The sequence below is a fragment of the Bufo bufo genome, chromosome 8, assembly GCF_905171765.1.
Source record: "Bufo bufo chromosome 8, aBufBuf1.1, whole genome shotgun sequence".
Classification (NCBI taxonomy): Eukaryota; Metazoa; Chordata; class Amphibia; order Anura; family Bufonidae; genus Bufo; species Bufo bufo.
Genome location: NC_053396.1, coordinates 230,452,150 through 230,513,266, shown reverse-complemented (window position 1 = coordinate 230,513,266; position 61,117 = coordinate 230,452,150). Strand labels below are relative to the sequence as shown.

The window sequence follows — 61,117 nt, the reverse complement described above, 5'->3', positions numbered from 1 at the left end:
CTCCTGTATATCCTGTCTCTCATTCATGCCTGCCCCCTCCTGTATATTTAGTCTCCTCGTGCCCCGTCCCTTCCTGTGTCCTCCATGTCCCGCCCCCTCCTGTATAAACCCTGTGTCTCCTCCATGCCCCGCCCCCTCCTGTATAAACCCTGTCTCCATGCCCCGCCCCCTCCTGTATAAACCCTGTCTCCATGCCCCGCCCCCTCCTGTATAAACCCTGTGTCTCCTCTATGCCCCGCCCCCTCCTGTATAAACCCTGTCTCCTCCATGCCCCGCCCCCTCCTATATAAACCCTGTGTCTCATCCATCCTGTATACCCGGTGTCCTCGTGCCCCGCCCCTTCCTGTGTCCTCCATGTCCTGCCCCCTCCCGTATACCCTGTGTCTCCTCCATGCCCTATGCATCCTGTATACCCGGTGTCCTCGTGCCCCGCCCCTTCCTGTGTCCTCCATGCACAGCCCCCTGCGAAGTCTGTAATTACTTTGCTTCTAATAAAGGTTCTGATTACACTACAGCTGATGTAATTTCAATATGCAAATTAGCAGCAGGACATGTCATCACAAAAACCGTGGCACAATGACAGCCCACGCCCACATTATAAGTCTCCTCCTACTTATTGTCAGAGGTTAAAACAAAAGTTGGTGATCGTGGTGCTGCTCACGTTGGAGCAGGGATAAGTATTGGTCCCCTTGGGTGACACTGCAGCAGAGAGATCTGCCTCCCATGCGACGGTTGTAGGTAATCATTTATAGCTCCTCCCACTGCTAGAGGATCCGCCCCATAAATGTGATGGAGCATTATGATCCCGAGTCTGCTGCTGCCTAGACCATACTAAAGAAGGATGGAGATCAGCGGAGCAGGATGTGAAGGACCCACAGGACACTGCTCTGTGCTAACAGCATAGGCATTCACTACATACAGATTATACAGCCACCACTAGAGGGAGCTCACTACATACAGATTATACAGCCACCACTAGAGGGAGCTCACTACATACAGATCATACAGCCACCACTAGAGGGAGCTCACTACATACAGATTATACAGTCACCACTAGAGGGAGCTCACTACATACAGATTATACAGTCACCACTAGAGGGAGCTCACTACATACAGATTATACAGCCACCACTAGAGGGAGCTCACTACATACAGATTATACAGTCACCACTAGAGGGAGCTCACTACATACAGATTATACAGCCACCACTAGAGGGAGCTCACTACATACAGATTATACAGCCACCACTAGAGGGAGCTCACTACATACAGATTATACAGCCACCACTAGAGGGAGCTCACTACATACAGATTATACAGCCACCACTAGAGGGAGCTCACTACATACAGATTATACAGTCACCTCTAGAGGGAGCTCACTACATACAGATTATACAGTCACCACTAGAGGGAGCTCACTACATACAGATTATACAGCCACCACTAGAGGGAGCTCACTACATACAGATTATACAGCCACCACTAGAGGGAGCTCACTACATACAGATTATACAGACACCAAAAGAGGGAGCTCACTACATACAGATTATACAGCCACCACTAGAGGGAGCTCACTACATACAGATTATACAGCCACCACTAGAGGGAGCTCACTACATACAGACTATACAGTCACCACTAGTGGGAGCTCACTACATACAGAATATACAGCCACCACTAGAGGGAGCTCACTACATACAGATTATACAGCCACTACTAGAGGGTGCTCATTACATACAGATTATACAGCCACCACTAGAGGGAGCTCACTACATACAGATTATACAGCCACCACTAGAGGGAGCTCACTACATACAGATTATACAGCCACCACTAGAGGGAGCTCACTACATACAGATTATACAGCCACCACTAGAGGGAGCTCACTACATACAGATTATACAGACACCAAAAGAGGGAGCTCACTACATACAGATTATACAGCCACCACTAGAGGGAGCTCAGGAGATTACTACATACAGATTATACAGCCACCACTAGAGGGAGCTCACTACATACAGATTATACAGCCACCACTAGAGGGAGCTCACTACATACAGATTATACAGCCACCACTAGAGGGAGCTCACTACATACAGATTATACAGTCACCACTAGAGGGAGCTCACTACATACAGATTATACAGTCACCTCTAGAGGGAGCTCACTACATACAGATTATACAGCCACCACTAGAGGGAGCTCACTACATACAGATTATACAGCCACCACTAGAGGGAGCTCACTACATACAGATTATACAGACACCAAAAGAGGGAGCTCACTACATACAGATTATACAGCCACCACTAGAGGGAGCTCACTACATACAGATTATACAGTCACCACTAGAGGGAGCTCACTACATACAATTATACAGCCACCACTAGAGGGAGCTCACTACATACAGACTATACAGTCACCACTAGTGGGAGCTCACTACATACAGAATATACAGCCACCACTAGAGGGAGCTCACTACATACAGATTATACAGTCACCACTAGAGGGAGCTCACTACATACAGATTATACAGCCACCACTAGAGGGAGCTCACTACATACAGATTATACAGCCACCACTAGAGGGAGCTCACTACATACAGATTATACAGCCACCACTAGAGGGAGCTCACTACATACAGATTATACAGTCACCACTAGAGGGAGCTCACTACATACAGATTATACAGTCACCTCTAGAGGGAGCTCACTACATACAGATTATACAGCCACCACTAGAGGGAGCTCACTACATACAGATTATACAGCCACCACTAGAGGGAGCTCACTACATACAGATTATACAGACACCAAAAGAGGGAGCTCACTACATACAGATTATACAGCCACCACTAGAGGGAGCTCACTACATACAGATTATACAGTCACCACTAGAGGGAGCTCACTACATACAATTATACAGCCACCACTAGAGGGAGCTCACTACATACAGACTATACAGTCACCACTAGTGGGAGCTCACTACATACAGAATATACAGCCACCACTAGAGGGAGCTCACTACATACAGATTATACAGTCACCACTAGAGGGAGCTCACTACATACAGATTATACAGCCACCACTAGAGGGAGCTCACTACATACAGATTATACAGCCACCACTAGAGGGAGCTCACTACATACAGATTATACAGCCACCACTAGAGGGAGCTCACTACATACAGATCATACAGCCACCACTAGAGGGAGCTCACTACATACAGATTATACAGCCACCACTAGAGGGAGCTCAGTACATACAGATTATACAGCCACCACTAGGGGGAGCTCACTACATACAGATTATACAGCCACCACTAGAGGGAGCTCAGTACATACAGATTATACAGCCACCACTAGAGGGAGCTCACTACATACAGATAATACAGCCACCACTAGAGGGAGCTCACTGCATACATATTATACAGCTACCACTAGAGGGAGCTCACTACATACAGATTATACAGCCACCACTAGAGGGAGCTCACTACATACAGATTATAGAGCCACCACTAGAGGGAGCTCACTACATACAGATTATACAGCCACCACTAGAGGGAGCTCACTACATACAGATTATACAGCCACCACTAGAGGGAGCTCACTACATACAGATTATACAGCCACCACTAGAGGGAGCTCACTACATACAGATTATACAGCCACCACTAGAGGGAGCTCACTACATACAGATTATACAGCCACCACTAGGGGGAGCTCACTACATACAGAATATACAGCCACGACTAGAAGGACCTCACTATATACAGATTATACAGCCACCACTAGAGGGAGCTCACTGCATACAGATTATACAGCCACCACTAGAGGGAGCTCACTACATACAGATTATACAGCCACCACTAGAGGGAGCTCACTACATACAGATCATGCATCCACCACTAGAGGGACCTCACTACATACAGATTATACAGCCTCCACTAGAGGGAGCTCACTACATACAGATTATACAGCCACCACTAGAGGGAGCTCACTACATACAGATTATACAGCCACCACTAGAGGGAGCTCACAACATACAGATTATACAGCCACCACTAGAGGGAGCTCAGTACATACAGATTATACAGCCACCACTAGAGGGAGCTCACTACATACAGATTATACAGCCACCACTAGAGGGAGCTCACTATGTACAGATTAATTTAATTTGGAGAGTGTTTCGTTGGAGTTTTGGTTTCTTCTTTAGGGTTCGTCCTCTGGGTTTGGGACCGTGTTGAGCTGATGTCTCCGTTGTGACTGGGATCAGTTCAGGAATGTCTCACAGAAGTAGGAATTCTCTTTTATAACTTTATTATCGGAGCCGCACTCAGGCGCCATGGCAACGATCCGATAATGACTCCATGCATGGCTGTGGATTGGATCGTTCTCCTCCAGTGTTTAGCAGCTTCTTATCATCAAGTAAACCATTTTAACCATTTCATGTCACCCTATAAATTGTGCTACAAAGTGATGAGCGCAGTAATGTACATCGGACACAGAGGTCATAGGTCAGGGTTACCCCACAACATTAGGTGCTGGACCCCCATATATCTCTGTGTCCAATCAGACATTGCGTACATGTATTCAGCTCCATCTTCCATTTTTATCATTTCCAGGACAGCAGTGTGAAGATATAACTATTGGTTTAGGGTAGTGGAAGGGTTATTGTCACCTGCTCGGGTGGTCTTGGTGTAGGGTAGTGGAGGGGTTAATGTCACCAGCTCGGGTAGTCTTTGTGTAGGGTAGTGGAGGGGTTAATGTCACCAGCTCTTGTGGTCTTGGTGTAGGGTAGTGCAGGGGTTAATGTCACCAGCTCGGGTGGTCTTGGTTTAGGGTAGTGGAGGGGTTAATGTCACCAGCTCGGGTTGTCTTGGTGTAGGGTAGTGGAGGGGTTAATGTCACTAGCTCGGGTGGTTGTTGTGTAGGGTAGTGGAGGGGTTAATGTCACTAGCTCGGGTGGTCTTTGTGTAGGGTAGTGCAGAGGTTAATGTCACCAGCTCGGGTGGTCTTGGTATAGGGTAGTGCAGGGGTTAATGTCACCAGCTCGGGTGGTCTTGGTGTAGGGTAGTGGAGGGGTTAATGTCACCAGCTTGGGTGGTCTTGGTGTAGGGTAGTGGAGGGGTTAATGTCACCAGCTTGGGTGGTCTAGGGTAGGAGTGGAAGTTCGTTCTTGTGTGCTGAGGCTTCTACCACATTTGGGACCCTTCATGGGAAGAGCCGAGTGCAGTCGCATCTCCACTGAGTGGCCGCCATGACCTGCCGATCAGGGATTGATGGGACAGGTCCTGATTCTGCGACGGGGGACGGGGTCCTGATTCTGCGACGGGGGACGGGTCCTGATTCTGCGACGGGGGACAGGCCCTGATTCTGCGACGGGGGACAGGCCCTGATTCTGCGACGGGGGACAGGCCCTGATTCTGCGACGGGGGACGGGGTCCTGATTCTGCGACGGGGGACGGGTCCTGATTCTGCGACGGGGGACGGGTCCTGATTCTGCGACGGGGGACGGGTCCTGATTCTGCGACGGGGGACGGGTCCTGATTCTGCGACGGGGGACAGGTCCTGATTCTGCGACGGGGGACAGGCCCTGATTCTGCGACGGGGGACAGTACAGAGTATGAGACACTCAGGTGTCCCAGGTTGGGGGTTTGTACTTTCTGGGATGTTGGGGGCCCGCCCGCCGACGCTACATCAATTAGACACACAGACACTTTGATATCATAAAGGTTTAGTGCAGGATGGCGGTGCGGTTACAGTGCAGGATCTGGTGTCCTCAGGGTCAATGCTGGATTGGGGTCTGCCCGGTGTCCACCATTACTCCCATTGTCCACCCTGTAGTCCCAGGTCCGGGAGGGCCCCGCAGCCGCGCTCCTCTTATTAACACTGTTGTCGCTGGCTGATAACAGAGTCTCACAGGAGAGCAGCCGTTAGTGCACACCGTACAATGCAGGGGCGCGACAATAAATAAGAAAATGTCCGTATGCTCCTCACAGTGTAGCGGACAAATCCACGTAAGTGCCCCGCCCCCGCGGAGCGGCCTGTCATGTGATGTCCTCACACCTGAGCCTCTTCTTCTGGTGTTATTTCTCTGGGATCTCTCAGGGTCCAGTCATGGAGGTCATGGGGCTGACGGCTCCGGTCTCCACAGAACCAGAGGCCAGCACCGGTTTGGTGGGTTTGTTCCAGGCCGTGCAGAGCAGAGAGTGGAGTTTGCGGAACACAGATCCCCGGAAAATGATGAAGATCCAGGGGTCCAAGATGGGATTGAGCGCGCTGAGCCGGAAGGCCATTAGGTCGCCTGATTCATCCAATGGATCTCCGCTGCTGTAAAGAGCGCCCAGGAAGGCACGGAGCTGTGGGCAAGAGAGCAGACATGTCAGGAGGGTGCAATGCTCTGCAGGGGATAGTGGGCTGTGAGGCTCTGCAGGGAATAGAGGGCTGTGAGGCTCTGCAGGGAATAGAGGGCTGTGAGGCTCTGCAGGGAATAGAGGGCTGTGAGGCTCTGCAGGGGATGGAGGGCTGAGAGGCTCTGCAGGGGATAGAGGGCTGAGAGGCTCTGCAGGGAATAGAGGGCTGAGAGGCTCTGCAGGGAATAGAGGGCTGAGAGGCTCTGCAGGGAATAGAGGGCTGAGAGGCTCTGCAGGGGATAGAGGGCTGAGATGCTCTGCAGTAGAGAGAGGGTGAGAGGTTCTGCAGGGAATAGAGGGCTGAGAGGCTCTGCAGGGAATAGAGGGATGAAAGGCTATTCAGGAGATAGACGGGTGAGATGCTCTTCAGCAAACAGAGGGTGAAAGGCTCTGCAGGGAATAGAGGGCTGAGAGGCTCTGCAGGGAATAGAGGGCTGAGAGGCTCTGCAGGGAATAGAGGGCTGAGAGGCTCTGCAGGGAATAGAGGGCTGAGAGGCTCTGCAGGGAATAGAGGGCTGAGAGGCTCTGCAGGGAATAGAGGGCTGAGAGGCTCTGCAGGGGATAGAGGGCTGAGAGGCTCTGCAGGGGATAGAGGGCTGAGATGCTCTGCAGTAGAGAGAGGGTGAGAGGTTCTGCAGGGAATAGAGGGCTGAGAGGCTCTGCAGGGAATAGAGGGCTGAGAGGCTCTGCAGTAGAGAGAGGGTGAGAGGTTCTGCAGGGAATAGAGGGCTGAGAGGCTCTGCAGGGAATAGAGGGATGAAAGGCTATTCAGGAGATAGAGGGGTGAGATGCTCTTCAGCAAACAGAGGGTGAAAGGCTCTGCAGGGAATAGAGGGCTGAGAGGCTCTGCAGGGAATAGAGGGCTGAGAGGCTCTGCAGGGAATAGAGGGCTGAGAGGCTCTGCAGGGGATAGAGGGCTGAGAGGCTCTGCAGGGGATAGAGGGCTGAGATGCTCTGCAGTAGAGAGAGGGTGAGAGGTTCTGCAGGGAATAGAGGGCTGAGAGGCTCTGCAGGGAATAGAGGGATGAAAGGCTATTCAGGAGATAGAGGGGTGAGATGCTCTTCAGCAAACAGAGGGCGAAAGGCTCTGCTGGGGATAGAGGGCTGAGAGGCTGGGCATGAGATAGAGGGCTGAGAGGTTCTGCAGGGAATAGAGGGCTGAGAGGCTCTGCAGGAAATAGAAGACTGCGAGGCTCTGCAGGAAATAGAAGGCTACAAGGTTCTGCAGGAGATATAGGCCTGAGAGGCTCTGCAGGGGATAGAGGTGTGAGTAGCTCTGCTGGAGAGTAGTGAGAGGCTCTGCAGGAAATAGAAGGCTGCAGGCTCTGCAGGGGTGAGAGGCTCTGCAGGAGATAGAGGGGTGAGAGGCTCTGCAAGAGATAGAGGGGTGAGAGGCTCTGCAATAGATAGAGGGGTGAGAGGCTCTGCAGGAGATAGAGGGCTGAGAGGCTCTGCAGGAGATAGAGGGCTGAGAGGCTCTGCAGGAGATAGAGGGCTGAGAGGCTCTGCAGGAGATAGAGGGCTGAGAGGCTCTGCAGTAAGCTCTGGCATCTGATGCTGCTGAGGTTTATTAGGTGATTGTTATGAGGATGTGACGTCACCGCATATTAACCCCGAACCTGCTGCACACGGCAAGAGCCAAATTACATGGGGCTCCACAGGAAGACACAATACAAGTGTCATTATCCTGTACCCCGAGTGTCAGTGTCATTATCCTGTACCCCCAGTGTCATTATCCTGTACCCCCAGTGTCAGTGTCATTATCCTGTACCCCCAGTGTCAGTGTCATCATCCTGTACCCCGAGTGTCAGTATCTTTATCCTGTACCCCGAGTGTCAGTGTCATTATCCTGTACCCCGAGTGTCAGTGTCATTATCCTGTACCCCGAGTGTCAGCGTCATTATCCTGTACCCCGAGTGTCAGCGTCATTATCCTGTACCCCGAGTGTCAGTGTCATTATCCTGTACCCCGAGTGTCAGTGTCATTATCCTGTACCCCCAGTGTCAGTGTCATCATCCTGTACCCCAAGTGTCAGTGTCATTATCCTGTACCCCGAGTGTCAGTGTCATTATCCTGTACCCCGAGTGTCAGCGTCATTATCCTGTACCCCGAGTGTCAGTGTCATTATCCTGTACCCCGAGTGTCAGTGTCTTTATCCTGTACCCCGAGTGTCAGTGTCATTATCCTGTACCCCAAGTGTCATTATCCTGTACCCCAAAGTGTCAATGTCATTATCCTGTACCCCAAGTGTCAGTGTCATTATCCTGTACCCCAAGTGTCAGTGTCATTATCCTGTACCCCGAGTGTCAGTGTCATTATCCTGTACCCCGAGTGTCAGTGTCATTATCCTGTACCCCGAGTGTCAGTGTCATTATCCTGTACCCCGAGTGTCAGTGTCATTATCCTGTACCCCAAGTGTCAGTGTCATTGTCCTGTACCCCGAGTGTCAGCGTCATTGTCCTGTACCCCGAGTGTCAGTGTCATTATCCTGTACCCCGAGTGTCTGTGTCATTGTCCTGTACCCCGAGTGTCAGCGTCATTATCCTGTACCCCGAGTGTCAGCGTCATTATCCTGTACCCCGAGTGTCAGCGTCATTATCCTGTACCCCGAGTGTCAGCGTCATTATCCTGTACCCCAAGTGTCATTATCCTGTACCCCAAGTGTCAGCGTCATTATCCTGTACCCCGAGTGTCAGTGTCATTTTCTTGTACCCCGAGTGTCAGTGTCATTATCCTGTACCCCGAGTGTCAGCGTCATTATCCTGTACCCCAAGTGATAGTGTGTCATTATCCTGTACCCCGAGTGTCAGCGTCATTATCCTGTACCCCGAGTGTCTGTGTCATTTTCTTGTACCCCGAGTGTCAGTGTCATTATCCTGTACCCCGAGTGTCAGCGTCATTATCCTGTACCCCCAGTGTCAGTGTCCTTATCCTGTACCCCGAGTGTCAGTGTCATTATCCTGTACCCCGAGTGTCAGTGTCATTATCCTGTACCCCGAGTGTCAGTGTGTCATTATCCTGTACCCCGAGTGTCAGTGTCATTATCCTGTACCCCGAGTGTCAGCGTCATTATCCTGTACCCCAAGTGTCATTATCCTGTACCCCAAGTGTCAGTGTCATTATCCTGTACCCCGAGTGTCAGCGTCATTATCCTGTACCCCGAGTGTCTGTGTCATTTTCTTGTACCCCGAGTGTCAGTGTCATTATCCTGTACCCCGAGTGTCAGCGTCATTATCCTGTACCCCAAGTGTCAGTGTCTTTATCCTGTACCCCGAGTGTCAGCGTCATTATCCTGTACCCCGAGTGTCAGTGTCATTATCCTGTACCCCGAGTGTCAGTGTGTCATTATCCTGTACCCCGAGTGTCAGCGTCATTATCCTGTACCCCCAGTGTCATTATCCTGGAATTAGAAGAGAATAGAGAAGGACCGCGCCACCTGTGTGTAAACTGTTTTTCGGAGGGTGCCCCTAATTGTCAGTGAACGTAACTCACCAGATCAGGTTGTACTCGCCATGCACAACACTGGGAAAGTGTATGTGGAATAGCTTGTGCAGCTCCCTTTTGCCGCGGGCATCCAGAGTAGGTCCCGATGATCAGAGGTAAATTTAGGTTAAATTGGCAGTACTACCGGGGCGCTAAGATTTTACCAAACTTTATTTTAGTATAAAACTAGACATAAACAAGGTGATCGGGTCTTAGTTTAGCTCCGGGTTTCACCGACGCTCCGTCGGCTTCTTCAGGCCGACCCAGAGGAGCGGCACACACCGGGATTTACACAAAAAAACTGGGAATCACATCATTGGATTGACAAGTACAGTCCACAAATACATTTAGTAGCATAAATAATTAAAAACATTGTGTAAACATATTATATAAAAGCAATAAATAATTGATAGTACATAAATATATATACACACATCTGAAATACAGCGATATACTGTTTTGGTAACACATTCTAACGTACTAATAATAAAAGGGGGGGGCTGATCTAAAATAATAATTATTTTAACAGATCTCTATAATAATTATCTATTATTCTATAGTGAATATTTATTCGTCTATAGTAAGAGCTTGTGGTCGGAGCCTGAACACTACTGATTCCGTATGTTCTAGGACGTCATCGAGCCCCTCAGGTACCGGCGTCTGCAGCGAAGGATCCAGTAGGAATCTTTATTTACTAATTGTTGGAATCTATTTTTGGTGTTGGGAGGAATCCAGTCGATGACGGTCAGTTTTAGAACAGATATATGGCGGTTGTGCTGTGTCACAATGTCTGGAGACGCTGTGGTGTTGTTTCCCAGTATTTATATTACTTCTATGGTTTTTAATCTGGTTCTCGTACACGGAGATGTTCGTCCTACATACTGCAGCTTGCAGGGAGGCTCCAAAAGAGAGATAACAAAGGACGAGCCGCCGTCCAAGTGGGTTTTTATTTTAACATTTTCCCCTGTGATAGACGAAGTAAAATCTGATTGTCCGGAGGAGATGTTCCTGCAGCAGAAACATTTCATGTGTGAAGATCATTTCAAATATAATTTTATTACCACCTATAACACTGCCCATAATGAAATAAAAAATATCTTCTCAAAAAACTGGAACATTCTACTGAATGACCCCATTCTGAAAAAAATATTACCAAAGAAACCGAACATCACATACAGAAGGAGCATAACTTTAAAAAACATCTTGGCACCGAGTATAGTGAATAAAAAAAATAATAATTCAGCATGCCCACAAATAATCGGAAATCACTGATGTTCCTGCAGCAGAAACATTTTATGTGTTCACATCTCCTCCGGACAATCAGATTTTACTTCATCAGGGGAAAATGTTAAAATAAAAACACACTTGGACAGCGGCTCGTCCTTTGTTATCTATCTATAGTGATGTCGCGAACATAAAATTTTCCGTTCGCGAACGGGCGAACCACCATAGACTTCAATAGGCAGGCGAATTTTAAAACCCACCGGGACACTTTCTGGCCACAGTAGTGATGGAAAAGTTGTTTCAAGAGGACTAACACCTGGACTGTGGCATGCCGGAGGGGGATCCATGGCAAAACTCCCATGGAAAATTATGTAGTTGACGCAGAGTTGGATTTTAATACATAAAGGGCATAAATCACCTAACAATCCTAAATTTTTTTGAACAACGTGCTTTAAAACATCCAGTGTGTGTATACGATCAGGTATGATGTTGTATCGATCAGGTAGTGTAAGGGTTACGCCCGCTTCACAGACATTGACAGACCAAACTCCCCTTTTAATGCACCGCAAACAACCGCAAACAGTCCATTTGCCCAATCGCAAACTCCCCATTTGCACAAGGTTGGATACCAAGCTAGCCATGTCCCGTTGATGTCATTGAAGGTTTCTTCCTCCACCCAGCCACGTACAACACCAAGGGTCCCCGAAAGGTGAATTGAATTGATTTTTCGAACGGGGAGATGGTTAAAAAAACGCTGGCTCCCTCCCCTTTGTTTGAATCCACGGTCACTGCGTCTGCGCCGTGCAATTTACTGCCCCACCCGATATGAGTGGTATTTTCTGTAGTTCTCTCTTCTCATCAGTTTAATCCCTGTTACGTCCCCAATCTGGGGTCAATTTATTAAATAAATTTTTCGAACGGGGAGATGGTTAGAAAAAAAGCTGGCTCCCTCCCCTTTGTTTGTATCCACGCCACGGTCACTGCGTCTGCGCCGTGCAATTTACTGTCACACCCGATATGAGTGGTATTTTCTGTAGTACTATTCTCATCAGTTTAATCCCTGTTAAGTCCCATATCAGGGTGGGATTGCCTTTTGTGAAATTTTTTTTAGGCCGGGTACCTCCGACTGCCTTCACAGTGACAGACCAAACTCTGATACACCAAAATGAATTGATTTTAGGAACCGGGAAATGGAAAAAGCAGCTTGGTCCTCTTACTCCCAAGTTGGAGCACTGCGCGTGCACGGAGCAATGTGCTGTGACACCCTATATGAGTGGTGTCTTAACTAGTACTATTCCTATCAGTTTAATTTCTGTTACGTCCCCTATCCGGGGATGTGTGTCGAATTGATTAACCATTGTCGAATTAACGAACCATTACGACATCCTGGAATAATTTATGTAACGGATCTCCTGGCACCCCGACCGGGTACCTCAGTCGATAGATGCTCCTAGTGCTTTCCGAGGACTCCAAGCACTCCACTTGACACCATACGCACTGCAGACCCCACGAACCGCCGAAGCTTGGTTGAGGTCTCACCGTCTCCTACCCACCCTGGACCTACGACAAGGCTCCAGGCTCCAGTGAGTGAACCTCTCCTAAAACCAGAGAGCAGGAACAGCTCTTACAAGAGCTAGTAGTAAAGCCAGGGGAGTATAGCAAATCTTCAGCGTATAGCAATCCCCCAGTGTTGATCAGTTACCCAAACACCAGCCTCAACATGATGAAGGATAAAACAGGCGCTCTTTATTGAGGGCTACCCGCCCGTATTTATGCAGGTCCCCATCTGGTGGACACGCCCCTAGGGGACCAGAAGGAAGACTGTGACACAGGACAGATATGCAGCAATTCAGGATACACAGACACAACACATCCCCATAATGCATCATGGTTTCCTCCTCTCTGCCCTGGAGACACCCGAGGAGCAATTCAATTATCTCTCAGGACAAAGGGAAATCGCCAATACACATGTGGGGATAACACGACAGAAATCACCATTTAAACATACAATGTCACAACCCTTACAGTAAACACAGACATTTAACATATCCCCAGATAGCTCAAGTCTGAGTGCATATTATTAGGTGAATGGCACTCAGACTGCACAAATACAATAAAATTAGCTATCTGGGTACCCTCACATAACATAAAATACAATTCCAAAGACAGATTTAAGCTGTGCGGCCGGTCTGTCTTCTCCTTTAAAGTTAGTATGGGCCATAATCCATCCATAAGCTGGTAAACAGGCCCCTCCGAAACCCAGTGGCGAGGTTGGTTTCGCCACACATCTCCCCCTCCCAGGGAAGACTAACCAGATACCTGACCTCATGCCGGTCGGTATCTGAGTTAGTCTGGCAGTCCACCCACAACCCAATACTGGACCTGTTGAATTTTGCGGCCTAGCTCTGTTCTGTATGTCCCCAGCTGTTTAGGGGGCATCTGCTACTCCTTGCTTCCTTGTTGCTCTCTAGCTTGGAGCTGTAGGTACTTGGTGGGCAGAGGCCGACTGCGCTCTGCCCTGATGCCAGATCTTCCGCTGGGGTAGCCTGTGGGAAGTCCGGCTCTGGAGAAGAGGATAGGGGAGGGCAGAGGCCGACTGCGCTCTGCCCAGATGCCAGCTCTGCCGCTGGGGTAGCCTGTGGAAAGTCAGCCTCTGGAGAAGAGGATAGGGGAGGGCAGAGGCCGACTGCGCTCTGCCCAGATGCCAGCGCTTCCGCTGGGGTAGCCTGTGGTAAGTCAGCCTCTGGAGAAGAGGATAGAGGAGGGCAGAGGCCAACTGTGCTCATCCCAGATGCCAGCTCTTCCGCTGGGATGGGAACAGGGAATCCTACCCCCAGGACCTTGTTGCGGATCAGCTGTGGAGAGGAGGGATCGCTTACCTCCTCCTGGCATTCTTGTGGGGTTGGTGGGGAATCTGTACCGGCCGTCCAGCATCCTGGTAGGCCTGGTGCAGAGACTGCGGTCCCATCTGCACCATTGGAGTTAGGGTTGCTGTCCCCCTGTGGTTGGGGAGAGAGACCGGTTGTCTCCTCTCCCTTCAAAGTACACTGCCGCTGGGAAATGGAGACGATGCTCTCCTCTCCCTGCAAAACATACTGCCGCTGGGGAGCAGGACCAACTGTCCCTACTCCCTGAAACTCTGGCTGCCGTTGGGGATCTGGGCCGACTGCCCAGCATCCCTGTAGGGCCGGTGGAGAGATCTCTGTCCCATCTCCACCTGCTATATGGGTTTCCCCCCAGGACCAGTCTATGAGGTCCCCTACCTCTGTAGCTGGTACTGAAGCAGGGGATACTTCAGTCGGGTCCTCCCAGTACACCTCCACAATATCCTCCCAGCTGAAGGGCTCTGGACCTGGGTCTGACACTCTGCTCTCTCGCTGAGCCCTCTCAATGGAGTGGAAGAGATCTCGGTAGTCCTGCTCCAGTTCCCACTCCAGGGTTGCTAGGTGAGCCAGGTCTTTCTCTACCTCATGGGGGTCATCCCAATCCAGCCTAGCCTCCCTCTCGTAGAAGATGTTCTGAAGTCTGGACTGTGCAGGGCTCCCGAAGTCAGGCTCTGCAAAGGACTCCCATAACAAGCCAGGACCATAAAACTCCTCTCCCTCTGGCTTGTCATGCTCAGCTGCCCAGGGGGAATGTTGAATGACATGCCACCTTAGGGCCTGGTAAGCGTCTTCTAGCCAAAGCTCCTTACATACCAGGCTCTGGAGCTCTGTTACCCAGTCATCCAGGGGCTGCTCTCCCAAGAGACCCATCCGCATCGCCACACGCTTCTGTAGCTGCTGCTCATAACTGGGGAGACTCTCACTTCGCCGCCGCTGGGCATTTTCCAGGGCATCATACCAGACTTCCTTTTTGTCTGCATCCCTGTAGTCTGCGGCTGCCTCCTCCTCGTCAGAGAACGCTTTCCGAAGACTAGCTGATTCCATCCTGCTGTATCCAGGGGCGCTGTACGGATACTAGCGTTGCCCTCAATTTTGTAAATCCACGAACGGTGTCTCCGAGCTGCTTCTCCTCTCACTAGGACGCCATCCCACTGCTTGCCACCAAATGTAACGGATCTCCTGGCACCCCGACCGGGTACCTCCGTTGATAGATGCTCCTAGTGCTTTCCGAGGACTCCAAGCACTCCACTTGACACCGTACGCACTGCAGACCCCACGAACCGCCGAAGCTTGGTTGAGGACTCACCGTCTCCTACCCACCCTGGACCTACGACAAGGCTCCAGGCTCCAGTGGGTGAACCTCTCCTAAAACCAGAGAGCAGGAACAGCTCTTACAAGAGCTAGTAGTAAAGCCAGGGGAGTATAGCAAATCTTCAGCGTATAGCAATCCCTAGTGTTTATCAGTTACCCAAACACCAGCCTCAACATGATGAAGGATAAAACAGGCACTCTTTATTGAGGGCTACCCGCCCGTATTTATGCAGGTCCCCATCTGGTGGACACGCCCCTAGGGGACCAGAAGGAAGACTGTGACACAGGACAGATATGCAGCAATTTAAGATACACAGACACAACACATCCCCACAATGCATCATGGTTTCCTCCTCTCTGCCCTGGAGACACCCGAGGAGTAATCCAATTATCTCTCAGGACAAAGGGAAATCGCCAATACACATGTGGGGACAACAGGACAGAAATCACAATTTAAACATGCAATGTCACAACCCTTACAGTAAACACAGACATTTAACATATCCCCAGATAGCTCAAGTCTGAGTGCATATCATTAGGTGAATGGCACTCAGACTACACGAATACAATAAAATTAGCTATCTGGGTACCCTCACATAACATAAAATACAATTCCAAAGACAGATTTAAGCTGTGCGGCCGGTCTGTCTTCTCCTTTAAAGTTAGTATGGGCCATAATCCTGAAGCAAGAGGCTGGTAGCCAGGCCCCTCCGAAACCCAGTGGCGAGGTTGGTTTCGCCACAATTTAGTTCTGAGCTTTGTACTTGCTTTGTATTGGAATTGATGGGGATTTTTTAAACTGTCTGCATTATTTCTAATAAACTAAGAGACTTTATTATGATTTTTTTATTTTATGTATTAAAAACCCACCCATACAACTTAAAAAAAATATAAAAAAATGTATGTTTTTTCTATGAAAAATTATCCAGCCGATCGCTTTTGGTCTGATCATAATGAAGCAACGGCCTTATCATCTGGGGTGTGGCAACATTGCCAACACACTCATAGAGGTGATGATCGCTTCATTGTGATACGCAAGCCCCTTCACCACAACAAGGTAACGATCACGAAGGGGAATTGACACATGTATGTGCCTTTTTTTTTTTGTTTTGTTTTTGCAGCCACAGTGCAGCACCAGAGGCCAGAAAAATTAGGCATCTACACATGCCTGAAAAATAATGTTATTGTTGCAGCCGCTGTTGTAGCAGAGGCCGGAAAAATTGATGTTTTCAAGGCAGAAAGGTGACTAAAACATTGCGGCTTGAACCCTAGTTGGTGGCGGAGAATTCACGAAAGTCATCCGGCATGCAGACATTAAATACAGCAGCGTGGGGACCATTTTGAGGCCCAGGCATGTCATCAGGCCCTTTGTTGGTCAAACGTATCCCCCACTGTCAGTCCCTTCGGGATCCATGCCTCATTCATCCTAATGAAGGTGAGGTAATCAATACTTTTTTGACCGAGGCGACTTTTTTTGTCAGTGACAATGCCTCCTGCTGCACTGAAGGTCCTTTCTGACAGGACACTTGAAGCGGGGCAGGCCAGAAGTTCTATCGCAAACTGGGATAGCTCAGGCCACAGGTCAAGCCTGCACACCCAGTAGTCAAGGGGTTCATCGCTCCTCAGAGTGTCGATATCTGCAGTTAAGGCGAGGTAGTCTGCTACCTGTCGGTCGAGTCGTTCTCTAAGGCTGGATCCCGAAGGGCTGTGGCGATGTGTAGGACTGAAAAAGCTCGGCATGTCCTCCATCAACAACACATCTGTAAAGCGTCCTGTCCTTGCCGCCGTGGTCGTGGTAGGAGGAGGATTACTTTCACCTCTTCCCCTGTTAGATTCCCGTTGTGCTGTGACATCACCCTTATACGCTGTGTAAAGCATATTTTTTAGTTTTGTTTTGAACTGCTGCATCCTTTCCGACTTTCGGTAAGTTGGTAACATTTCCGCCACTTTCTGCTTATACCGGGGGTCTAGTAGCGTGGCCACCCAGTACAGGTCGTTCTCCTTCATCCTTTTTATACGAGGGTCCCTCAACAGACATGACGGCATGAAAGACCCCATTTGCACAAGGTTGGATGCCGAGCTACTCATTTCCTGTTCCTCGTCCTCACTGATGTCATTGACGGTCTGTTCTTCACCCCAGCCACGTACAACACCACGGGTACCAGATAGGTGACAACGAGCACCCTGGGATGCCTGCTGTGGTTGGTCTTCTTCCTCCTCAAAGCCACATTCCTCCTCTGACTCCTCTTCCTCAGACTCCTTATCCAGCGTTGCCGCAGGTCCAGCAAGCGATCATGACAAGGCTGTTTCTGGTGGTGATGGTGACCACAACTCTTCCTCTTCACGCTCATCTACGGCCTGATCTAGCACTCTTCGCAGGGCACGCTCCAGGAAGAAAACAAATGGGATGATGTCACTGATGGTGCCTTCGGTGCGACTGACTAGGTTTGTCACCTCCTCAAAAGGACGCATGAGCCTACAGGCATTGCGCATGAGCGTCCAGTAACGTGGCAAAAAAATTCCCAGCTCCGCAGAGGCTGTCCTAGCACCCCGGTCATACAAATACTCGTTGACGGCTTTTTCTTGTTGGAGCAGGCGGTCGAACATTAGGAGTGTTGAATTCCAACGTGTCAGGCTGTCGCAAATCAAGCGCCTTACTGGCATGTTGTTTCGCCTCTGAATATCTGAAAAGTGCGCCATGGCCGTGTAGGAACGCCTGAAATGGCCACACACCTTCCTGGCCTGCTTGAGGACGTCCTGTAAGCCTGGGTACTTATGCACAAAGCGTTGTACAATCAGATTCAACACATGTGCCATGCACAGCACATGTGTCAACTTGCCCAAATTTAATGCTGCCAACAAATTGCTTCCGTTGTCACACACCACTTTGCCGATCTCCAGTTGGTGCAGAGTCAGCCACTGATCCACCTGTGCGTTCAGGGCGGACAGGAGTGCTGGTCCGGTGTGACTCTCTGCTTTCAGGCAAGTCAACCCCAAGACGGCGTGACACTGTTGTATCCGGGATGTGGAATAGCCCCTGGGGAGCTGGGGGGGTGCAGTTGATGTGAAGCCAGACGCCGCAGCAGAAGAGGACTCAGCTGAGGAGGTTATCGTAGAGGATGGAGTAGAGGAGGTGTCAGAAGGCCTGCCTGCAAGTCGTGGCGGTGTCACCAACTCTTCTGCAGAGCCACGCATTCCATGCTTGTCAGCCGTCAGCAGGTTTACCCAATGCGCAGTGTAGGTGATATACCTGCCCTGACCGTGGTTTGCAGACCAGGTATCAGTGGTCAGATGGACCCTTGCCCAAACACTGTGTGCCAGACATGCCATGACTTCCTTTTCAATCACTGAGTACAGGTTGGGGATTGCCTTTTTTGAAAAAAAAATTAGTCCGGGTACCTTCCACTGTGGTGTCCCAATAGCTACAAATTTTTTAAAGGCCTCAGACTCCACCAGCTGGTATGGTAAAAGCTGGCGGGCTAAGAGTTCCGACAAGCCAGCTGTCAGACGCCGGGCAAGGGGGTGACTCTGTGACATTGGATTCTTACGCTCAAACATGTCCTTGACAGACACCTGACTGTGGGCAGATGAGATGGAACTGCTGAAGGTGAGAGGCGGAGTGGCGGGTGGTTGAGAGGGGGCAAGGAGGACAGCAGTGGTTGACGTGGCTGAAGATGCTGGACCAGGAGGAGGATGGCGGCTTTGAGTTTCTGTGCTGCTTGTACTCATGTGTTGATCCCATAGGCGTTTGTGATGTGCGATCATGTGCCTTCGCAAAGCAGTTGTACCTAGGTGGGTGTTGGACTTCCCACGACTCAGTTTCTTTTGGCACAGGTTGCAAATGGCATCGCTGTTGTCAGAGGCAGACACACAAAAAAAATGCCACACTGCTGAGCTCTGCAATGACGGCATTCTGGTGGTGGCAGCAGCATGCGTTGATTGGCGTACTGTCTGGCTGACCCCGGGTGCCGATACATGCTGTCTGACTGTGCCACTAGCTCCTTGTGACGACCTCCCCCTGCTTCCAACTCGTCTCCTCCTTCTCTCTGTCTCACCATCTGAACTTTCCCCCTGTTCTTCTTCTCTTCGAGCAGGCACCCACGTGGCATCCACGGACTCATCGTCATCATCAACCGCTTCACTTGTATCTGACACCTCAGCAAAGGAAGCAGCAGCGGGTACAACACCGTACGTCCATGTGTGTAATGCTGCCTGACTGAGACATAGAAACATAGAATGTGTCGGCAGATAAGAACCATTTGGCCCATCTAGTCTGCCCAATATATCTGAATCCTATGAATAGTCCCTGGCCCAAGTGTGATAAAAGATTTTTTCACCTCTGACACTTCATTGCAAGCCAGGTCATTTGTCCCTAGATGGACAAGAACATCCACGTCCCCTTCCTGCTTTGCTTGCTTAACAATATTAATAATACGTCTTCTATCTCTTCTAGCAGTAGTCCCAGGGAGACATCTCACAAAACCATTTTCTTTAAGCTCCACACTTCTTATGATTGGATCATAAGAACAGCTGCTTCCTTTGAGACTTCACTTTATCTTTTTTGTTGCATACATTAGACATAGGAGTCGATGGTTTCTCACCCTCTGTGCTTGAGTCCATATCCATGTTGTCCTTACATTCTGAGAGTGCTGCAAATGAATTATGGAGAACTACCGACTGTGGGACATGTCTTCTATCCACCACTCTAAGTCTTCCAGAACCTACAGTACCCCATCTGCCATTTCTGGGGGTCCTCTGTGGCAGTGGCATTGCAGCAGTCCTAGCTGGAGTTTGTTTAACAGATAATTTAAATATTTCAGATTTCAAAAATGCAATTTCCTGCTGCAGTAAGGAGAACTGTCTACAGATCTGACAGCATCCGAATCTCCAAAGAGTGGAACATGAAATAAATGCACAACAATTCCTGCACTGAACCAAGTCTGCCATTTTAAAGAGGAGAAAAAAAAATTAAAAAATAATTTGTAAATTTAAATCAAACAAATCTTACCTTTTTTTTTTTTGTATTGTTTCCACCTTCCAGCCTACCTCCTGACTATCTCCTGCAATATCTCTTTACTGTACTTAATGTAGTACTTGAAGGTAGTACTTGCAGCTAATGAATATCCCTGTTATCGCCATCCTCTGGCAATAATGGTTGCGCATCACTAATTTCATCCAACTGATGTGTAAATAACTCCTCTGAGGGATCAAGTGAAGCGGCTGTGGTGCTAGTGTTGGTGGTGGCGTCAGGCGGGCGAGTGGTAACTTGAGAGGTGCCCGAAGCTGAGCTGGAGGAGGGTGGTGCGTCAAGGTTCCGAGCGGAAGCTGTAGAAGATTGGGTGTCCTGTGTTAGCCAGACAACTATTTTCTCCGAATTTTTCGGGTTCAGGGTACGTGGCCTCTGAACACTGGGCATTATTTTAGGGCCAAAGGGAATCACAGCACCACGACGGCCCCTGCGGGGTGGCCTGCCTCTGCCTGTCATTTTTTATTAGATAAGTGTTACTATGCGTGCAAGGTACTGTGCCACCCTATATAAGTGGTGGGCAGTGGGCACAGTACAGTCTGTGTGGGCCTGACACTCACGGGCTTGCAACTGTAATTAGATCACAGAAAAATATTTAATATAATTTTTTTCTCTGCGAGGTATTTTCTGTCACACCCTGTATGAATGGTGTGCACACAGTGCTGTCTGTGACTGAGCCTGCAGCCTCTCACACACGGGCAGGCAACTGCAATATATGTATGTAACGGGACGTTTCAGCAGACAAGGGGTTAAGATCCGTTTAGGTAATAAGCCCCTTTCTGAGAGACAGGCACAGCTACTGCAGGATACACCAAACTCCCGAACTGGATACAAAGTAGCACTCCAAACTGGAACCTCACGAATAGCTGCTAGCAGACGAACAGGAAAAGCATACAATCCTGGCAATCGGTCTTCTAACAGCATACAGTGAATCCCCCCAATAACGAATAACGAGACAAGGCTCCGTGTTGAGGGTCAAACAGTGGTCTGACTGTACTTCACGTACAGCCTCTTTTATTCATCAACCACAAACATAGTACTGCCCACAGGGGTTTGAAATACAACCAATCAGTAATTTACAACACATACAATGTAAATACAGCCCATCTGGTGTACACGCCCCTAGGGGATCAGAATGAAGACTGTGACATAAGACAGATAAACAGCACTTAGGACACACAGACACAACACACCCCCACAATGCATCATGGTCTCCTCCTCTCTGCCCTCGAGACACCCGAGGCGTAATCCAATTATCTCTGAGGACAAAGGGAGATCGCCAATACACATGTGCAGACAACAGAACAGACATCACCATTTAAACACACAATGGGACAATGGCACAATAGAAACACACCCAGCATTTCCTCCCAAGCTGACAAGTTACACTTATTATAAATTGTTACAACTTTGTGAGTTTACATTGGCCATACATATAACTTACATCAATTTAAACCGTATAACTTGGGGACAAACCTATCCAAAATTCACTTGAATCGGTTCAGGGGTTTAAAAGTTAGTATAGGGCCCATAATCCTGGGGCAAGAGGCCAGCAGCCAGGCCCCTCCAAAACCCAGTGGCGAGGTCGGTTTTGCCACACATCTCCCCCCCCCAGGGAAGACTAACCAGATACCTGACCTCACGCCGGTCGGTACCTGAGTTAGTCTGGCAGCCCACCCACAACCAAATACTGGACCTGTTGACTTTAGTAGCCTGTCTCTGTCCAGTGAGTCCACCAAGGTTATATTGGTAACTGGTACTCCCGGTCTCTGTGTTGCTCCCTGGCTTGGAGTGGAGGTTGCTTTGTGGGCAGGTATCAGCGGTACTCTGCCCTGGTGCCAGCGCTACCACGGAAGAAGCCTGGTTGGAGCCTGGTTGTTGGAGGGGGAGACCGACTGTCTCTACCCCCTGTGCTGTAAGTGCAGAGACCACGGTCCCATCTGCACTGTTGTGGGGCTTACTGTCTCCCCCTGGTGCGTTAAGCTGCCGCTGGGGAGAGGGGGTAACAAGCTCCTCTCCCATACATACTTCCAGCCGCTGGGGAGGGCGACCGACCGTCTCCGCTCCCAATACAGTGTCCTGTTGCTGGGGAAAGGAGACTGGGCTCTCTATTCCCTGCTGGACACTCTGCCGCTGGGGGACAGGACCGACTGTCTCTGCCCCCTGTAACTCCGCCTGCCGCTGGGGAATGGAGACTGGGCTCCCAATTCCCAAAAAATCATGCTGCTGCTGGGGGGCAGGAACAACTACCTCTGCCCCCTGTAACTCCACCTGCCGCTGAGAAGGGAGGACGCTGCTCTCCTCTCCCTGCATTTCACACTGCCATCCCGGCATATCACTCTGCTGCTGGGGGGCAGGAACTACTACCTCTGCCCCCTGTAACTCAGCCTGCCGCTGGGGAGAGAGGACGCTGCTCTCCTCTCCCTGCACTTCACACTGCCGCTGGGGAATGGAGACTGGGTGTAGAATAACGTCCTGCATTACTCTATTTTTCAAGAAATGCTTTAGAAGGAGCCCAACAAAATGTGCAAAGTTCGTGATGAAAGATAAAAATTAGAAGGATTTAATTCTCATAAAAAGAAAGTTACAAAGTTTAGAAAGAGAAAAATATAGCACAGCAATAAGTCTTGAAAGGTTACAAGCAAGCAATAAAACAATTAAAATAAGTGAAAAAGCTTATTTCCCCAAAATAACGTGTATGTGTGAATCTGTGTGTGTGTGTAGAGAGCAACAGGTGTCCGTGCAAGAATGCTCTGCCTATGTCATGAAACAAAGCCATTTTATAGGTTGACTCTACATAGAGTTACATTGTATCCTAAATTTAACATTCTAATAGACATATATGGTTAACAAGTAAATCCCCTTACATCATGGTTTTCTATGTATACCTTATTTGTAAAGCTAATAATAATATGCTGAGAAGGAGGATTCCTAACCTTCCCAAATGCTATTGTCGTCTCAACCTGTCAAAAATTGACACCTCAACACAAGTGCTGCCCTTGCATGGTCCTCTAAAATAACCCAAGCCTAATAAAAAATGTTAGTTTATTATTTTACACTGGGTCTGTCACCTTACTGTCCTGCTGAGCCTTCCCACTGGCGTGGAACAGCTGCTGGTAGCCCTGTTCCAGCTCCATCTCCCGGGTCACCAGGTGGACCAGGTCCTGCTCAATCACATGAGTGTCGTCCCAGTCATACCTGCTCTCCCTCCATTCCAAGAGATCATGGAACCGGGCTTGTGTAGGGCTCCCAAACTCCAGCTCTGAAAAGGTCTCCCATAACAAGCCAGGACCATCAAACTCCTCTCCCTCCGGCTTGTCATGCTCAGCTGTCCTGGGTAGGTACTGTGCCCCATACCACCAGAGCGCCTGGTAGGCATCTTCCAGCCACAGCTCCCGCCATGCTAGGAGTTCCAATTCCTTTACCCATTCCTCCCGGGGCTGCTCTCCCAGGAAGGGCATCCGCAGGGCTACTCGCTTCTGCAACCGCTGGTCTTCCGTGGGGAGTCTCTCGTCCTGCATATACTCCATAATACCCAGTGCCTGGTACCAGATGCCTTTGCGGACTGCATCTCGGTCATCCATGACACCCTCATCGTACTCCACTGCTGTTTCCATTCTGGTGCTGTCAGGGTCGCTGTACTGGGACATGCGTTGCCCTCAAATTGTAATTCCAGGGAATGATGTTTCTTTGTAGCTGTCCTTCTGGGCTGTGGGAACGATCCCGCTGCTTGCCACCAATGTAACGGCACCTTTCAGCAGACAAGGGGTTAAAATCCGTTTAGGTAATAAGCCCCTTTCTGAGAGACAGGCACAGCTACTGCAGAACACCAAACTCCCGAACTGGATACAAAGTAGCACTCCAAACTGGAACCTCACGAATAGCTGCTAGCAGACGAACAGGAAAAGCATACAATCCTGGCAATCGGTCTTCTAACAGCATACAGTGAATCCCCCCAATAACGAGACAAGGCTCCGTGTTGAGGGTCAAACAGTGGTCTGACTGTACTTCACGTACAGCCTCTTTTATTCATAAACCACAAACATAGTACTGCCCACAGGGGTTTGAAATACAACCAATCAGTAATTTACAACACATACAATGTAAGTACAGCCCATCTGGTGTACACGCCCCTAGGGGACCAGAATGAAGACTGTGACATAAGACAGATAAACAGCACTTAGGACACACAGACACAATGCATCATGGTTTCCTCCTCTCTGCCCTCGAGACAACCTGAAGAGCAATCCAATTATCTCTAAGGACAAAGGGAGATCGCCAATACACATGTGAGGACAACAGAACAGACATCACCATTTAAACACACAATGGGACAATGGCACAATAGAAACACACCCGCATATTCCTCCCAAGCTGACAAGTTACACTTATTATAGATTGTTACAACTTTGTGAGTTTACATTGGCCATACATATAACTAACATCAATTTAAACAGTATAACTTGGGGACAAACCTATCCAAAATTCACTTGAATAGGTTCAGGGGTTTAAAAGTTAGTATATGGCCCATAATCCAGGGGCAAGAGGCCAGCAGCCAGTCCTCTCCAAAACCCAGTGGCGAGGTCGGTTTCGCCACAATGTATATGCAAAAAATAATAATAAAGCAGACTGATGTACCAGCCCTGAAAAGGTCTTTTTGGGGTGCTGTCTGGACGCTGTGCTTACAGCAGATGAGTCTGTGGACACTGAATACACTGGCCTAGCTAACGCTTCCCCTATTAGATCAGCAGCAGCTGCAGCACTGTCCCTCCTCTCACTGAGACTGCAGCTTCCGAAGGAATCTAAGATGGACGCTGTCCGGGAGGTGGGAGGGTCTGGGAGGGAGGGTCTGCTGCTGATTGGCTGGAATGTGTCAGCTGACTGTGAGGTACAGGGTCAAAGTTTACTCAATGATGATGTATAGGGGGCGGACCGAACATCGCATATGTTCTCCCGCCGCGGCGAACGCGAACAAGCGATGTTCGCCGGGAACTATTCGGGCCATCTCTATCTCTCTATTGGAGCCTCCCTGCAAGCTGCAGTATGTATTACCAAAACAGTATATCGCTGTATTTCAGATGTGTATATATATATTTATGCAGTGGCGTACATCCAATAGAGGCAGACCACGCAGCTGCTATGGGGCCCCTGGGGGAAGGGGGCCCGCAGTGGAGGATAGACCCCGCCCACTAATTACACTTGTATGGCTACCTGAGAAAGTAAGAGGTGGAGAAGGACCTTTGGTGATGTCATCAACCATGTGACCAGTGCAGGAAGCCAATGAATAGCAGAGCAGCAGAAGTCTAAAGGACCTTTGGTGATGTCATCATCATGTGACCAGTGCAGAGGACTGGTGAAAGACCTGTGGCATATCACTGTGAGGGGGCGGAGCTTCTGTGTGGCGCCTGAAGGAGAGGTTAGTGGTGTTCTGGGATAACATAACATCCTAGAAAAGCTGGGAGTTGTAGTTCTGTCCTATTATATGTTTCTCAATGCAATTTAAACGTATGCCCTAGTACAGGCTGGTAATGCTGGGAGTTGTGGTTCTCTCCTCTTATACCCCCTCTTTGGAATGTATACTGATGACCCATAATAAGTCTGGCCATACCTGGTACAACTAGATGATGTCCTATAATCTGGACATGCTGAGAGTTGTAGTTCTCTTTTCTTAGGCTGGATTCTCATCACAGTTTAGTTTTCCGTTTTGCATGCAGGACTTTTTTCTGTCTAAAATAACGGATCTCCGACAGAAATGGCATAAATGGATGCGGAATGTGCAGAACTGACGCTTGAAATACAGGATCATTTTTTTTTCCTTTCTTTTTCTGTTTATCTGACGGATCAGAAGAACTGAAAACTAAACGGTGATATGAACCCGGCCTTATACTCTGTGTAATATCTACTTGTATCTGATCATAACAGCCTGGACATGCTGGGAGTTGTAGTTCTCTCCACTTTCACCTCTCCCTGTGTTGCTCCCTAATTTCCAATAATAATCTGGTGATGATGAGACTTGTAGTTCCCTTGTCACTATTATAATGTTCTGCAGCAGCTGAGGTGTGTATTACTTGTTCACTTCTGTGCTGGTGACGGTCGCTGTTCTGCCGTCATAGGAGCACAACAACGAAAATCACTGCAGTTCCGGATCTGGCACTTCATGGACGACAACACCTGACGGATCCCGCTGACTATGATGAGATCTGTCAGGTTTCCATCTTCCAGGCTATAAAATTGTGTCCAGCATTTATGACCTGATCCACGAATGAGGCCCCAACACAGATGTGAACGAAGCTTTATATGTCCTGCAGCAGCTGAGGTATGCATTAGGAGGTTCTGACAGTTCATAAGGCAAGGGGGGCCATGGTGGCTCTGGTATACTATTATGCCATCACCACCATAGCACCCCCTGTGTGCTGCTTATAGTGGACAGTGCCCTCAGACAATGAATGGGGACAATCAAAAGCGGGTTTTTTCCCGGTATTAAGACCCTATGACGGATCTCAATACCGGAAAATAGAAACGCAAGTGTGAAAGTAGCTCCTAATGTCTACACGGCTGCAACTGCTGGGGGTATGGCAGGGGAGAAGCCAGGGCAGGTGGTGGGATGGGCCAGTGGACGGAGTTAGTGGGGCCCCATTAAGATTCTTGCTATGGGGCCCAAGGATTTCTATGTACGCCCCTGTATTTATGTACTATCAATTATTTATTGCTTTTATATAATATGTTTACACAATGTTTTTAATTATTTATGCTACTAAATGTATTTGTGGACTGTACTTGTCAATCCAATGATGTAATTTCCAGTTTTTTTGTGTAAATCCCGGTGTGTGCCGCTCCTCTGGGTCGCCCTGAAGAAGCCGACGGAGCGTCGGTGAAACCCGGAGCTAAACTAAGACCCGATCACCTTGTTTATGTCTAGTTTTATACTAAAATAAAGTGTGGTAAAATCTTAGCGCCTGGTAGTACTGCCAATTTAACCTAAATTTACCTAGTTTCATTATCCTGTACCCCGAGTGTCAGCGTCATTATCCTGTACCCCGAGTGTCAGTATCATTATCCTGTACCCCGAGTGTCAGTGTCATTATCCTGTACCCCGAGTGTCAGTGTCATCATCCTGTACCCCGAGTGTCATTGTCATTATCCTGTACCCCGAGTGTCAGCGTCATTATCCTGTACCCCGAGTGTCAGTGTCATTATCCTGTACCCCGAGTGTCAGTGTCATTATCCTGTACCCCGAGTGTCAGTGTCATTATCCTGTACCCCGAGTGTCAGTGTCATTATCCTGTACCCCGAGTGTCAGTGTCATTATCCTGTACCCCGAGTGTCAGCGTCATTATCCTGTACCCCGAGTGTCAGCGTCATTATCCTGTACCCCGAGTGTCAGTGTCATCATCCTGTACCCCGAGTGTCAGTGTCATCATCCTGTACCCCGAGTGTCAGCGTCATTATCCTGTACCCCGAGTGTCAGCGTCATTATCCTGTACCCCGAGTGTCAGCGTCATTATCCTGTACCCCGAGTGTCAGCGTCATTATCCTGTACCCCGAGTGTCAGCGTCATTATCCTGTACCCCGAGTGTAAGCGTCATTATTCTGTACCCCGAGTGTAAGCGTCATTATCCTGTACCCCGAGTGTCAGTGTCATTATCCTGTACCCCGAGTGTCAGTGTCATTATCCTGTACCCCGAGTGTCAGTGTCATTAACCTGTACCCCGAGTGTCAGTGTCATTATCCTGTACCCCGAGTGTCAGTGTCATTATCCTGTACCCTGAGTGTCTGCGTCATTATCCTGTACCCCGAGTGTCAGTGTCATTATCCTGTACCCCGAGTGTCAGTGTCATTATCCTGTACCCCGAGTGTCAGCGTCATTATCCTGTACCCCGAGTGTCAGCGTCATTATCCTGTACCCCGAGTGTCAGCGTCATTATCCTGTACCCCGAGTGTCTGCGTCATTATCCTGTACCCCGAGTGTCAGCATCATTATCCTGTACCCCAAGTGTCCGTGTCATTATTCTGTACCCCGAGTGTAAGCGTCATTATCCTGTACCCCGAGTGTCAGCGTCATTATTCTGTACCCCGAGTGTAAGCGTCATTATTCTGTACCCCGAGTGTAAGCGTCATTATTCTGTACCCCGAGTGTAAGTGTCATTATCCTGTACCCCGAGTGTAAGTGTCATTATCCTGTACCCCGAGTGTAAGCGTCATTATTCTGTACCCCGAGTGTAAGTGTCATTATCCTGTACCCCGAGTGTAAGTGTCATTATCCTGTACCCCGAGTGTAAGCGTCATTATTCTGTACCCCGAGTGTCATTATCCTGTACCCCAAGTGTCCGTGTCATTATCCTGTACCCCGAGTGTAAGCGTCATTATTCTGTACCCCGAGTGTCAGTGTCATTATCCTGTACCCCGAGTGTAAGCGTCATTATTCTGTACCCCGAGTGTAAGCGTCATTATCCTGTACCCCGAGTGTCATTATCCTGTACCCCGAGTGTCAGTGTCATTATCCTGTACCCCGAATGTCAGTGTCATTATCCTGTACCCCGAGTGTCAGTGTCATTATCCTGTACCCCGAGTGTCAGTGTCATTATCCTGTACCCCCAGTGTCATTATCCTGTACCCCCAGTGTCAGTGTCATTATCCTGTACCCCGAGTGTCAGTGTCATTATCCTGTACCCCGAGTGTCAGCGTCATTGTCCTGTACCCCGAGTGTCAATGTCATTATCCTGTACCCCGAGTGTCAGTGTCATTATCCTGTACCCCGAGTGTCAGCGTCATTATCCTGTACCCCGAGTGTCAGTGTCATCATCCTGTACCCCGAGTGTCAGTGTCATTATCCTGTACCCCGAGTGTCATTATCCTGTACCCCAAGTGTCATTATCCTGTACCCCAAGTGTCATTATCCTGTACCCCGAGTGTCAGTGTGTCATTATCCTGTACCCCGAGTGTCAGTGTGTCATTATCCTGTACCCCGAGTGTCAGTGTGTCATTATCCTGTACCCCGAGTGTCAGTGTGTCATAATCCTGTACCCCGAGTGTCAGTGTCATTATCCTGTACCCCAAGTGTCATTATCCTGTACCCCGAGTGTCAGTGTCATTATCCTGTACACCGAGTGTCAGCGTCATTATCCTGTACCCCAAGTGTCAGCGTCATTGTCCTGTACCCCGAGTGTCAGTGTCATTATCCTGTACCCCGAGTGTCAGTGTCATTATCCTGTACCCCGAGTGTCAGTGTCATTATCCTGTACCACGAATGTCAGTGTCATTATCCTGTACCCCAAGTGTCAGCGTCATTATCCTGTACCCTGAGTGTCAGTGTCATTATCCTGTACCCCGAGTGTCAGTGTCATTATCCCGTACCCCGAGTGTCAGTGTCATTATCCTGTACCCCGAGTGTCAGTGTCATTATCCTGTACCCCGAGTGTCAGTGTCATTATCCTGTACCCCGAGTGTCAGTGTCATTATCCTGTACCCCGAGTGTCAGTGTGTCATTATCCTGCACCCCAAGTGTCATTATCCTGTACCCCAAGTGTCATTATCCTGTACCCCAAAGTGTCAATGTCATTATCCTGTACCCCAAGTGTCAGTGTCATTATCCTGTACCCCAAGTGTCAGTGTCATTATCCTGTACCCCAAGTGTCAGTGTCATTATCCTGTACCCCAAGTGTCAGTGTGTCATTATCCTGTACCCTGAGTGTCAGTGTCATTATCCTGTACCCCGAGTGTCAGCGTCATTATCCTGTACCCCGAGTGTCAGCGTCATTATCCTGTACCCCGAGTGTCAGCGTCATTATCCTGTACCCCGAGTGTCAGTGTCATTATCCTGTACCCCGAGTGTCAGTGTGCCATTATCCTGTACCCCGAGTGTCAGTGTCATTATCCTGTACCCCGAGTGTCAGTGTCATTATCCTGCACCCCAAGTGTCTTTATCCTGTACCCCAAGTGTCAATGTCATTATCCTGTACCCCGAGTATCGGTGTCATTATCCTGTACCCCGAGTGTCAGCGTTATTATCCTGTACCCCGAGTGTCAGCGTTATTATCCTGTACCCCGAGTGTCAGTGTCATCATCCTGTACCCCGAGTGTCAGTGTCATTATCCTGTACCCCGAGTGTCAGTGTCATTATCCTGTACCCCGAGTGTCAGTGTCATTATCCTGTACCCCGAGTGTCAGTGTCATTATCCTGTACCCCGAGTGTGAGCGTCATTATCCTGTACCCCGAGTGTCAGCGTTATTATCCTGTACCCCGAGTGTCAGTGTCATTATCCTGTACCCCGAGTGTCAGCGTCATTATCCTGTACCCCGAGTGTCATTGTCATCATCCTGTTCCCCGAGTGTCAGTGTCATTATCCTGTACCCCGAGTGTCAGCGTCATTATCCTGTACCCCGAGTGTCATCATCCTGTACCCCGAGTGTCAGTGTCATTATCCTGTACCCCGAGTGTCAGTGTGCCATTATCCTGTACCCCGAGTGTCAGTGTCATTATCCTGTACCCCAAGTGTCAGTGTCATTATCCTGTACCCCAAGTGTCATTATCCTGTACCCCGAGTGTCAGTGTCATTATCCTGTACCCCGAGTGTCATTGTCATTATCCTGTACTCCCAGTGTCAGTGTCATTATCCTGTACCCCGAGTGTCAGTGTCATTATCCTGTACCCCAAGTGTCATTATCCAGTACCCCAAGTGTCATTATCCTGTACCCCGAGTGTCAGTGTCACAATCCTGTACCCCGAGTGTCAGTGTCATTATCCTGTACCCCGAGTGTCATTGTCATTATCCTGTACCCCGAGTGTCAGTGTCATTATCCTGTACCCCGAGTGTCAGTGTCATTATCCTGTACCCCGAGTGTCAGTGTCATTATCCTGTACCCCGAGTGTCAGTGTCATTATCCTGTACCCCAAGTGTTAGTGTCAATATCCTGTACCCCAAGTGTCATTATCCTGTACCCCAAGTGTCATTATCCTGTACCCCGAGTGTCAGTGTGTCATTATCCTGTACCCCGAGTGTCAGTGTGTCATAATCCTGTACCCCGAGTGTCAGTGTCATTATCCTGTACCCCGAGTGTCAGTGTCATCATCCTGTACCCCCAGTGTCAGTGTCATTATCCTGTACCCCGAGTGTCAGTGTCATTATCCTGTACCCCCAGTGTCAGTGTCATTATCCTGTACCCCGAGTGTCAGTGTCATTATCCTGTACCCCAAGTGATAGTGTGTCATTATCCTGTACCCCGAGTGTCAGTGTCATTATCCTGTACCCCGAGTGTCAGTGTCATTATCCTGTACCCCGAGTGTCAGTGTCATCATCCTGTACCCCGAGTGTCAGTGTCATTATCCTGTACCCCAAGTGATAGTGTGTCATTATCCTGTACCCCGAGTGTCAGTGTCATTATCCTGTACCCCGAGTGTCAGTGTCATTATCCTGTACCCCGAGTGTCAGTGTCATTATCCTGCACCCCAAGTGTCATTATCCTGTACCCCGAGTGTCAATGTCATTATCCTGTACCCCGAGTATCGGCGTCATTATCCTGTACCCCGAGTATCGGCGTCATTATCCTGTACCCCGAGTGTCAGTGTAATTATCCTGTACCCCGAGTGTCAGTGTCATTATCCTGTACCCCGAGTGTCAGTGTGTCATTATCCTGTACCCCGAGTGTCAGCGTCATTATCCTGTACCCCGAGTGTCATTGTCATTATCCTGTACCCCGAGTGTCATTGTCATTATCCTGTACCCCGAGTGTCAGCGTCATTATCCTGTACCCCGAGTGTCATTGTCATTATCCTGTACCCCGAGTGTCATTGTCATTATCCTGTACCCCGAGTGTCATTGTCATTATCCTGTACCCCGAATGTCATTGTCATTATCCTGTACCCCGAGTGTCATTGTCATTATCCTGTACCCCGAGTGTCAGCGTCATTATTCTGTACCCCGAGTGTCATTGTCATTATCCTGTACCCCGAGTGTCATTGTCATTATCCTGTACCCCGAGTGTCATTGTCATTATTCTGTACCCCGAGTGTCATTATCCTGTACCCCGAGTGTCAGTGTCATTATCCTGTACCCCGAGTGTCAGCGTCATTATCCTGTACCCCGAGTGTCAGTGTCATTATCCTGTACCCCGAGTGTCAGCGTCATTATCCTGTACCCCGAGTGTCATTGTCATTATCATGGATTGTGAGGTTCCGGTCCCCCACATTTGTACTTTCCATGCTTTGTGCAGCCTCCTGACACTTTTTTGCGCCCTCTGTACACAATTGATGCTGGAAGTTAATTAACCCTTGTGTGTCCTTGCCAGCTGTCACTTGTCTCATTTTCTGACTGCGAAACTTTGATTGTAGTCGGTCCCTCCCCCACCCACATCACCCACCTCTCCGAGGGCACTTACCGTCATTGGCACCGAGCACACCATGAATATGGTGGTCATGAGCACCAGGAGGATGAGATTTTCCAGCTCCTCTTCTCCAGCTCCCAGGAACCATCCTCGGGCGCCTCCTCTGCGCAGGGACCCTCTCCGTGCCCTCTGACCCTTCCGCATGCGGCACAGGCTGGCAGTCACCGAGGCGTTACACAGTAATATCGCCAGGATCAGGAGTCCGGTCAGGCTGGCATAAAGCAGCGAAAAGGCCAGAGCCCCATCTCTCCCGGTTGTGGGTGGCACCACCATCCGAATAAAGCACCAGGTGCCCGGACAGAACTGCTTATGTTCTCCGACTCCGATCAGCGGCAGAGCACAGAGCAGTGCCGGCAAGATGTAGGAAATAGGCAAGGCTGCCCGTGCCAGGCGGTGCCCCCAGCTGTGCTGGGCATACACATAGGGGTGACTTAGTGCCAGGCAACGCTCAAAGGCCATGAAAAACAGGATCACCATGGAGGACAGGTTGAAGAAAGTCATCGCAAATGCAAAGAGTTTGCAGAGCGGCTGAGAGCCCAATGCCAGGAGGGATGCCTGCTGAGCGTAGGAGACAAAGACCACCGGACTCAGGACGCAGGTGCCCAGGAGATCCGTCACTGCCAGTCCTGTCACCAGGACACAAAATGGTGAGGCACGTGCCCTCCGTTCTCTCCGATGAACCCCCAGGATGCCCAGAGCCAGCAGGTTCCCCAGTACTCCCATGGCAAACATGAGGGTGCTGGTGGCGGGGTTCCCATCGGCATGCACCCGGGTGGAGTTCTCACAGAAGTGCTGGACGGTGGGGTGGAGGGACGGCTGCGCTGTTATCACCGCACTCTCCAGCATCTCTGATGCCACTGCTGTCTGTCTCTTCCAAGTAGTGGTCGCCTCCTCTGACTCTCGCCTCCACCCCACCGATTGCCTCTTTTGTGTTCACTCTCTCTTCCTCTTTTGCAGCTTTCAATCACATGTGGAGTCTCCGCGTCGCTTCTCTTCCATCCAGCTGTGGTGCAGCCGCCCGCCTGGCACCTCTCCTCTCAGGAACTTCATGTGTCTGTCGCCTCCTCGCAATTTCTGAGCTCTCGCCACTTTCTGCTCTCTCTTATACACTTGACTCTGCACTGGGATCTGTCAGTGATACGACCTGCGAGAAGAGACAGCAAAGTGGGAGGGGAGAGAGCGCGGGAAGTGGCAAGAGCCAGAGGGAGAGAGAGAACAAGGAAGAGAGACAGAGGTAGAAAGAGAAAACAGAGAAGAGTGAGAGAGACGTAGGGAGAAAGAGAAAACAGAAGAGTGAGAGACGTAGGGAGAAAGAGAAAACGGAGAAGAGTGAGAGAGACGTAGGGAGAAAGAGAAAACAGAAGAGTGAGAGAGACGTAGGGAGAAAGAGAAGAGTGAGAGAGACGTAGGTAGAAAGAGAAAACAGATAAGAGTGAGAGAGACGTATGGAGAAAGAGAAGAGTGAGAGAGACGTAGGGAGAAAGAGAAGAGTGAGAGAGACGTAGGGAGAAAGAGAAAACGGAGAAGAGTGAGAGAGACGTAGGGAGAAAGAGAAAACGGAGAAGAGTGAGAGAGACGTAGGGAGAAAGAGAAAACGGAGAAGAGTGAGAGAGACGTAGGGAGAAAGAGAAAACAGGAGAGACGTAGGGAGAAAGAGAAGAGTGAGAGAGACGTAGGGAGAAAGAGAAGAGTGAGAGAGACGTAGGGAGAAAGAAGAGTGAGAGAGACGTTGGGAGAAAGAGAAGAGTGAGAGAGACGTAGGGAGAAAGAGAAGAGTGAGAGAGACGTAGGGAGAAAGAGAAGAGTGAGAGAGACGTAGGGAGAAAGAGAAAACGGAGAAGAGTGAGAGAGACGTAGGGAGAAAAAGAAAACGGAGAAGAGTGAGAGACGTAGGGAGAAAGAAAACGGAGAAAAGTGAGAGACGTAGGGAGAAAGAAAACGGAGAAAAGTGAGAGACGTAGGGAGAAAGAGAAAACGGAGAAGAGTGAGAGAGACGTATGGAGAAAGAGAAGAGTGAGAGAGACTTAGGGAGAAAGAGAAGAGTGAGAGAGACGTAGGGAGAAAGAAGAGTGAGAGAGACGTTGGGAGAAAGAGAAGAGTGAGAGAGACGTAGGGAGAAAGAGAAGAGTGAGAGAGACGTAGGGAGAAAGAGAAGAGTGAGAGAGACGTTGGGAGAAAGAGAAAACGGAGAAGAGTGAGAGAGACGTAGGGAGAAAAAGAAAACGGAGAAGAGTGAGAGACGTAGGGAGAAAGAAAACGGAGAAAAGTGAGAGACGTAGGGAGAAAGAAAACGGAGTAAAGTGAGAGACGTAGGGAGAAAGAGAAAACGGAGAAGAGTGAGAGAGATGTATGGAGAAAGAGAAGAGTGAGAGAGACGTAGGTAGAAAGAGAAAACAGAGAAGAGTGAGAGAGACGTAGGGAGAAAGAGAAGAGTGAGAGAGACGTAGGGTCAAAGAGAAGAGTGAGAGAGACGTAGGGAGAAAGAGAAGAGTGAGAGAGACGTAGGGAGAAAGAGAAAACAGAGAAGAGTGAGAGAGACGTAGGGAGAAAGAGAAGAGTGAGAGAGACGTAGGGAGAAAGAGAAAACAGAGAAGAGTGAGAGAGACGTAGGGTCAAAGAGAAGAGTGAGAGAGACGTAGGGAGAAAGAGAAGAGTGAGAGAGACGTAGGTAGAAAGAGAAAACAGAGAAGAGTGAGAGAGACGTATGGAGAAAGAGAAGAGTGAGAGAGATGTAGGGAGAAAGAGAAGAGTGAGAGAGACGTAGGGAGAAAGAGAAAACAGAGAAGAGTGAGAGAGACGTAGGGAGAAAGAGAAGAGTGAGAGAGACGTAGGGTCAAAGAGAAGAGTGAGAGAGACGTAGGGAGAAAGAGAAGAGTGAGAGAGACGTAGGGAGAAAGAGAAAACAGAGAAGAGTGAGAGAGACGTAGGGAGAAAGAGAAGAGTGAGAGAGACGTAGGGAGAAAGAGAAAACAGAGAAGAGTGAGAGAGACGTAGGGTCAAAGAGAAGAGTGAGAGAGACGTAGGGAGAAAGAGAAGAGTGAGAGAGACGTAGGTAGAAAGAGAAAACAGAGAAGAGTGAGAGAGACGTATGGAGAAAGAGAAGAGTGAGAGAGATGTAGGGAGAAAGAGAAGAGTGAGAGAGACGTAGGGAGAAAGAGAAGAGTGAGAGAGACGTAGGGAGAAAGAGAAGAGTGAGAGAGACGTAGGGAGAAAGAGAAGAGTGAGAGAGACGTAGGGAGAAAGAGAAGAGTGAGAGAGACGTAGGGAGAAAGAGAAGAGTGAGAGAGACGTAGGGAGAAAGAAGAGTGAGAGAGACGTAGGGAGAAAGAGAAAACAGAGAAGAGTGAGAGAGACGTAGGGAGAAAGAGAAGAGTGAGAGAGACGTAGGGAGAAAGAGAAAACAGAGAAGAGTGAGAGAGACGTAGGGTCAAAGAGAAGAGTGAGAGAGACGTAGGGAGAAAGAGAAGAGTGAGAGAGACGTAGGTAGAAAGAGAAAACAGAGAAGAGTGAGAGAGACGTATGGAGAAAGAGAAGAGTGAGAGAGATGTAGGGAGAAAGAGAAGAGTGAGAGAGACGTAGGGAGAAAGAGAAGAGTGAGAGAGACGTAGGGAGAAAGAGAAGAGTGAGAGAGACGTAGGGAGAAAGAGAAGAGTGAGAGAGACGTAGGGGGAAAGAGAAGAGTGAGAGAGACGTAGGGAGAAAGAGAAGAGTGAGAGAGACGTAGGGAGAAAGAAGAGTGAGAGAGACGTAGGGAGAAAGAGAAAACAGAGAAGAGTGAGAGAGACGTAGGGAGAAAGAGAAAACGGAGAAGAGTGAGAGAGACGTAGGGAGAAAGAGAAAACAGAGAAGAGCGAGAGAGACGTAGGGAGAAAGAGAAAACGGAGAAGAGTGAGAGAGACGTAGGGAGAAATAAAACAGAGAAGAGTGAGAGAGACGTAGGGAGAAAGAGAAAACGGAGAAGAGTGAGAGAGACGTAGGGAGAAATAGAAAACGGAGAAGAGGGAGAGAGACGTAGGGAGAAAGAAAATGGAGAAGAGTGAGAGACGTAGGGAGAAAGAGAAAACGGAGAAGAGCGAGAGAGACTTAGGGAGAAAGAGAAAACGGAGAAGAGTCAGAGAGACGTAGGGAGAAAGAGAAAACGGAGAAGAGCGAGAGAGACGTAGGGAGAAAGAGAAAACGGAGAAGAGTCAGAGAGACGTAGGGAGAAAGAGAAAACGGAGAAGAGAGAGGGAGACGTAGGGAGAAAGAGAAAACGGAGAAGAGTCAGAGAGACGTAGGGAGAAAGAGAAAACGGAGAAGAGCGAGAGAGACGTAGGGAGAAAGAGAAAACGGAGAAGAGTGAGAGAGACGTAGGAAGAAAGAGAAAACGGAGAAGAGTCAGAGAGACGTAGGGAGAAAGAGAAAACGGAGAAGAGTGAGAGAGACGTAGGGAGAAAGAGAAAACGGAGAAGAGAGGGAGACGTAGGAAGAAAGAGAAAACGGAGAAGAGTCAGAGAGACGTAGGGAGAAAGAGAAAACGGAGAAGAGTGAGAGAGACGTAGGGAGAAAGAGAAAACGGAGAAGAGTGAGAGAGACGTAGGGAGAAAGAGAAAACGGAGAAGAGTGAGAGAGACGTAGGGAGAAAGCGAAAACGGAGAAGAGTCAGAGAGATGTAGGGAGAAAGAGAAAACGGAGAAGAGTGAGAGACGTAGGGAGAAAGAAAACGGAGAAGAGTGAGAGACGTAGGGAGAAAGAAAACGGAGAAGAGTGAGAGACGTAGGGAGAAAGAGAAAACGGAGAAGAGAGTGAGAGACGTAGGGAGAAAGAGAAAACGGAGAAGAGTGAGAGACGTAGGGAGAAAGAAAACAGAGAAGAGTGAGAGACGTAGGGAGAAAGAGAAAACGGAGAAGAGAGGGAGACGTAGGGAGAAAGAGAAAACGGAGAAGAGTCAGAGAGACGTAGGGAGAAAGAGAAAACTGAGAAGAGTCAGAGAGACGTAGGGAGAAAGAAAACAGAGAAGAGTGAGAGACGTAGGGAGAAAGAGAAAACGGAGAAGAGTGAGAGAGACAGAGGGAGAAAGAGAAAACGGAGAAGAGTCAGAGAGACGTAGGGAGAAAGAGAAAACGGAGAAGAGAGGGAGACGTAGGGAGAAAGAGAAAACGGAGAAGAGAGGGAGACGTAGGGAGAAAGAGAAAACGGAGAAGAGTGAGAGAGACGTAGGGAGAAAGAGAAAACGGAGAAGAGAGTGAGAGACGTAGGGAGAAAGAGAAAACGGAGAAGAGAGTGAGAGACGTAGGGAGAAAGAAAACAGAGAAGAGTGAGAGACGTAGGGAGAAAGAGAAAACGGAGAAGAGAGGGAGACGTAGGGAGAAAGAGAAAACGGAGAAGAGAGTGAGAGACGTAGGGAGAAAGAGAAAACGGAGAAGAGTCAGAGAGACGTAGGGAGAAAGAGAAAACGGAGAAGAGCGAGAGAGACGTAGGGAGAAAGAGAAAACGGAGAAGAGTGAGAGAGACGTAGGAAGAAAGAGAAAACGGAGAAGAGTCAGAGAGACGTAGGGAGAAAGAGAAAACGGAGAAGAGTGAGAGAGACGTAGGAAGAAAGAGAAAACGGAGAAGAGTCAGAGAGATGTAGGGAGAAAGAGAAAACGGAGAAGAGTGAGAGACGTAGGGAGAAAGAAAAAACGGAGAAGAGTGAGAGACGTAGGGAGAAAGAGAAAACGGAGAAGAGAGGGAGACGTAGGAAGAAAGAGAAAACGGAGAAGAGTCAGAGAGACGTAGGGAGAAAGAGAAAACGGAGAAGAGTGAGAGAGACGTAGGGAGAAAGAGAAAACGGAGAAGAGTGAGAGAGACGTAGGAGAAAGAGAAAACGGAGAAGAGTGAGAGAGACGTAGGGAGAAAGAGAAAACGGAGAAGAGTGAGAGAGACGTAGGGAGAAAGAGAAAACGGAGAAGAGTGAGAGAGACGTAGGGAGAAAGAGAAAACGGAGAAGAGTGAGAGAGACGTAGGGAGAAAGAGAAAACGGAGAAGAGTCAGAGAGACGTAGGGAGAAAGCGAAAACGGAGAAGGGTCAGAGAGACGTAGGGAGAAAGAGAAAACGGAGAAGAGAGGGAGACGTAGGGAGAAAGAAAACGGAGAAGAGTGAGAGACGTAGGGAGAAAGAGAAAACGGAGAAGAGAGTGAGAGACGTAGGGAGAAAGAGAAAACGGAGAAGAGTGAGAGACGTAGGGAGAAAGAAAACAGAGAAGAGCGAGAGAGACGTAGGGAGAAAGAGAAAACGGAGAAGAGAGTGAGAGACGTAGGGAGAAAGAGAAAACGGAGAAGAGTGAGAGACGTAGGTAGAAAGAGAAAACGGAGAAGAGTGAGAGAGACGTAGGGAGAAAGAAAACAGAGAAGAGAGGGAGACGTAGGGAGAAAGAGAAAACGGAGAAGAGTCAGAGAGACGTAGGGAGAAAGAGAAAACGGAGAAGAGCGAGAGAGACGTAGGGAGAAAGAGAAAACGGAGAAGAGTGAGAGACGTAGGGAGAAAGAGAAAACGGAGAAGAGTGAGAGAAACGTAGGGAGAAAGCGAAAACGGAGAAGAGTGAGAGAGACGTAGGGAGAAAGAAAACAGAGAAGAGCGAGAGAGACGTAGGGAGAAAGAGAAAACGGAGAAGAGTGAGAGAGACGTAGGGAGAAAGAGAAAACGGAGAAGAGTGAGAGACGTAGGGAGAAAGAGAAAACGGAGAAGAGTGAGAGAGACGTAGGGAGAAAGAGAAAACGGAGAAGAGTGAGAGAGACGTAGGGAGAAAGAAAACAGAGAAGAGCGAGAGAGACGTAGGGAGAAAGAGAAAACGGAGAAGAGTGAGAGAGACGTAGGGAGAAAGAGAAAACGGAGAAGAGTGAGAGACGTAGGGAGAAAGAGAAAACGGAGAAGAGTGAGAGAGACGTAGGGAGAAAGAGAAAACGGAGAAGAGTGAGAGAGACGTAGGGAGAAAGAAAACAGAGAAGAGCGAGAGAGACGTAGGGAGAAAGAGAAAACGGAGAAGAGTGAGAGAGACGTAGGGAGAAAGAGAAAACGGAGAAGAGTGAGAGACGTAGGGAGAAAGAGAAAACGGAGAAGAGTGAGAGAGACGTAGGGAGAAAGAGAAGAGTGAGAGAGACGTAGGGAGAAAGCGAAAACGGAGAAGAGTGAGAGAGACGTAGGGAGAAAGAAAACAGAGAAGAGCGAGAGAGACGTAGGGAGAAAGAGAAAACGGAGAAGAGTGAGAGAGACGTAGGGAGAAAGAGAAAACGGAGAAGAGTGAGAGACGTAGGTAGAAAGAGAAAACAGAGAAGAGAGTGAGAGACGTAGGGAGAAAGAGAAAACGGAGAAGAGTGAGAGAGACGTAGGGAGAAAGAAAACAGAGAAGAGAGGGAGACGTAGGGAGAAAGAGAAAACGGAGAAGAGTCAGAGAGACGTAGGGAGAAAGAGAAAACGGAGAAGAGCGAGAGAGACGTAGGGAGAAAGAGAAAACGGAGAAGAGTGAGAGACGTAGGGAGAAAGAGAAAACGGAGAAGAGTGAGAGAGACGTAGGGAGAAAGCGAAAACGGAGAAGAGTGAGAGAGACGTAGGGAGAAAGAAAACAGAGAAGAGCGAGAGAGACGTAGGGAGAAAGAGAAAACGGAGAAGAGTGAGAGAGACGTAGGGAGAAAGAGAAAACGGAGAAGAGTGAGAGACGTAGGGAGAAAGAGAAAACGGAGAAGAGTGAGAGAGACGTAGGGAGAAAGAGAAAACGGAGAAGAGTGAGAGACGTAGGGAGAAAGAGAAAACGGAGAAGAGTGAGAGAGACGTAGGGAGAAAGCGAAAACGGAGAAGAGTGAGAGAGACGTAGGGAGAAAGAAAACAGAGAAGAGCGAGAGAGACGTAGGGAGAAAGAGAAAACGGAGAAGAGTGAGAGAGACGTAGGGAGAAAGAGAAAACGGAGAAGAGTGAGAGACGTAGGGAGAAAGAGAAAACGGAGAAGAGTGAGAGAGACGTAGGGAGAAAGAGAAAACGGAGAAGAGTGAGAGACGTAGGGAGAAAGAGAAAACGGAGAAGAGTGAGAGAGACGTAGGGAGAAAGCGAAAACGGAGAAGAGTGAGAGAGACGTAGGGAGAAAGAAAACAGAGAAGAGCGAGAGAGACGTAGGGAGAAAGAGAAAACGGAGAAGAGTGAGAGACGTAGGGAGAAAGAGAAAACGGAGAAGAGTGAGAGAGACAGAGGGAGAAAGAAAGAGAGAAAAGACACAAAGAGAGAGGAAGAGAGAAGAGTCTTTTTGAATTCTGGGTCACATGATCTGTGGTCATCGCTGCTTTATGAAGGAAATATCTGTATCCAGAGATAGAAAATAGCGCGTGTCCCCAGGAGCTGACCATCTAATCTCCTCACACTGTGGGGGTCATTCATTAAAGTCACCCCCCGCGCTGTTGTCACGGCGGTGCTGTCCACGCGCACTGAGATTTCAGATATCACTACTTTTCAGGAGATTGCTGGGGCCCTTCATTCTAGTGATCAGCGGGGCCCCATGCCTGCCATCTATGGAGGTTCATACATCAGTCGGTAGAGGCGGCGGCGGCGGTCTCCGGGTGACACGAGCTCCACTGACGTCTCACATTCTGCAGATCCCAGGAAGGTGACGCAGTGTGAACAGAGTCAGACGTCTGCTGCATGTACTGGTTATGGCTGCCCCCCAGTGGCGGGTCAGTCCACGCACCATCCGCAGGTATTCAGGCCTCCACTGTATATAGCGGTGCGCACGGACGCCATCGTTACATGGGTTCAGTCATTTGCACAGTGCTGTGTACATCGCGTGTGAATAGTGTCCACATAGAGACCATGGAGGCTATATGGCAGCACACAGAGGTTATATGGCAGCACACAGAGGTTATATGGCAGCACACGGAGGTTATATGGCAGCACACGGAGGCTATATGGCAGCACACGGAGGTTATATGGCAGCACACGGAGGCTATATGGCAGCACACGGAGGTTATATGGCAGCACACGGAGGCTATATGGCAGCACACGGAGGTTATATGGCAGCACACGGAGGCTATATGGCAGCACGCAGAGGCTATATGGCAGCACACGGAGGCTATATGGCAGCACACGGAGGCTATATGGCAGCACACGGAGGCTATATGGCAGCACACAGGTTATATGGCAGCACACGGAGGTTATATGGCAGCACACAGAGGCTATATGGCAGCACACAGAGGTTATATGGCAGCACACGGAGGTTATATGGCAGCACACGGAGGTTATATGGCAGTACACGGAGGTTATATGGCAGCACACGGAGGCTATATGGCAGCACACAGAGGTTATATGGCAGCACACAGAGGTTATATGGCAGCACACAGAGGCTATATGGCAGCACACGGAGGCTATATGGCAGTACATGGAGGTTATATGGCAGCACACGGAGGTTATATGGCAGTACATGGAGGTTATATGGCAGCACACGGAGGTTATATGGCAGTACATGGAGGTTATATGGCAGCACACAGAGGTTATATGGCAGCACACAGGTTATATGGCAGCACATGGAGGTTATATGGCAGCACACAGAGGTTATATGGCAGCACACGGAGGTTATATGGCAGCACATGGAGGTTATATGGCAGCACACAGGCTATATGGCAGCACATGGAGGTTATATGGCAGCACACAGAGGTTATATGGCAGCACACAGGTTATATGGCAGCACACGGAGGTTATATGGCAGCACATGGAGGTTATATGGCAGCACACAGGTTATATGGCAGCACACGGAGGTTATATGGCAGCACGTGGAGGTTATATGGCAGCACACAGAGGTTATATGGCAGCACACGGAGGCTATATGGCAGTAGACAGAGACTATATGGCAGCACACAGAGGCTATATGGCAGTAGACAGAGGTTATATGGCAGCACACAGAGGCTAAGTGACAGCACATGGAGGCTATATGGCAGTGTACAGAGATTATATGGCAGCACACAGAGGATATGGCAGCACACAGAGGATATGGCAGTACACAGAGACTGTATGGCAGCACACAGAGGTTATATGGCAGTAGACAGAGGCTATATGGCAGTACACAGGGGTTATATGGCAGCACATGGAGCATTCTTGGGTACGGAGCTGGGGTCTCGGTGCTTCCATGCAATGTTCTGTTGACCGCTATATGCACATAAGGTCCATATACCATAACACCGACATGTATGTGGCGAGGACCCTACAGCCCGGGCGGCTGCTCACGTCATGCAGTGTCGATGGCGTTGCCTCGTGATCATCGGCAGGAGTTATTTCTGTCTGTAGATGACAGGCCTGGTTAATGGCCTTGGCCAGGCGAGCAGACACTACGCAGACGCGGCCCCCCGTCCTCCAGACCCCAGGACTCATCCTTCAGGTATCACACGTGTTTACACAGCAGATTTTTTTGCTGAGAGACAAGAGGAAGCGAAGAAAGAAATGAAAACGGAGCCAAACAAGAGTCGCACAGTACTGGTGACAAGATGGCGGCGCCTTCCGGTGGCGGAGTGGGGATTTACATCTGCAGGGTTTGATTTCCTTTTTATCCTGGGACAAGCGGTGATGAAGATGAATGGAGGTAGATGGCGGCGCGCCGCGCGCTGAAGGCGATGATGAATGGCTCTGCTGACGTGTTATGAAGAAGTGATTAGTCCCAGGCGTTGCGGTGGGGACCGGTGGCGTGGCCGTTTGATACAGCGGACATTCTGGACAATGTGTTTACCCTTCATGGTTTATTAATAAGAGGTTGAGCATCTGCATCTGATGAGCGAGGAGACCACAAAAAGCTGTGGCTTTTGCCATGGATATGCCGTCAGGTGTGACACGAAGGCAGTGCAGGGGTTAATAGTAGCATCCCTGGTAGTGTAGGGTAATTAAAGATTTTATATAACATCCCTGGTGGTCTAGGGCAGTGAAGAGGGTAATGTTAACATCCCTGGTAGTCTAGGGCAGTGAAGATGGTAATGTTAACATCCCTGGTAGTCTAGGGCAGTGAAGAGGGTAATGTTAACATCCCTGGTAGTCTAGGGCAGTGAAGAGGGTAATGTTAACATCCCTAGTGGTCTAGGGCAGTGAAGAGGTTAATGTTAATATCCCCCGTGGTCTAGGGCAGTGAAGATGGTAATGTTAACATCCCTAGTGGTCTAGGGCAGTGAAGATGGTAATGTTAACATCCCTAGTGGTCTAAGGCAGTGAAGATGTTAATGTTAATATCCCTCGTGGTCTAGGGCAGTAAAGGGCCTAATGATAATGTCCCTGGGAGTCAAGGGCCAAGAAGGGGTTAATGATAAACTCCCTGGTGATGTAGGGCAGTAAAGTGTTTGATAATAACATATCTGGTGCTCCAGGGCAGTGAAGGAGTTAATTATAGCATCCCTGGTGGTCTAGTCCAGTAAAGGGGTTATGATAACCTTCCTAGTGATCTAGAACAGAAAATCGAATAACATAGTAATATCATTATTGGTACAGGTTAGAAAGGGGATAATGATAACATCCCTGGGGGTCAAGGAAGGGAAGGGTTAATGATTACATCCCCGGTAGTCTAGGGAAGGGAGGGGTTAATAATTACATCTCTGGTGGTCTAGGGAAGGGAGGGGTTAATAATTACATCTCTGGTGGTCTAGAGCAGGGAGGGGTTAATGATTACATCCCTGGTGGTCTAGTCCAGTAAAGGGGTTATGATAACCTTCCTAGTGATCTAGAACAGAAAATCGAATAACATAGTAATATCATTATTGGTACAGGTTAGAAAGGGGATAATGATAACATCCCTGGGGGTCAAGGAAGGGAAGGGTTAATGATTACATCCCTGGTAGTCTAGGGAAGGGAGGGGTTAATAATTACATCTCTGGTGGTCTAGGGAAGGGAGGGGTTAATAATTACATGTCTGGTGGTCTAGGGAAGGGAGGGGTTAATGATTACATCCCTGGTGGTCTAGAGCAGGGAGTGGCTAATGATTACATCTCTGGTGGTATAGAGCAGGGAGGGGTTAATGATTACATCCCTGGTGGTCTAGAGCAGGGAGTGGCTAATGATTACATCTCTGGTGGTATAGAGCAGGGAGGGGTTAATGATTACATCTCTGGTGGTCTAGAGCAGGGAGGGGTTAATGATTACATCTCTGGTGGTCTAGAGCAGGGAGGGGTTAATGATTACATTCCTGGTGGTCTACAGCAGGGACGGGTTAATGATTACATCCCTGGTGGTCTAGAGCAGGGAGGGTTTAATGATTACATCTCTGGTGGTCTAGAGCAGGGAGGGGTTAATGATTACATTCCTGGTGGTCTAGAGCAGGGAGGGGTTAATGATTACATCTTTGGTGGTCTAGAGCAGGGAGGGGTTAATTAATTCATCTCTGGTGGTCTAGAGCAGGGAGGGGTTAATGATTACATCTCTGGTGGTCTAGAGCAGGGAGGGGTTAATGATTACATCCCTGGTGGTCTAGAGCAGGGAGGGGTTAATGATTACATCCCTGGTGGTCTAGAGCAGGGAGGGGTTAATAATTACATCTCTGGTGGTCTAGAGCAGGGAGGGGTAATGATTACATACCTGGTGGTCTAGAGCAGGAAGGGGTTAATGATAACATCTCTGGTGGTCTAGAGCAGGAAGGGGTTAATGATAACATCTCTGGTGGTCTAGAGCAGGGAGGGGTTATGGGGGTTGATGGCTTTCCTCCAGTGGTTACTGAGATTCCTTGTCCGATACCGCATCGTGTAAGGCCTCTGTCAGTCCAAGGGGATGAATACTTATGGCCCGAACACTGACCACAGCCTCCCCACATACTGACAGGACCCGATGGGCAGTCATCCAGACCCCATGTCACCCTTACTACCCTCCTCACATCTTCTGTCTGTCATGCAGCAGAATTGTGTTTGGCTCAGGATCAGCTCTGCTTGGCGTCCACCGTTGAATTCTGCGTTATGCAAGTCTCATCCCTTGTCACATTCCCAGTATCTTATAACTGACGGCCCCCGCTGATGGTGGCCCCGATCTCTGCCCCATGACCAGGTCTGGGGTGACATCTGATGGTTGCCCCTATGACCAGGTCTGGGGTGACATCTGATGGTTGCCCCTATGACCAGGTCTGGGGTGACATCTGATGGTCGCCCCTATCACTGTGAGCAATAAAAGTATGTGAACCCCCGCTGTCAGTATCCGGTCTGACCCCCTTCCTTCTGGAAGCTGTTAATTAGTCCTGCACATCGTCAGGCATCGTGGATACTAACAGCACTAGGATCAGGTGCCAAATGTCCAGCCCACTACGAATTACAGCCATCAGAAATTTACTGTCATCCTGTTCTTCTAAAACTTTCACTGTGGGTGAGATGAGATGAAAAATTATAACCGGAGATCCCCCTTCTCCAGACATAACTCTTCTCATTTACACCAGAAAGTTCTATTCTGGTCTCTCCTGTGCACAGAACATTGTCCAGCTGATCTGTACAGACTGCAGACGAGCAGCAATGTTTAAAACCTCCTTGGTCCACAGAACATTGTCCAGCAGTCTTCTGCCCTGTCCAGCTGATCTGTACAGACTGCAGACAAGCAGCAATGTTCAAAACCTCCTTGGTCCACAGAACATTGTCCAGCAGTCTTCTGCCCTGTCCAGCTGATCTGTACAGACTGCAGATGAGCAGCAATGTTCAAAACCTCCTCTGTCCACAGAACATTTTCCAGCAGTCTTCTGCCCTGTCCAGTTGATCTGTACAGACTGCAGACGAGCAGCAATGTTCAAAACCTCCTTGGTCCACAGAACATTGTCCAGCAGTCTTCTGCCCTGTCCAGCTGATCTGTACAGACTGCAGACGAGCAGCAATGTACAAAACCTCCTCTGTCCACAGACCATTGTCCAGCAGTCTTCTGCCCTGTCCAGCTGATCTGTACAGACTGCAGACGAGCAGCAATTTTCAAAACCTCCTCTGTCCACAGAACATTGTCCAGCAGTCTTCTGCCCTGTCCAGCTGATCTGTACAGACTGCAGACGAGCAGCAATGTTCAAAACCTCCTTGGTCCACAGAACATTGTCCAGCAGTCTTCTGCCCTGTCCAGCTGATCTGTACAGACTGCAGATGAGCAGCAATGTTCAAAACCTCCTTGGTCCACAGAACATTGTCCAGCAGTCTTCTGCCCTGTCCAGCTGATCTGTACAGACATCAGAAGAGCAGCAATGTACAAAACCTCCTCTGTCCACAGAACATTGTCCAGCAGTCTTCTGCCCTGTCCAGATGATCTGTACAGACTGCAGATGAGCAGCAATGTTCAAAACCTCCTTGGTCCACAGAACATTGTCCAGCAGTCTTCTGCCCTGTCCAGCTGATCTGTACAGACTGCAGACGAGCAGCAATGTACAAAACCTCCTCTGTCCACAGACCATTGTCCAGCAGTCTTCTGCCCTGTCCAGCTGATCTGTGCAGACTGTAGACAAGCAGCAATGTACAAAACATCCTCTGATCACAGACCATTGTCCAGCAGTCTTCTGCTCTGTCCAGCTGATCTGTACAGACTGCAGATGAGCAGCAATGTTCAAAACCTCCTTGGTCCACAGAACATTGTCCAGCAGTCTTCTGCCCTGTCCAGCTGATCTGTACAGACTGCAGACGAGCAGCAATGTTCAAAACCTCCTTGGTCCACAGAACATTGTCCAGCAGTCTTCTGCCCTGTCCAGCTGATCTGTGCAGACTGTAGACGAGCAGCAATGTACAAAACATCCTCTGATCACAGACCATTGTCCAGCAGTCTTCTGCTCTGTCCAGCTGATCTGTACAGACTGCAGATGAGCAGCAATGTTCAAAACCTCCTTGGTCCACAGAACATTGTCCAGCAGTCTTCTGCCCTGTCCAGCTGATCTGTACAGACTGCAGACGAGCAGCAATGTTCAAAACCTCCTTGGTCCACAGAACATTGTCCAGCAGTCTTCTGCCCTGTCCAGCTGATCTGTACAGACTGCAGATGAGCAGCAATGTTCAAAACCTCCTTGGTCCACAGAACATTGTCCAGCAGTCTTCTGCCCTGTCCAGCTGATCTGTACAGACTTCAGACGAGCAGCAATTTTCAAAACCTCCTCTGTCCACAGAACATTGTCCAGCAGTCTTCTGCCCTGTCCAGCTGATCTGTACAGACTTCAGACGAGCAGCAATGTACAAAACCTCCTCTGTCCACAGAACATTGTCCAGCAGTCTTCTGCCCTGTCCAGCTGATCTGTACAGACTGCAGACGAGCAGCAATGTTCAAAACCTCCTTGGTCCACAGAACATTGTCCAGCAGTCTTCTGCCCTGTCCAGCTGATCTGTACAGACTGCAGATGAGCAGCAATGTTCAAAACCTCCTTGGTCAACAGAACATTGTCCAGCAGTCTTCTGCCCTGTCCAGCTGATCTGTACAGACTGCAGACGAGCAGCAATGTACAAAACCTCCTCTGTCCACAGAACATTGTCCAGCAGTCTTCTGCCCTGTCCAGCTGATCTGTACAGACTGCAGACGAGCAGCAATGTTCAAAACCTCCTCCAAAAACCAAAAGACAGCAAAACAAATGACAAGAAATCAAATGCATTTCACAAAATGATCACTGCTGTTGCACAATTCACCTACAATTGCACTCAGGATGATTGTGGAGTATTAACGCTTATCCGGGCTCCAGAGCAGGCGCTCGCAGGTCACCGCCATGTTAATACGCCCCTTCTGATTCCAATATGTGCTATGAGGACACAGAATGAGAACACACAGAATAAACACTTTGGATTCTTGTTTTGCTTTATTTCTGTTCCTTTTCTCCTTTTTTATTTATTTATTACACAGCTTTTGCCAACTGTCCATTACTTACCTCCGGGTACTTACTGTTCCAGGTGAATATATATATATATATCTCGTTGAGGAGGTCCAATGGAACATACTTCATACAGGTAATAATACAGTAGACGCTCCAGGATGTGTAATCGCTCGGAGCCGAAAATCTCTGAACTGTTAGCCACAACTGAACATATAAAACATCTGTGCATAAAACATATACACACATATATAAACAGTACACACATATATACAATACACACATATATACAATACACACATATATACAATACACACATATATACAATACACACATATATACAATACACACATACCGTATATACAATACACATATATACAATACACATATAAACAGTACACACATATATACAGTACACATATATACATATATACAATACACATATATACAATACACATATATACAGTACATATATACAATACACATATATACAATACACATATATACAATACACATATAAACAGTACACACATATATACAATACACATATATACAGTACACATATATACAATACACATATAAACAGTACACATATATACAATACACATATAAACAGTAGACACATATATACAGTACACATATATACAGTACATACATATATACAGTACACATATATATACAATACACATATATACAGTACACATATATACAGTACATATATAAACAGTACACACATAAATACAGTACATACATATATACAATACACATATAAACAGTACACACATATATACAATACACATATATACAATACACATATATACAATACACATATAAACAGTACACACATAAATACAGTACATACATATATACAGTACACATATATATACAATACACATATATACAGTACACATATATACAGTACATATATAAACAGTACACACATAAATACAGTACATACATATATACAGTACATATATACACACATGTGCACCGCCCTATCTGTTCCATCATTATGCTGATCTGTCACATCTTCCGAGGCTCTAATCACAAATCTCATGGGGAGATTAAGCTGTGATGAGTAAGATATGCAAAAGATGACAAACACTGGAGAAGCCTGGACCACATAGAAACCTAGAATGTGTCGGCAGATAAGAACCATTTGGCCCATCTAGTCTGCCCAATATACTGAATACTATGGATAGCCCCCGGCCCTATCTTATATGAAGGATGGCCTTATGCCTATCCCATGCATGCTTAAACCCCTTCACTGTATTTGCAGCTACCACTTCTGCAGGAAGGCTATTCCATGCATCCACTACTCTCTCAGTACAGTAATACTTCCTGATATTACTGTTAACCCTTTGCCCCTCTAATGTAACACTATGTCCTCTTGTGGTAGTTTTTCTTCTTGTAAATCTTCTCTCCTCCTTTACCGAGTTGATTCCCTTTATGTATTTAGCAGTTTCTCTCATCTCCCCTCTGTCTCGTCTTTCTTCCAAGCTCTACATGTTAAGGTCCTTTAATCTTTCCTGGTAAGTTTTATCCTGCAATCCATAGACCAGTTTAGTAGCTCTTCTCTGAACTCTCTCCAAAGTATCAGTATCCTTCTGGAGATATGGTCTCCAGTACTCCAGATCATCTCAGGTCATGTAGTTCCCTGTTGCATCATATATAGTCATACTGTTCATCCTGTGCCTCCTGTTGCATGGAGGGAATACCAGGACTACAGTGAAGACTGACACACAGGCAGGGATAGACAAGTTTGGCGGCTGTTACCTGTTTGTTTCACCTGGAGCTGATAGCAGACAAGGTCAGAGCTCAGGAAACGAGCAGCTGCCGCCAGATACCAGGGGCCGCCGCTGAAGAGGGTGTAACCCTTCAAGTGCCAGGAATGCTCAGGGTGGGTCAGCAAGGGGTTAATGATGAAGCATGTGTTGCTGGTATACATTTTTAGGAGTTGTGCCATTTTCTAGGAGCCAATCAGCAGCTCGGGTCAGGGGGAGGGGTACAGCCAGTGCCAACCCCCAAGGAATATGGGGACCAATCAAAGCAGAACACAGCAGAGCCCCTCCCGCGATGAGAGTGCACAGGGCCACCCAACATCTCAGGGGGCCAACTGGACTCCCTGTTTGTGTCATGGGGGGGTGTCCTGTATATTATACAGTATGTCACCCTATAGGGGGTTAGACAAGCGTTGACGGCCCACCTCTAGAGTAAGGGTGGTGCTCAGCGGTACATTAAGACTTTGTAAATTCAAGATAAACCGCGGCACTCAGGTCCTGTTCATGAACTTCTTATTTTATTTTGTTATCATTTTTATCATCCATCCAAAAGACGATGTCAGGTCAGTGGCCGATGTTTGGGTCTAATCTGGACCTTGTTCATGACCTGGTGTGGATATAGACAAAGGTAGAAATCATAGCAACAAAAACAGGAAAAATCTTGTGAAAGAACATAGTAACAATACAAGATGAAGCCTGAGGAGCGAGCGGAGGAAAGAACATAGTAACAATACAAGATGAAGCCTGAGGAGCGAGCGGAGGAAAGAACATAGTAACAATACAAGATGAAGCCTGAGGAGCGAGCGGAGGAAAGAACATAGTAACAATATAAGATGAAGCCTGAGGAGCGAGCGGAGGAAAGAATATAGTAACAATATAAAATGAAGCCTGAGGAGCGAGCGGAGGAAAGAACATAGTAACAATACAAGATGAAGCCTGAGGAGCGAGCGGAGGAAAGAACATAGTAACAATACAAGATGAAGCCTGAGGAGCGAGCGGAGGAAAGAACATAGTAACAATACAAGATGGTGTAAGATGAGCGAGCAGAGAAAAGAATATAGTAACAATACAAGATGAAGCCTGAGGAGCGAGCGGAGGAAAGAACATAGTAACAATACAAGATAAAGCCTGAGGAGCGAGCGGAGGAAAGAACATAGTAACAATACAAGATGAAGCCTGAGGAGCGAGCGGAGAAAAGAACATAGTAACAATACAAGATGAAGCCTGAGGAGCGAGCGGAGGAAAGAACATAGTAACAATACAAGATGAAGCCTGAGGAGCGAGCGGAGAAAAGAACATAGTAACAATACAAGATGAAGCTTGAGGAGCGAGCGGAGGAAAGAACATAGTAACAATACAAGATGAAGCCTGAGGAGCGAGCGGAGAAAAGAACATAGTAACAATACAAGATGAAGCCTGAGGAGCGAGCTAGGGAAAGAACATAGTAACAATACAAGATGAAGCCTGAGGAACGAGCGGAGGAAAGAACATAGTAACAATACAAGATGGTGTAAGATGAGCGAGCGGAGGAAAGAACATAGTAACAATACAAGATGAAGCCTGAGGAGCGAGCGGAGGAAAGAACATAGTAACAATACAAGATGGTGTAAGATGAGCGAGCGGAGGAAAGAACATAATAACAATACAAGATGAAGCCTGAGGAAAGAACATAGTAACAATACAAGATGGTGTAAGATGAGCGAGCGGAGGAAAGAACATAGTAACAATAGAAGATGAAGCCTGAGGAGCGAGCGGAGGAAAGAACATAGTAACAATACAAGATGGTGTAAGATGAGCGAGCGGAGGAAAGAACATAGTAACAATACAAGATGAAGCCTGAGGAGCGAGCGGAGGAAAGAACATAGTAACAATACAAGATGAAGCCTGAGGAGCGAGCAGAGGAAAGAACATAGTAACAATACAAGATGAAGCCTGAGGAGCGAGCGGAGGAAAGAACATAGTAACAATACAAGATGAAGCCTGAGGAGCGAGCGGAGGAAAGAACATAGTAACAATACAAGATGGTGTAAGATGAGCGAGCAGAGAAAAGAATATAGTAACAATACAAGATGAAGCCTGAGGAGCGAGCGGAGGAAAGAACATAGTAACAATACAGGATAAAGCCTGAGGAGCGAGCGGAGGAAAGAACATAGTAACAATACAAGATGAAGCCTGAGGAGCGAGCGGAGAAAAGAACATAGTAACAATACAAGATGAAGCCTGAGGAGCGATCGGAGGAAAGAACATAGTAACAATACAAGATGAAGCCTGAGGAGCGAGCGGAGAAAAGAACATAGTAACAATACAAGATGAAGCTTGAGGAGCGAGCGGAGAAAAGAACATAGTAACAATACAAGATGAAGCCTGAGGAGCGATCGGAGGAAAGAACATAGTAACAATACAAGATGAAGCCTGAGGAGCGAGCGGAGAAAAGAACATAGTAACAATACAAGATGAAGCCTGAGGAGCGAGCGGAGGAAAGAACATAATAACAATACAAGATGAAGCCTGAGGAACGAGCGGAGGAAAGAACATAGTAACAATACAAGATGGTGTAAGATGAGCGAGCGGAGGAAAGAACATAGTAACAATACAAGATGGAGCCTGAGGAGCGAGCGGAGGAAAGAACATAGTAACAAAACAAGATGGTGTAAGATGAGCGAGCGGAGGAAAGAACATAGTAACAATACAAGATGAAGCCTGAGGAGCGAGCGGAGGAAAGAACATAGTAACAATACAAGATAAAGCCTGAGGAGCGAGCGGAGGAAAGAACATAGTAACAATACAAGATGGTGTAAGATGAGCGAGCGGAGGAAAGAACATAATAACAATACAAGATGAAGCCTGAGGAGCGAGCGGAGGAAAGAACATAGTAACAATACAAGATGGTGTAAGATGAGCGAGCGGAGGAAAGAACATAGTAACAATACAAGATGAAGCCTGAGGAGCGAGCGGAGGAAAGAACATAGTAACAATACAAGATGAAGCCTGAGGAGCGAGCGGAGAAAAGAACATAGTAACAATACAAGATGAAGCCTGAGGAGCGAGCGGAGAAAAGAACAAAGTAACAATACAAGATGAAGCCTGAGGAGCGAGCGGAGGAAAGAACATAGTAACAATACAAGATGAAGCCTGAGGAGCGAGCGGAGGAAAGAACATAGTAACAATACAAGATGAAGCCTGAGGAGCGAGCGGAGGAAAGAACAAAGTAACAATACAAGATGGTGTAAGATGAGCGAAAGAACATCATCGCATGTACACTGCTCAAAAAAATTAAGGGAACACAAAAATAACACATCCTAGATCTGAATTAATTAAATATTCTTCTGAAATACTTTGTTCTTTACATAGTTGAATGTGCTGACAACAAAATCGCACAAAAATAAAAAAATGGAAATCAAATTTTTTAACCCATGGAGGTCTGGATTTGGAGTCACACTCAAAATTAAAGTGGAAAAACACACTACAGGCTGATCCAACTTTGATGTAATGTCCTTAAAACAAGTCAGAATGAGGCTCAGTAGTGTGTGTGGCCTCCATGTGCCTGTATGACCTCCCTACAACGACTGTGCATGCTCCTGATGAGGTGGCGGACGGTCTCCTGAGGGATCTCCTCCCAGACCTGGACTAAAGCATCTGCCAACTCCTGGACAGTCTGTGGTGCAACGTGACGTTGGTGGATAGAGCGAGACATGATGTCCCAGATGTGCTCAATTGGATTCAGGTCTGGGGAACGGGCGGGCCAGTCCATAGCATCAATGCCTTCGTCTTGCAGGAACTGCTGACACACTCCAGCCACATGAGGTCTAGCATTGTCTTGCATTAGGAGGAACCCAGGGCCAACCGCACCAGCATATGGTCTCACAAGGGGTCTGAGGATCTCATCTCGGTACCTAATGGCAGTCAGGCTACCTCTGGCGAGAACATGGAGGGCTGTGCGGCCCTCCAAAGAAATGCCACCCCACACCATTACTGACCCAATGCCAAACCGGTCATGCTGGAGGATGTTGCAGGCAGCAGAACGTTCTTCACGGCGTCTCAAGACTCTGTCACGTCTGTCACATGTGCTCAGTGTGAACCTGCTTTCATCTGTGAAGAGCACAGGGCGCCAGTGGCGAATTTGCCAATCTTGGTGTTCTCTGGCAAATGCCAAACGTCCTGCACGGTGTTGGGCTGTAAGCACAACCCCCACCTGTGGACGTCGGGCCCTCATATCAGCCTCATGGAGTCTGTTTCTGACCGTTTGAGCAGACACATGCACATTTGTGGCCTGCTGGAGGTCATTTTGCAGGGCTCTGGCAGTGCTCCTCCTGTTCCTCCTTGCACAAAGGCGGAGGTAGCGGTCCTGCTGCTGGGTTGTTGCCCTCCTACGGCCTCCTCCACGTCTCCTGATGTACTGGCCTGTCTCCTGGTAGCGCCTCCATGCTCTGGACACTACGCTGACAGACACAGCAAACCTTCTTGCCACAGCTCGCATTGATGTGCCATCCTGGATAAGCTGCACTACCTGAGCCACTTGTGTGGGTTGTAGACTCCGTCTCATGCTACCACTAGAGTGAAAGCACCGCCAGCATTCAAAAGTGACCAAAACATCAGCCAGGAAGCATAGGAACTGAGAAGTGGTCTGTGGTCACCACCTGCAGAACCACTCCTTTATTGGGGGTGTCTTAATAATTGCCTAGTACGTCTGCATCCCCAGGTATAATCCTGTCATGGAGGGGGGTCCTGTACATTATATGTGACCCTATAGGGGGTGGTACGTCTGCAGCCCCCGGTATAATCCTGTCATTTCAACATCTCTGCTTGCTGTCATGCTCACACAGCTGTGGTTTTGTTACATTGTGAGCTTGACACAGCAGCCACACACATCTCCAGGCTGATTGCTCTTTCCTGCACTGTCACATTGTAACAGCCCCACAGCTGTGTGACCAGGACCAGTCACAAGTTTTCAGCCAAATACGTTTACTTTCACTGACAGCAAGCTGAGATCTGGAAGATGATGAGGACAAGAGCTCCGGGTGTCGGATTCCGGGGGCTATCTGCGTGTTCCGGACGTGACGCGCTCTCTCCGGGTCTTATCACTGGGAATAAACACACACCCGAAAAACACACAGAGAGCGCGGCCGGGGAGCGGTTACCCCAGGACACGTGGAACACTGATACCGCAATGTCACAGGAGGGGGAGGGGCGGATTATACCGGGGGCGTACCACCCCCCATAGGGTCACATATAATGTACAGGACCCCCCCTCTGACAGGATTATACCGGGGGCGTACCACCCCCCATAGGGTCACATATAATATACAGGACACCCCCCCATGACAGGATTATACCGGGGGCGTACCACCCCCCATAGGGTCACATATAATGTACAGGACCCCCCCTCTGACAGGATTATACCGGGGGCGTACCACCCCCCATAGGGTCACATATAATGTACAGGACACCCCCCTCTGACAGGATTATACCGGGGGCTGCAGACGTACCACCCCCCATAGGGTCACATATAATGTACAGGACCCCCCCCTCTGACAGGATTATACCGGGGGCTGCAGACGTAACACCCCCTATAGGGTCACATATAATATACAGGACACCCCCCATGACAGGATTATATCGGGGGCTGCAGACGTACCACCCCCTATAGGGTCACATATAATATACAGGACCCCCCCCCCTATGACAGGATTATACCGGGGGCTGCAGACGTACCACCCCTATAGGGTCACATATAGTATACAGGACACCCCCCCCTCTAACAGGATTATATCGGGGGCTGCAGACGTACCACCCCCTATAGGGTCACATATAATATACAGGACCCCCCCCCCCCCTATGACAGGATTATACCGGGGGCTGCAGACGTACCACCCCTATAGGGTCACATATAGTATACAGGACACCCCCCCCCCTATGACAGGATTATATCGGGGGCTGCAGACGTACCACCCCTATAGGGTCACATATAGTATACAGGACACCCCCCCCCTATGACAGGATTATATCGGGGGCTGCAGACGTACCACCCCTATAGGGTCACATATAGTATACAGGACACCCCCCCCCTATGACAGGATTATACCGGGGGCTGCAGACGTACCACCCCCTATAGGGTCACATATAATGTACAGGACACCCCACCTATGACAGGATTATACCAGGGGCTGCAGACGTACCACCCCCTATAGGGTCACATATAGTATACAGGACACCCCCCCCCTATGACAGGATTATACCGGGGGCTGCAGACGTACCACCCCTATAGGGTCACATATAATATACAGGACACCCCCCCCCCCCATGACAGGATTATACCGGGGGCTGCAGACGTAACACCCCCCATAGGGTCACATATAATATACAGGACACCCCCCCCCCTATGACAGGATTATACCGGGGGCTGCAGACGTACCACCCCTATAGGGTCACATATAATATACAGGACACCCCCCCCCCCCATGACAGGATTATACCGGGGGCTGCAGACGTACCACCCCCTATAGGGTCACATATAATGTACAGGACACCCCCCCATGACAGGATTATACCGGGGGCTGCAGACGTACCACCCCCTATAGGGTCACATATAATATACAGGACACCCCCCCCCCCTCTAACAGGATTATACCGGGGGCTGCAGACGTACCACCCCCTATAGGGTCACATATAGTATACAGGACACCCCCCCCCCTATGACAGGATTATACCGGGGGCTGCAGACGTACCACCCCTATAGGGTCACATATAATATACAGGACACCCCCCCCCCCCCTGACAGGATTATACCGGGGGCTGCAGACGTAACACCCCCCATAGGGTCACATATAATATACAGGACACCCCCCCCCCCTATGACAGGATTATACCGGGGGCTGCAGACGTACCACCCCCCATAGGGTCACATATAATATACAGGACACCCCCCCATGACAGGATTATACCGGGGGCTGCAGACGTACCACCCCCCATAGGGTCACATATAATATACAGGACCCCCCCCCCCTATGACAGGATTATACCGGGGGCTGCAGACGTACCACCCCCTATAGGGTCACATATAATATACAGGACACCCCCCCCCTATGACAGGATTATACCGGGGGCTGCAGACGTACCACCCCCTATAGGGTCACATATAATATACAGGACCCCCCCCCCCTATGACAGGATTATACCGGGGGCTGCAGACGTACCACCCCCTATAGGGTCACATATAATATACAGGACACCCCCCCTCTAACAGGATTATACCGGGGGCTGCAGACGTACCACCCCCCATAGGGTCACATATAATGTACAGGATTCCCCCCCATGACAGGATTATACCGGGGGCTGCAGACGTACCACCCCCTATAGGGTCACATATAATATACAGGACCCCCCCCCCCTATGACAGGATTATAAAGGGGGCTGCAGACGTACCACCCCCCATAGGGTCACATATAATATACAGGACACCCCCCCCCCCCCCTATGACAGGATTATACCGGGGGCTGCAGACGTACCACCCCCTATAGGGTCACATATAATATACAGGACCCCCCCCCCTATGACAGGATTATACCAGGGGCTGCAGACGTACCACCCCCTATAGGGTCACATATAATATACAGGACACCCCCCCCCCCCCCATGACAGGATTATACCAGGGGCTGCAGACGTACCACCCCCCATAGGGTCACATATAATGTACAGGATTCCCCCCCTCTAACAGGATTATACCGGGGGCTGCAGACGTACCACCCCCCATAGGGTCACATATAATATACAGGACACCCCCCCCCCTATGACAGGATTATACCGGGGGCTGCAGACGTACCACCCCCTATAGGGTCACATATAATATACAGGACACCCCCCCCTATGACAGGATTATACCGGGGGCTGCAGACGTACCACCCCCCATAGGGTCACATATAATGTACAGGACACCCCCCCATGACAGGATTATACCGGGGGCTGCAGACGTACCACCCCCTATAGGGTCACATATAATATACAGGACCCCCCCCCCCTATGACAGGATTATAAAGGGGGCTGCAGACGTACCACCCCCCATAGGGTCACATATAATATACAGGACACCCCCCCCCCCCCCTATGACAGGATTATACCGGGGGCTGCAGACGTACCACCCCCTATAGGGTCACATATAATATACAGGACCCCCCCCCCTATGACAGGATTATACCAGGGGCTGCAGACGTACCACCCCCTATAGGGTCACATATAATATACAGGACACCCCCCCCCCCCCCATGACAGGATTATACCAGGGGCTGCAGACGTACCACCCCCCATAGGGTCACATATAATGTACAGGATTCCCCCCCTCTAACAGGATTATACCGGGGGCTGCAGACGTACCACCCCCCATAGGGTCACATATAATATACAGGACACCCCCCCCTATGACAGGATTATACCGGGGGCTGCAGACGTACCACCCCCTATAGGGTCACATATAATATACAGGACACCCCCCCCCCCCCATGACAGGATTATACCGGGGGCTGCAGACGTACCACCCCCTATAGGGTCACATATAATGTACAGGACACCCCCCATGACAGGATTATACCGGGGGCTGCAGACGTACCACCCCCTATAGGGTCACATATAATATACAGGACACCCCCCCCCCCCATGACAGGATTATATCGGGGGCTGCAGACGTACCACCCCCTATAGGGTCACATATAATATACAGGACACCCCCCCCCCCATGACAGGATTATACCGGGGGCTGCAGACGTACCACCCCCTATAGGGTCACATATAATATACAGGACACCCCCCCATGACAGGATTATACCGGGGGCTGCAGACGTACCACCCCCTATAGGGTCACATATAATATACAGGACACCCCCCCCTATGACAGGATTATACCGGGGGCTGCAGACGTACCACCCCCTATAGGGTCACATATAATGTACAGGACACCCCCCATGACAGGATTATACCGGGGGCTGCAGACGTACCACCCCCTATAGGGTCACATATAATATACCGGACCCCCCCCCCCCTATGACAGGATTATACCGGGGGCTGCAGACGTACCACCCCCTATAGGGTCACATATAATATACAGGACCCCCCCCCCCCCCTATGACAGGATTATACCGGGGGCTGCAGACGTACCACCCCTATAGGGTCACATATAGTATACAGGACACCCCCCCCTATGACAGGATTATACCGGGGGCTGCAGACGTACCACCCCCTATAGGGTCACATATAATATACAGGCCCCCCCCCCCCCCTATGACAGGATTATACCGGGGGCTGCAGACGTACCACCCCTATAGGGTCACGTATAATATACAGGACACCCCCCTATAGGGTCACATATGTGGTGTACGTGTCTATTAGTCTAAGGTTACCGGTAGAAAATCTGGGGAAAAAATGCTATAAATTGCGCATCAGTCTGCACGATATGTAGTGGATTTCGGACGTATTTTGATAGTTTTGTTCAATCTCACTGAGGATTTGTCAGATCTCATGCACTTTGCTGGTCCTGGATTCTGCAGCTTTGTGGTTTCTATCGCTTTAAAACATCAAAAACTTCACCTGAGGATTAAAACCTGTGTTTTTTTGGACCAGTAGCCCCCTGCGCTGATGTCACCCCACGCTCTCTCCTGCTGCACCTTCTGTATTGAAGGCTCTTTAGGGTCACTTCTTGGTAGGACGCTTCCACTTATTACATGGGGTCTCCCCTCACTGTCCTCCTGCTGTCTCCACTTATTACATGGGGTCCTCCCCTCACTGTCCTCCTGCTGTCCCCACTTATTACATGGGGTCTCCCCTCACTGTCCTCCTGCTGTCTCCACTTATTACATGGGGTCTCCCCTCACTGTCCTCCTGCTGTCTCCACTTATTACATGGGGTCCTCCCCTCACTGTCCTCCTGCTGTCTCCACTTATTACATGGGGTCTCCCCTCACTGTCCTCCTGCTGTCTCCACTTATTACATGGGGTCTCCCCTCACTGTCCTCCTTCTGTCTCCACTTATTACATGGGGTCCTCCCCTCACTGTCCTCCTGCTGTCTCCACTTATTACATGGGGTCTCCCCTCACTGTCCTCCTGCTGTCTCCACTTATTACATGGGGTCTCCCCTCACTGTCCTCCTGCTGTCTCCACTTATTACATGGGGTCTCCCCTCACTGTCCTCCTGCTGTCTCCACTTATTACATGGGGTCTCCCCTCTCTGCCCTCCTGCTGTCTCCACTTATTACATGGGGTCTCCCCTCACTGTCCTCCTGCTGTCTCCACTTATTACATGGGGTCTCCCCTCTCTGCCCTCCTGCTGTCTCCACTTATTACATGGGGTCTCCCCTCACTGTCCTCCTGCTGTCTCCACTTATTACATGGGGTCCTCCCCTCACTGTCCTCCTGCTGTCTCCACTTATTACATGGGGTCTCCCCTCACTGTCCTCCTGCTGTCTCCACTTATTACATGGGGTCTCCCCTCACTGTCCTCCTGCTGTCTCCACTTATTACATGGGGTCTCCCCTCTCTGCCCTCCTGCTGTCTCCACTTATTACATGGGGTCTCCCCTCACTGTCCTCCTGCTGTCTCCACTTATTACATGGGGTCCTCCCCTCACTGCCCTCCTGCTGTCTCCACTTATTACATGGGGTCTCCCCTCTCTGCCCTCCTGCTGTCTCCACTTATTACATGGGGTCTCCCCTCTCTGCCCTCCTGCTGTCTCCACTTATTACATGGGGTCTCCCCTCACTGTCCTCCTGCTGTCTCCACTTATTACATGGGGTCTCCCCTCACTGTCCTCCTGCTGTCTCCACTTATTACATGGGGTCTCCCCTCTCTGCCCTCCTGCTGTCTCCACTTATTACA

The 61,117-nt window shown here is 49.0% G+C and overlaps 1 protein-coding gene across 1 annotated transcript; it reads right to left on the bottom strand.

Moving 5' to 3' along the window:
• Positions 1–5,690: 5,690 nt before the first annotated feature.
• On the bottom strand, positions 5,691–33,943 carry PTGIR (prostaglandin I2 receptor). The gene is made up of 2 exons (XM_040442315.1): positions 32,719–33,943; positions 5,691–6,360 (listed from the first exon to the last, which is right to left on the bottom strand). Exons 1-2 carry the CDS (start codon positions 33,568–33,570, stop codon positions 6,106–6,108), a joined length of 1,107 nt encoding a protein of 368 aa, XP_040298249.1. The 5' UTR covers positions 33,571–33,943; the 3' UTR covers positions 5,691–6,105.
• Between the last annotated feature and the right edge of the window lie 27,174 nt (positions 33,944–61,117).

Excerpts from the sequence above, each read along its gene's own strand:
- PTGIR (XM_040442315.1), bottom strand. The coding sequence starts at position 33,570 with ATGCTGGAGAGTGCGGTGATAACAGCGCAGCCGTCCCTCCACCCCACC. Across the intron at positions 6,361-32,718 it reads TGTGCTCGGTGCCAATGACG|CTCCGTGCCTTCCTGGGCGC; the intron begins GTAAGTGCCCTC and ends TCTTGCCCACAG.